The sequence below is a fragment of the Peromyscus eremicus genome, chromosome X (assembly GCF_949786415.1).
Source record: "Peromyscus eremicus chromosome X, PerEre_H2_v1, whole genome shotgun sequence".
Taxonomy (NCBI): Eukaryota; Metazoa; Chordata; class Mammalia; order Rodentia; family Cricetidae; genus Peromyscus; species Peromyscus eremicus.
The window spans coordinates 83,300,316-83,372,404 of NC_081439.1; the positions used below are offsets into that span (position 1 = coordinate 83,300,316).

Consider the following 72,089-nt stretch of genomic DNA (forward strand, 5'->3'; position numbering starts at 1 on the left):
GATGGAATGTTCTGTAGATGTCGATTAAGTCCATTTGAGTCATGACATCAATTAAGTCCTTTATTTCTCTGTTAAGTTTCGATTTGGGGGATCTGTCCAGTGGTGAAAGTGGGGTGTTGAGGTCTCCCACTATTAATGTGTGGGGTTTTATATGTGATTTAAGCTTTAATAATGTTTCTTTTACATATGTGGGTGCCCTTGTGTTTGGGGCATAAATGTTCAGAATTGAGACTTCATCTTGGTGGATCTTTCCTGTGATGAGTATGTAATGCCCTTCTTGATCTCTTTTGATTGATTTTAGTTTGAAGTCTATTTTGCTGGATATCAGGATGGCTACACCCGCTTGTTTCTTAAGACCGTTTGATTGGAAAGTCTTTTCCCAGCCTTTTATTTTTAGGTAGTGTCTATCTTTGAATTTGAGATGTGTTTCTTGTATGCAGCAGAAAGATGGGTCCTGCTTTCGTATCCATTCTGTAAGCCTATGTCTTTTTATAGGTGAATTAAGTCCATTGATATTGAGGGATATTAATGTCCAGTGATTGTTCATTCCTGTTATTTTTTGGTGGTGATGTGTGTGTACTTTTCTTCGTTGGGGTCTACTGCTGTGGCTTTATCTATTGCCTGTGTTTTCGAGGTTGTATCTGACTTCCTTAGGTTGGAATTTTCCTTCTAGTGCTTTCTGTAGGGCTGGGTTTGTGGATAAATATTGTTTAAATCTGGCTTTGTCATGGAATGTCTTGTTCACTCCATCTATGACGATTGAAAGTTTTGCTGGGTATATTAGTCTAGGCTGACATCCATGGTCTCTTAATGTCTGCATTACATCTGTCCAGGACCTTCTGGCTTTCAAAGTCTCCATTGAGAAATCGGGTGTTATTCTGATAGGTTTGCCTTTATATGTCACTTGGCCTTTTTCCTTTGCTGCTCTTAATATTCTTTCTTTATTCTGTACGTTTAATTGTTTAATTATTATGTGGCGAGGGGACTTTTTTTGGGGGTCTAGTCTGTTTGGTGTTCTATAGGCTTCCTGTATCTTCATAGGCATTTCCTTCTTTAAGTTGGGAAAGTTTTCTTCTATGATCTTGTTGAATATATTTTCTGTGCCCTTGAGTTGGTATTCTTCTCCTTCTTCTACCCCTATTATTCGTAGGTTTGGTCTTTTCATGGTGTCCCAAATTTCTTGGACATTTTGGTTCATGACTTTGTTGACTTTAGTGTTTTCTTTGACTGATGAATCTATTTCTTCTATTGTATCTTCAACGCTAGAGATCCTCTCTTCCATCTCTTGCATTCTGTTGATTATACTTGCATCTGAAGTTCCCAATCGTTTTCTCACATTTTCTATTTCCAGCATTCCCTCTGTTTGTGTCTTCTTCATTTTTTCTATTTCCTTTTTCAGGTCTTGGACTGTTTCCTTCATTTGTTTCATTGATTTTTCTTGATTTTCTTTCAGTATTTTATTGTTCTCTTCCAGGACTTTATTGATTTCTTCTAATTTGTTTGCCCTTTCCTCTAGTTGTTTACAGCGTTCTTCACATTTTTTTGTCTTTTCCTCTACACGAGCCTCTAGCTTCTTCATGATGACATTCATAAGGCTATTTTCTTCTGCTTCTTCCAATTTCTGATGTTCAGGTCTAGGTGTTGGAGGAGGGCTAGGGCCTGGTGATGGTGTATTACTATTCATTTTGTTGTATGTGTTTCTGCCTTGACGTCTGCCCATCTCCTTGTGGTTCGTTCCTGGCCTTATCCGCACACTTGGTTCAGAGCTGACAGATTCAGGAAGTCTCTCTCTCTTGTCCAGATGGGAGCTCTCTTGTCCAAATTGGAAGTCCGGGGCAGGATGGAAGCTCTTGTTCAGAAGGGAAGTCTGGGGGAGGATGGGTGCTCTTCTCTCTCTCTCTCTCTCTCTCTCTCTCTCTCTCTCTCTCTCTCTCTCTCTCTCTCTCTCTCTCTCTCTCCTCCAGATGGGAAATCCACGGCAAGATGGGAGCTGGGGGCCAGCCTCTAAGTCTCAAGAAGAGGCTTGGGGCTCAGGCGGATGGGCGTGGGGGCAGGGCGTGGAGACTGCAGGGTCTGCCAGGGGTCTTGGAGAAGGAGATCCTTCCCGGTGGGGCTAGAAGGGCACCTGCCCGGGGACCAGAACCTGGGGCCAAGTTGGGCAGGTCTTCCCCGGAGTGGCTGGTGCCCAGGGATGGGGTAGGGGGCAAGCTAGGGCACTCACCTGTGCTTCAGAAGGGAAGTCCTGGGCAAGATGGGAGCTGGGGGGCCTGGCCTCTAAGTCTCAGGCAGAGGCTTGGGGCTCAGGCGGATGGGCGTGGGGGCAGGGCGTGGAGACTGCAGGGTCTGCCAGGGGTCTTGGAGAGGGGGATCCTTCCCAGTGGGGCTAGAAGGGCACCTGCCCGGGGAGCAGAACCTGGGCCCAAGTTGGGCAGGTCTTCCCCGGAGTGGCTGGTGCCCAGGGATGGGGTCAGGGGCAAGCTAGGGCACTCACCTGTGCTTCAGAAGGGAAGTCCGGGGGAAGATGGGAGCTGGGGGCCGGCCTCTAAGTCTCAGGAAGAGGCTTGGGGCTCAGGCAGATGGGCGTGGGGGCAGGGCATGGAGACTTCAGGGTCTGCCAGGGGTCTTGGAGAAGGGGATCCTTCCCGGTTGGGGTAGAAGGGCACCTGCCCGGGGTCCAGAACCTGGGGCCAAGTTGGGCAGGTCTTCCCCGGAGTGGCTGGTGCCCAGGGATGGGGTCGGGGGCAAGCTAGGGCACTCACCTGTGCTTCAGAAGGGAAGTCCTGGGCAAGATGGGAGCTGGGGGCCGGCCTCTAAGTCTCAGGAAGAGGCTTGGGGCTCAGGCAGATGGGCGTGGGGGCAGGGCGTGGAGACTGCAGGGTCTGCCAGGGGTCTTGGAGAAGGGGATCCTTCCCGGTTGGGGTAGAAGGGCACCTGCCCGGGGTCCAGAACCTGGGCCCAAGTTGGGCAGGTCTTCCCCGGAGTGGCTGGTGCCCAGGGATGGGGTCGGGGGCAAGCTAGGGCACTCACCTGTGCTTCAGAAGGGAAGTCCTGGGCCTAGGTTACCAGCTTTAAACAGTACTTTTATTTTGCCTTGTGGTGATATGTAACTTTCTCACGTGGACTGTAACAATAAAATAGAAGTTTCTTCCCAAGGGGAATGCACCATAGATTCAGGATGAATGGGATTTATGTCTTTCTTGTCTTTAAAAATGTTTGTTTTAAGCCGGGCGTTGGTGGCGCACGCCTTTAATCCCAGCACTCGGGAGGCAGAGGCAGGCAGATCTCTGTGAGTTCGAGGCCAGCCTGGTCTCCAAAGCGAGTTCCAGGAAAGGCGCAAAGCAACACGGAGAAACCTTGTCTCCAAAAACAAAAACAAAAACAAAAAAAAATGTTTGTTTTAATTTTGAAATAATTGTAAATCCACATGCAGCTATAAGAAACATTACATAGAAATCTAATATACACTTCACCCAATTTTGTTATGATTTGAGAAATAACATATTGCAAAATTATTATATAGTAACAAGAATATAGCTACCAATAACAGATATTGATCTTAGTTTAGACATTTCCAGTTTTACCTGGATGTGCCTTCATACAGTTAAGTTCTATGCTGTTTTAGCCTATTTTCAGGTACCTGTATCAACCACAATGGATGCTAAACTAAACAAATCCATTACCAAAATTATCACTCACATGTCACCCTTTTAGAAGCACACCCAACTCCCTATTGCTAACTACTGGAGGCTACTAAACTACCTTCATTTCTAAAGCTTCCTCCTTTCAAAATACTCATTAAAATTAGTTTTTCATTTACCTAATTTCCTAGAAAGACTCTGTTACTTTTTTTTTATTTTTGGAAATATTCCATAGCATGACTTACTATGGGTTGTTTAACCATCCACACAATAAATAGCTACTGTGAAAAATAGTTGACAAGTAACTATGTGAACTTATTCTTTCAAGTCTATGATCTAAATGTTTGTTATTGAGTATTTTGATCTATATACTAAGTTCATGTTTATTTTTGTACTTGCTTTTGGATTTGGGGGCTAGAATTTCTATGTAGTCCAGGCTGGTCTCAAACTCAGCTTGCTGGGTGCTTAAATGATAGGAATGTACCAGCAGACCTAGTGAATTCTTATTTTAAAATTTCAAACCACATTTCCAAAGTAGTTGAACCATTTTACATTCCAATTACTAATGTAAGAATAATTTAGTTTCTCTATGTTTGCTATGGATGTTATTATTTTTATTTTTTGCTAATCTAATATGGGTGTGATGATCTCTCTCTCTCTCTCTTCCAATATGTTAATTTGCATTACTCTGATGGCCAATAATGCCAGAGAAATTTTGTGGTGTTTGACATCTGTATGTCCTCTTTGGTTAAAGCTTTACTAACATCTTTTGTTCATTTTATTCTTGAGTTGATTGTTTATTGAGAGTTTTAATATTCTAGATACCAGACTTTTTGTTGTATGGGTGGTATGCAATGATTATCCAAGTCTGTAGCTTGTGTTTTCATCTATTTTACTGAGTAGTTCACAAAGAAAAAGATTATACTTTCCATGTACTCCAGTTTGGTGTACTCTCTCTTTACAAAGTGATTTCTTAGGTCAAGACAAACAATTTTGCCTAGGCCTAGATTCCAGAGTTTTTCTACTAAGAGGTCTCTGTGTGTGTGTGTGTGTGTGTGTGTGTGTGTGTGTGTGTGTGTACACATATTAGGAACATTATACTTTTATCCTTTACATTTAAATCTCTGGCCTAGTTTGATTCAAATTCTGTATGCTTTGTGAGGTTTGGATCAAAGAGTTTCTTTTCTCACACACAATGGATATCTAAGTGTTTTACTATTATTTGTTGAAATTTGTATCCTTTCTTTAGCAAATAGCTATACACTTTTCTCAAAATTCAGTTGGACAGATATATATGGATACATTTCCACATGTTGTTTCATTGATGTGTATGTCTATGTCTATGCCATTGTCTTGATTCTTGTAGTTTAAGTTATGCCATATACAGTGACTTCTTACACTTTATTATTTTTAATCAAATATATTTTGGCTATCTAGTGTTTTTTATTTCCACACAAATGTAGAATTAAGATTGTTTATACCTACAAAGTAGTTGCTAGCATTTTAATAGATAATGCATTAAAATTATTTTGATACAATTGAAATCTTTCCTACATTGAATCATCCTTGAACACATCATGTTGTGTCTCTGATTTGGGTCTGTGATGTCTTCCATTTTGTGTTTAGAAATATAGTTCATGAGTTCCTACTAGTTTGGTTTGATTGTCTCTGTACGTTTCCCCATCATGATTTTGATGCCCCTTGCTCATAGAATCCCTCTTCTTTCTCTTCAACTGGACTCCAGGAGCTTGGACTGCTGCTTGGCTGTGGATCTCTGCATCTGTTTCTATCAGTTACTGGATAAAGGCTCTATGATGACAGTTAGGGTATTCATGAATCTGATTATTGGGGTAGGCTAGTTTAGGCACCCTCTCCGCTATAGCTAGTAGTCTAAGGTGGGGTCATCCTTGTGGATTTCTGGGAACTTCCCTAGCATCCGGTTTGGACTAGGCCCTCTGCATAGTCAAGACAGTTATGTAGCTTGATATGCTTAAGGAGCCCCCTGACAGTGAGATCAGGATCCATCCCTAGGACATGAACAGGCTTTTTGGAGACCACTGCCTATGGTGGGACAACTTGGTGCAGGCGGAGGGGCTTCAACCGAGTGTATCAGGCTCTGCTGACTCCCCATGGGAGGCCTTGACTTGGAGGAGGTGGGAATGGGGATTGGAATGGGGAGAAAGGCTGGGGGGTTGGAGGAGGGAGAGGAGGAGATCTGTGGTTGGTATGTAAAATGAATAGAAAATTTCTTAATAAAAGAAAGAAATGGCCGGGCGGTGGTGGCGCACGCCTTTAATCCCAGCACTCGGGAGGCAGAGCCAGGCGGATCTCTGTGAGTTCGAGGCCAGCCTGGCCTCCCAAGCGAGTTCCAGGAAAGGCGCAAAGCTACACAGAGAAACCCTGTCTCGAAAAACCAAAAAAAAAAAAAAAAAAATGCCCAAATCACAGACACTGTGCACATTTTCTCAGATTCATAATCACACATAAAAATTTTATAAATTTTGAAATTGTATGTTGTTTTCCTTTATAATTTCCATTTCCATTGCTAGTATGCACAAATGAAACTTATTTCCATGTGCTCATCTTTTATTCCAATAGTTTTATGTGATTCTTATGAAGTAAACTTTCATAATATTGCTGAAGTACTTTAAGTATATGAGAATGCCATCTTAAAGTAAGGATAGTTATATTTTAAATATACTTTTATTATTTTTGAGAATTTCATGCATGCATACTATAATGTATTTTGATCATAATCACTCCCCAGTTCTTCCCCTAAAACCATCACATTCACACAGTCCCCTCCCATGTCCTTTTTTGAAATAACAAAGCTGATTTTTCTTGCCCATATATGCATGGGTGTGGAAGCATTCACAGGAGCATGGTCAACCTACCAGAATTCACATCCCTAAAGATAACTTATTGTTCCTCCTCTCCCAGCCATCATCAGTCAATAGCTCTTCAGGTAAGGATGGGCACTCACAAGCCCCTCCCCCTCCATGCTGGAATGTTGACTGACTTGATTTTCTTTTTTGAAGCTGGAGAACAATTTGCATTAGTTTTTAAAAAGAAAAACTCCCTTCTTTAGTTATATTTGCACAAATATAGATATAAATACAGCCTGCTAAGTCTATTTTTGTTTGTGTATATATAAGGCTCTCAGCTTGAGAGTGGGGAAGAGACGTGAGGGTTTGTGGGACAGTAGCTGAGAGGGGCTGGAGGGAGGAAGTAGGAGAAGTGATGTGTTTCTATTTCAATTAAAACCATATTTAAAAGGGAAAAGAAAAAATTCCACTTAACTACTACAAAACAAAGAAAAGCTGTAAATCTCAGCAACTGCTCAGGGAAGAGATGAGGAAGAAGTCATGCCGTTTATGGTGGCATGGAGGCCAGACACATGGGGGACAAGCAGCCACACAGGAAGGGGAGCTTTAGGGAAAGATTAAGGAGTTCCAAAATGTTAGAAAAGCCCAAGTGTTAGGAAAAACATGCTTGGGAAATAGATAGAAAGAAGGAATAATTACATTGTTCTGAATCATTTTAAAAAGTGGCAGACACACAAAGCTGCACAGCTGTAGCCTGGTAAGCTACTACGCTAGAGGTGATACTTGGAAGGAAAATCACATGTTCTCATTAAAAGACTAATTATTCCTCCAGTCTCTCCAAGGCTTAAAATGACTCTGTCTTCCAGAGTCATTTAGCCAAAGTGATTAATCCAGACAAACTTCAATGTTATGATGTCTCTACCCAAGCCAGAGATTCTATTTCCTTCCCTCAATAAGCCTTTATTGTTACTCTAACATTCACCCTTCTGAAAAGGTGACTGTATGTGGTGGTTTGAATGACAATGGCCCTCATAGGTTCATATATTTGCGTGCTTAGTTCCCAGTTGATGGGCCACCAGAAATTAAACAAGCAGTGTGGCCTTGTTGGAGGAAGCTTGCCTCTGGGGGGTGGGCTTTGAGGTTTCAAAAGCCAAACCAGGCCCAGTGTTTCTGTCTCTCTGTGTCTCTCCTTCTCCCTCTTTCTCTCTCTGCATCCTACCTGTGGGTCAGGATGTAAGGTTCTCAGGTACTACTCCAGCTCCATGTCTGCCACCACACTCCCCACCATGATGACAGTGGACTAACCCTCTGAGACTGTAAGCCAGCCCCAGTTAACTGCTTTCCTTTGCCTTGCACATGATGTCTCTTCACAGCAATAGAACAATAACTAAGATACTGCAGAATCATTTAGAAATCAGATGAGAGCTCAGAGGCCCTAAACATTTCCGGAATCTCTGCCAAGGACAAGGCTGCCAAGAGGCCCAGAACATCTCTGGCTTTTAGTCTAGGGAAAAAAAAATATAGGTTACTTATCTTTTAGGGTCTTTTTACCATAAACTGCCTAATCACTTTCTATCTTCCACTCTCATTATTTCCTTCTGAAGTGGTAACTATAAACTGCTATTATGGAATTGGGTTGATAAATATTCTGGCTTCTTCCAGCTGAATAATGGGGACACTTAGGTGCAGTAACAGTTCTCCTTCATTGAGCCTATCTAAAAGACTGTGAAAGTGCATCAGTAATTTTATTTGTATAACTGTCAGATTTATGGAGGAAAGGAAATCCTTCACTGGTGCTTGGATGAAGATGTCTGGGAGAAGTGAAGGAAAGATTTGTTAGAAGTTCGAGGTGTAGATGTCTGCGCTTATTTACCTGGCCAAAGTCACCAGATATGGCTATGAGAAATGAAACTAGGCTACAGCAAGACTGAGACTTTGACAACTTTATTGAGAGCAATCAGACATTTTATACCTTTATCAGAAACAAAATATAATGGCAATTGCCAGGATCAATACAATTGTAGTTACCAGGATACAAGGAAGTGTGCAAGTCATACAGGGCACACAGATTAATGCCTAAGACCAATTGTCCTGTCAAGCTTTCATGCTTCCTTGACTACTAAGGGAACATACAGAGAAACACAAACTGGCCTGAATGCTTCACTGCCTGAAGGAGTGCACTGGTCTCTCAGGAACTGGAAGGCACATTGTACCCCAGGAACCATGGACTCAACCTGAAAAACCTATGATGCATACCTCTCAAGGAAGCTAGGCCAAGCCAACTCCATGGTTCCCTGCACTGAGGCAGGGAGGAGGACTGGCTTGATCTTGGGCGGGCAACCATAGTTGCTGTGAATTCATGAGTACATCAGTCCTGTCATGTCAAGGAGACACTGTGTCACCCTGGTCCTTCCCAACCTTGACACTAACATTCCTTTCTCCCCTTTTCAATGTCATTCTCTGAACACTACTGAGGGAATAACACTCCTCCCTGAAACCATAGGTTGCAAAATAAAAAGCCCAGAGCTGTTGTAGAATATTATTTTAAAGTGTGTTACTTTTGTTTATGTTGCATTTGTTTAACTCTGTGAAGCTGTGTTACTGTGCCTGTCTAAAACACCTCATGGTGTAATACAGAGCTGAACAGCCAATGGAGAGGCAAGAGAAAGGACAGGTGGGTCTGGCAAGCAGAGAGAATAAATAGAAGGAGAAATCTGGGGAAAGAAGAAAGAGCAAGAGAACAAGAGAGGAAGGAGGAAAACTTCAGGGGCCAGACACCCAGCCACACAGCCAGACACAGAGTAAGAAGGAAAGAAAAGGTATACAGGAATAGAAAAGGAAAAGCCCCAAGGCCAAAGATAGATGTGCTATGGGATAATGCCCTTGTAAATTTAAGTGAAGAAAAGCTGGCTAGCAACAATTCATAATTAAGAATAAGCTTCCATGTGTGATTTATTTGGGAGCTGAGTGGCAGGCTCCTCAAAAGAGCAAAAACAAACAACAACATTTTGGCACCCAATGTGAGGCTTGAATATCCCTAAGGGCCTGAGAAAGCTGAAAAGAAAAAAAATACGGCTCCTTTAGGGAATCCGGCTGTACAACAGAGCACTTAAACAGTTCCCCCCCCCCACGCTAAATAGAAACAAAAAACTAAGTAAAAACACCTGCCGCAGTGCAAGCATCAGCATTTTAGAGCTCTAGAAAGGTTGAATGTAATTCTTAGTCAAGCACCTCCAAGTGGGCCTTGAGCTTTAGACTTCGCTTTCACTAACCCAGAAGTGGGCAGAGCCAGCCAAGAGCCATATGTGGAGGATCCAGGTATAGGTTAACAGTCTAAAGTTTGCTCATGCAGTCAAAAATGACAAGCAATATTCAGTAAAAGAGGTCCAGATGGAACAAAACCCTCTAAACAGGTTACAATGTGTTTAACAATGTGCTTCGGCTTAAGAAAGAAAAACGGTATGGACAGTCATTGAAAAAATAAACATTTTGAAAATAAAGTCTTTAAAGAGAGAGTAAAAGAAAAAAGCCACACCGGGCAGTGGTGGTGCATGCCTTTAATCCCAGCACTTGGGAGGCAGAGGTAGGCAGATCTCTGTGAGTTCGAGGCCAGTCTGGGCTACAGAGTGAGTTCCAGGACAGGCTCCAAAGCTACACAGAGAAACCCTGTCTCAAAAAAAAAAAAAAGAAAAAAAGGAAAAAACACATAAGATGAGAAATACACAGGTAGTCTGGATCTGTATGTGATTGTGTTGATTTTGAATTTTTTTAATGGTAATGAACAAAAGATAGCTGCTAGCAGACATGGGCTTGTGAACAGGACTGCAAAATTGAACCAACCTAGATACATTAGGGCTATCTTAACTTTCAAAAAGAAGTAAAAAATGTATTTTTCAAATGGAAATAAAAAATGCTTTGGATTTTGTTCCCACAGGAGACAAGAGGTTGTGGATTCCTTCAGGAATAATATTGATCAGGGAAGACCTCCTGAATCTTGACAGGTGATTATCAACAAAAGTTACTGCTGGTCTTCCCAGGCCTTGGCCATTATCTCAAATTTTCTCTCTGGGACCCTAAAGATACTTCATCCACAGATAGCAGGAAGCAGTTTAGAGAAAACTATGCCCACATTCCCGAGAGTTGGGGGGGTATGGATAGTTTTTGGTTATTTGGTGGGTTATGGATGTTTGTTCTCATTTAGGAGAATATAGTATATTGATACAAATTTAAAGTTATTTTTGTTATATGATATATATCATACATATATATATATATATATATATATATATATATGTTTCTACTCTTGTTTAAAGGACTTTTGTATATTGATACAAATTTAAGGTAATTTTTGTTACAACACATTGTACATATGTTTCTATTCTTGTTTAAAGGATTTTTGTATATTGATAAAAATTTAAGGTTATTTTTGTTACAACATATTGTATATTTGTTTCTATTCTTGTTTAAGGTATTGTACCTATGCAGTTTATTTAAAAATGTAAGGTAATATTGTAGTTTTTGAAAGCTATTATTATAAACTATAAAGGATAATCAGGAAACAGGTCAGTAGTTAGTAATTTATAACAATCAAAATTGTAGATATGTTAGGTATGCTTTCTAGATCATATAGAGATAGGTTTTAGATAGATGGTCTTTAAATACTTCAAAGACCTGTAGAATATAGCATTTTAAATATTTTAACTTAAATTTTTCATGACATTGAGACACATCTGCTCCTGGCAGCACCAATTTACTTCAGCAATGATGGGCACTGAAGAAACTCCTTATGGAGTTTGCTTTCATTGTAGAAAGGTTGCCACTGGGCAAAGAAACTGTTCTTGCCTTTGATTGCTTATAATGTGCTGTGCAGACTGGACATGCAAGACACACAGGAAAAATATTGCCAAAACAAGGCAAGACAATCTTTCAAAATTCTTGCTTCACAGAAGAGTCTGTCAGATATTCTGCAGGACACAGAGAAAAGTGACTGCTGAACTTTGCCAAAACAAGGCAGGACAGTCCTTCAAATTTCCTGCTTCACTGAGAAGTCTGCCTGATACTCTAGGCCTGTAGGCTGAAGATGGATGTCCCAATGTTGCAGAAGGAACTTTGGGTGACTGTCTAGGCAGTCAGATGTCTCTGCCATTGCTAGAGTTTTGGAAGTTGTTTGCAACGCACTTTTGGTTTACTCAATATTATATCCTTCTGGGGCCTTTGATGGAGTTGAAGATGAGATGTTATAGTTGCAGTTTTCCTTAGATATGATAGAAAGTAAATCAGGTATAAAATTTTGGATTTACTAAGATAAGATAGATTATGGAGTATTTTCTTTAAATTTACCAGACACAAATGAATTGGAATTCAGTACATTGTGAATGTAATCTTTACTTGATAATTGTTCTTATGTATACCGTCTTACTATGTTAAAGTTAAAACCTTTCATTTTTGTTTAGAAAAAAAGGGGGAATGTTATTTTAAGGTTTGTTACTTTTGTTTATGTTGCATTTGTTTAACTCTGTGAAGCTGTTACTTTGCCTGTCTAAAACACCTGATGGTCTAATAAAGAGCTGAATGGCCAATGACAAGGCAGGAGAAAGGATAGGCAGGGATGGCAGGCAGAGAGGAAATATAGAAGGAGAAATCTGGGGAAAGAAGAAAGAGCAATAAACAAGAGAGGAAAGAGGAGGATTTCAGGGGCCAGCCACTCAGCCACCCAGCCACACAGCCAGACACAGAGTAAGAAGGAAAGAAAACCCCAAGGCCAAAGATAGACAGGGTAAATTTAAGTGGAGAAAAGCTGGCTAACAACAAGCCAAGCTAAGGCTGAGTATTCATAATCAAGAATAAGCCTCTGTGTATGATTTATTTGGGAGCTGGGTGGCAGGCCCCCAAAAGAGCAAAAACAAACAACAACACAGGTGTGGGATATCTCCCCCAGAGTTATTCATCAGGGATGTCAAAGGAAGTCCCAAAGAATATAGGATATTGACACTGTTCTTGGTTGCCAGCATTTGATAGTAAGACCCTACTGCTAAAAAAAAAATTACATACTTTTGTCACAGGACATGTAGGAATCAAGCTTCTTCACTTCTGGTTAGCTTTCACAGTATCAGAAGGTGCTATTTAGTCTGCTGAGAGAGAAAGGTGGCCAACAGTTTTTTATCTACCTGTGAACCCTATCAGCTATTATTGCCCATAGGTGGAATATTGGCACAAATGCTGTTGTGATGACCAACTGATTTCTGGTTGGATTTTAGGCCCACTCCACAGGAGAATACAGAGCCTGATAATGTAAATACCACTAAGAACCACTATGGCTCGGGAGCTCATATGCCCCAAAGGGGAACCTACTACTATTATATTGCTAAATGAAGAAACAGTATCAAACTGCCCAATGAAGACCTCTATATCTTCTGTACACTAGCTCAGCTCTCAGATGTCACAAGGGAAGCTTCTTTGAGCTATAGAGAGTGGTTAATGCAGAAATTCAAAACCTGTCAAAGTGCTGAGAATAGTGTTTGTAGAGTTATCAGCCATAAATGGTACATCTATATCAAATACTCTCCCCCAAGGCTCTTTGTACCCTCTGTGTTTTTATTTTGGTAATATTAAACTGTTATTCTTTTTAAATGAATATTTTCAAATTTAAAAATGTTTTTCATACAATATGCTTTGATCATGTTATTCCTCTCCCCCAACTCCTCCCAGATCCTCCCCGATACCCTAAATCACACTCACTCTATTATTCTTCCAGGAATTAAATAATAAAACTCTAGCCATTTTATTATGTTTCCACAATTCCCTGACACTCTTTGAAGCATAGTTCCTATGAGCTATGTACTTTTGGTGAATTCTGCTTATAGGTTCTCAATGGGTCTGCTTCTGGGTCCATTGATCACATTTTCTATCATACTTAGTGTATTCTTGATCTTCTATTCCAAAGCCTGTTTTTGTTGTTTGCTTTGGGGTGTGGGACTTACAGTTTTTAGTTTAATAATTTTCACCTGTTTCTCTTTATAATCCAAATTTATATGTATGTGTGTGTAATTTAACATATTATGTGAACAAAAAAGAGACAAAATAGTTATCACAAAAGATCCAGTTTTAAAAAAAGATAAGTGCACGCTTCTCAGATGGGCAAAAGATCCCCAAGCACCACCCCAGCCCTGTGGCCTGGAGTGGGTGGGTGCTACTACAATCAACAGATATTTGATGGAGAGGTGGACAAGATAGGAAAACGGAGTGGTGAATGCTTTCCAGGGAGAGAGGTGGAACTGTAGATATGATGGCGATAATAGGTGAGAGAGGGGGCTGAGGCACGCTCTCATTGCCCAGTAGGGTCTGCAGGATGGTGTACAACAACCCGGAGCATTTACAGACACAGACTTAGCCCCTGAACCTTCTGCCTGGCCATAAGATTCTCCCTGGCTCTCTGGACAATGATGGGGAGGCCTGAGATAAGGAAAGGTTCACTCTCTGGATTGAACCTCAAAGGATCACCTTGTTCCTCAATACCACTGGAGGCCATGTTGGTGTTGGTGGTCCATGCTGCTGCCCCAGACCATGATGAAGCCTGAGATCCATATAGACATATGCAGTGTGTACCGCTGCCTGAGGTCTTGGTGATGTCTTCAGGCTTTGCTGCCTTAGGGAGCCATGCTGATGTGAGTGACATGTGTAACTACCTGAGACCATGCTGAGGCTTGTGGTCTGTGCAGCTGCTGAGGGCCATGAGTGGGTCAGTGGTCCTGATACATGTTGATGTCTACAGCCCATGTTACCACCAAAACCCATGTGGTGCCTTGCTCATCGAGAGAGCTGGCCCTACCCCTTGGTGGCAGCTGCTCAGTTCTCCTCAGCTGATAGCTTCTGGCACAGATGCATGTAGAGAAAGACTCATCCTCTCTTGGGGGACTAGCCACTAGGTTTGACCATGCTCCAGTGAATATATGGAAAACACAAAATGGACTTTTGGGTTTTTTTTGTGGGGAGGTCACAGGGTAGGGAAGGGGTGGACACAGAAAGACTGAGAGGGGAGTGCAATCTGGGCGCATGATGTGAGATTCCCAAATAATCAGGTAAAAAAATATTTTTTTAAAAAAAGCAAGCAGCTGCTGGGCGGTGGTGGCACATGCCTTTAATCCCAGCACTCGGGAGGCAGAGCCAGGCGGATCTCTGTGAGTTCAAGGCCAGCCTGGTCTACAAAGTGAGTTTCAGGACAGGCTCCAAAACCTACGCAGAGAAACTCTGTCTCGAAAAACCAAAAAAAAAAAAAAAAAAAAAGCAAGCAAGCAGTTAATAAACCAGCCAAGATTAAGCACCCTTAGTAGCCACTATCAGGAAATCAAAAAGGTATTAACTTGAATGATGAAAAGAAATGTATAGTATGTTGTTGTTGAATGAAATATTCTAATAAATGTCTGTTACACTCATTTTTTTTATAGTATGGCTCAACTCAAGATATTTCTTCATTGATATTCTGTCTAAATGATCTATACACTGATGAAAGTAGGATATTCAAGTTCCCAATTATTATTATATTCACATCTCTCTTGCCTTTGACATCTAATATTTGTTTGGTATCATACTGAGGGTGTACATCTTTATAATTGTTATTCTTCCCTGATCAATTGTTCTTTTAATCATTTATAATAACATTTGTTGTTTCTTTTTACAGTTTTTTACTTTAGATTTGCTTTATCTGATATGACTCATGTCATTCTCAACAATATGGCCTGAACTAGAGGTTACTATGCAAAGTGAAATAAGCCAGACAAAGAAAGGCAAATACTACCTATTACCTCTTATTTTCAGTAATTAATAAATCATTCTCATGGAAAAACAGAACAGAATATTTGTCTCTAGAGACACTTGGAAGATGAAGTTAGAGTAGTATCGTTCAGTTAGCTGCAACAAAACACATCTAAACTGGGGGGTAGAACTCTGGATCTTCTTTAACATACTCAAGTAATTACTGGTTGAAACAACCTATGATATATCTCTAAATCACTAGAAGAGTATGAAATTTCCAACACTTAATTGTTGGAGGCATGGAAATGCATATTATTCTGCTTTGATTATTATATACTATAAACATATATTGAATCAAAATATTGTACCATATAATGGTATGTTAATAAGATAAATTACATCATTCTTTCAATTGGCTGTGTCACCCAGTTGGAATCTATCCTTTGGAGAAATCAATTAGGTCATCATGGGACTAAGAGAACTCAAATCCAATCTGCCATTTTTCTTGAATAAATGAATTTATAAATGCCTTTAATCCTAGCATTCCAGAGACAGAAATCCCTCTGGATCTCTGTGAGTTCAAGGCCGAATTGGAAAGAGCCAGGCATGATGACTCATGCCTTTAATCCCAGAAAGCAGCCTTTAATCCCAGGGAGTAGTGGTAGAAAGCAGAAAGGTTTATAAGGCGTGAGGACCAGAAACTAGCAGCATTTGGCTGGTTAAGCATTTGGCTGGTTAAGCTTTTAGGTTTTGAGCACAGTTCAGCTGAGAGCCATTGGGATGAAGACACAGAAGCTTCCAGTCTGAGGAAACAAGATCAGCTGAGAAGTTGGCCAGGTGAGGTTAGCTGTGGTTTGTTCTATCTCTCTGACCCCAGATAAGTTTATTAAGGTACACAATATTCTGGGGAACACAATACCACCACAATTCAGCCCTTCCTCCCTCAGAAATAGTAAGGACATTCTTTCACAGAATTGGGATATCCCATAAGTGTTACTTTGTTTTCATTTTTCACTCCAATAAATTCCAAACAAAAATCTCACCTTCTTCTAATTTTCTATGTAACTGTTCGTCTGTTTAACCTTTGCCTGGCTATAATAGAAAATAAACTAAAATCCTTGTGAACTTATAACATTTGTGATGCTAGTTTAGTCAATGATCATAACTAGCACTTAAGAGCCCCAAAACAGAAGTGGTAAAAAGCATAGTGACTGTCCTATCTTTGAATACTCATTCAAAAATAAGGTATTCAAAACCTAGAGATATGAAAACAGAAGCATCATTACATTATAGAAGAGGAACAAGAATAGACTTGATACAGGTCAATAACTGATCTAACTTTCTAGGTGTGGGTCACTGTCAGGGACTCCAATCTCGATCTGTAGGATCACTTTAGAGAGAGAAATCCTATGATAATTGAATTTTGGTCTCACTTGAATGTAAGCTGACAACAGCAACTTTCATACTGTTCTCAATTTCAAAATGCTTCAAACCACATACCAAAATAGGATGCAGTAATAGTATCACTATACCCTTTAAATGCATAGGGGACTTTGGAAGCAGAATTGTTGTTTTGTGTTCTCTTTTGTAATTCAATAGGTTCCTGACTTCAGAAGCACTTAATTCTAGATAATCTTGTAGATTTTTTTATCACTCAAGAAAATTTTTTCTAAGTGAAGAAAATGATGTTATTACCATTCCTTGATGCCTGACCAAGCTACCATATTGAAAACTGGCCTGCCACTGCAGGAAAAACTGAGCCCCGTGGTTTTTCTGATAGTTGGGGGAAAGGTGCAAGAGACCTGGATTCAGCTGCATCATAAAAGACACTGAGATTTTCTTGCAGCTCAGGAATTTATTAAGGACGGGGATTGGGCCATTGGGTGTTTATATGTCTGGGCCCTTCAGTTGCATCCTGGCTTTTAATGAGGAAGAGGGCTGCTTGTAATTATGTGCCACAGATGATGTCATTCTGGGAGTATGATGAGCCCTCTCTTCAGATACCTCATGCCAGGACTGGGGACCAGCATTATCAGAAGGGTTTTTCGTTTTCTTCTGCATTCGGTGGAGAGATGATATTTTTTAGGATCTCAGCATAGAATGGACCAAATACGTGCTGGTTGTGATGCATCAGATTAACAAACTTCCAGCCTAGTTCTGCCAACTCTGGTTCAATGAAAAGAAGCCCTCCAGGGAAGTCTAGAAGAGATTCTTGCATTCCACGAATCAAACAGCATTTAAGAAACAAATGTATCCGTTGTTCTGTCACAGGAGAAAAAAATGAAAAGTAGAAAGAAGAGATTCAGAAGAAACTCACCATTCACTGCCTGCTCATGAAAACTTTACATTTTTTCAGTGTAGTGGTTTGACTAGGAATGACCCCCCATAGGCTCATATATTTGAATGCTTAGTTACCAGGAAGTGGAACTGTTTGAAAGGATTAGAGGGATTAGGAGGTTCGGCCTAGTTGGAGTGGGTGTGTTACTGGGGGTGGGCTTTGAGGTTTCAAAATCCCCTATCAAGTCCAGTCTCTGTCTCTCTCTCTGCTTGCAAACCAGTATGTAGCTCTCAGCTACTTCTTCAGCACCACTCCTGCCTCCTGCCATGTTGCCTGCCATGGTGATAATGGGCTAAGCCTCTGAAACTGTAAGAAAATCTCAATTAAATGCTTTCTTTTATATGAGTTCCCTTGGTCATGGTGTTGCTATACAACTGTAGAACAGTGACTAAGACAGAAATTGGCCCTGGGAAATGGGTTATTGCTATGACAGGCCTGATCATGCTGCTTATTGGTGGAATATAGATTTGAGGACTTTGCATTAAGAAAGCAGTTGAACCCATGCCTGAGAGTGAGCCCACCTGACACTGCCTGGAGCACCAGGACCCACAGGCTGGATGGCTCAGAGACCTAGGATAGAACAAAACACGACTGGAGAAAAAAAAAATCAATGTAATGATGTCTAATGATAGTCTGCTATACTCATTCATAGATTGGTGCCTAGCCTAATTGTCATCAGAGAGGCTTCATCCAACAACTATTGGAAACAGACGCAGACTCACAGCCAAACATTAGGCAGACTTCAGGAATACTGCGGAAGAGGGGGAGGAAGAATTGTAGGAGCCAGAGGGGTCAAGAACAGCACAAGAAAAACCACAGAATCAACTAACCTAGGCTCATAGGGGCTCACAGAGACTGAACCAACAACCAGAGAGCTTGTATAGGACTGACCTAAACACTCTGCATATATGTGACAGTTATGTAGCTTGGTCCTCTTGTGGGACTCCTAATAGTGAGAGCAGGGGCTTTGGGGACCCTTTCCTCATACTAAACTGCCTCTTCCAGCCTTATTATGAGGGCAGGTACTTAGTCTTACTGTAACTTGATATGCCATGTTTTGTTGATATCCATGGAAGATCTGCCATTTTCTGAATAGAAACGGAAGAGGAGTGAATGGGGAGACAGAGGGGGAAAGAGGGTTTGGGAGGAGAGGAGTGAGGGGAAATGCAGTCAAGAACATAAAAATAAATAAAAATAAAGCAGTTGAAAATTTTAAGCAGGGCTTAATGGGTCATGCTGGTAAGAGGGTAAAAGACAGTGGTGCTGAGAGCAATTTAGATTATGATGGCCCAGCTCAAGGGGTTTCATAGGGGGAAGAATAGTAGTAAGTGGCCTAGAGATGGTTCTTGTAATATCTGGACCAAAAATGTGGTGGCATTTTGCTCTTGTCCTAAAAACCTGGCTGAAGCTAAAATGAAGTTTTAGATTAATGTCATTGGCAGAAGAGAGTCAAGACAGCCTAGTATTGACTCTGTCGTGTGGCTTTCAGTCATCACTTTTATGCAGATCTATAATGAAAAGGAACAAGCTGAGCAAGGAAAAATACAAAATGTATAGTTTGGGGAGAAAAGGAGCATCAGGAAGTGTAATGGAGCTAAAGCCAATGCTGAGATAAAACATTTCAAGAAAAGCCCGATGCTAAATAAAATAAAGGGAGTGGTGACTTCAGGGTAAGGCCTCACTCAGCTAAGCTTCCAACTTGTGAAAAGGAATAAAAGGAAAGCTTAAGCAGTGAAGAAAACTATCAAAACCAGAAATCTGATGCATATGCAATTGTAGGAGGGGGCCTTGTTCCAGCCCCAGCAAGCTGCAGAACCTGGCAACTTCTGCCATGTAGTTCCAGCTTAGAGTAAGGATTCAAGAAAAGGGTTGTGGAATCTCCCTTCCCAGCTAAGGAACGCCACCGAGGCCAGGTGTGTAGCACGAACGCCCCTGAATGGAGGTCCAGAGAGGACACACTGTGAAGCTGTGAAAGTAAAGCCTGGATTATGTTGGAGATGCCAGTGTTGTGAGATACTTATGAAGAAAGGCTACAGATTGGATGTGGAACCAGCCCAAGAGAAAGAAGCATGCTGCAGTCAGCAAAACTAGAAGGAGTTGGAGATGTGAAGAGTACTTTGACATCAGATGTGGAGATGCAAAATTTGGAGTTTTTCCTGCTAGGTTTTGGACTTGCTTTGGGCCAATATTCCCTCATTATGCTCCTTTTCCCACTTTCAGAATATTAATGTAAATTCTGTGCTACTGTATGTTGGAAGTATGTGATCGGCTTTTTGATTTTATAAGAGGTTACAAACAGTTAAGGTATTGCCACAAGTCTCAGAGAATTTGAACTTTGGACTTTTTAAACAGTGTTGAGAATTTGATAGGCTATGGGGACTTCTGAAGTTGGACTGAATGATTTTTTTTTTTTTTGCATTATGATATGGCTATAAACTTGTCTGGGTCAGGGAATGGAATGTGGTGGTTTGCATAAGATGGCCCCCATAGGCTCATATGTTTGAATGCTTAGTCACCAAGGAGTGGAATTCTTTGATAGGATTAGAAGGGTTTGGAGGTGTGGCCTTGTTGGAGGAGAGTTTAACTCCCACCTGGCATTTTATTGCTATTTCTTATCACTTTCAGGACTCTTACCAATGATGGTACGAATGCAGTTCTCCTTCTTGGCAATGTTCCGGAGTTGGCCTACAAGAGATGCCCTGTTTTCACTGCTCAGAGCAGTGAGGCCTGTCTTCTTGAGCCCTTGATGGATTTCCTGCGATACCTTTTCACTGACACTGAGCATAGACTCTTCTGGCCTGGATAGTGAAGACAGAAAATAGAGTAATTAGTATGTAAAATGAATAAAAAAATTCTTAATAAAAAAGAAAGAAAAGAAAATAGAGTTTCCCTGACACAGGGACCAAGCCCAAAAAGCCCATACTAGAAGTTAGGCATACCCAGGAAGAACTGTGACCCTCTCACCATCAATACACAACATGAATCAATGAGGATGTAAAAGAGTTCTGTTATTATCCCTGAGGTACCAAATTATTCATGCATGTGGTATTATACGTCAACTTTAAATGGAACAATATATATTGGGCAAGGGTTTGGATATATCCTGAACATTAAAATATTCTTGAAAGATTCTTAGATATTTTACATAGGATACTTTCCTACTTTACCAAAAAATGCAAATAAATTAATAAAACTAAATTTCTAATTCCTCTTTCTACTTTGATATAGAATCTCTACATGCAGGGAATTAGCAATCAATATTAATGACTAAATGATCAATTTCTGGGTATAAATAACAAAAATCTACAGTCCCTTGATGAAATACATAGTGTCTCAATGTTGGAAAACATAATAATGAATATTTGTAGCAAAGTAATCACCTTATCCTCCTTCTGGGTAGAAAACTGTTATTCTTCTCTATGCCAAACCTAAAATACCAACAATCTTTGGCTCTAGTTCCCAAAGGGTCTTTGCGTGAAGGATAATGGGATGTTATATTGCCTGCTGATGGCCTAAATGTCACTCTAAAAGAAATCTATGAGAGAACTGGGAAGCTCACATGGTAACATGCTTGCCACACAAGCATGAGAACCTGAGCTTGGTTCCACAGTAGCCACACAAAAATCCAAATGTGATAGTGCATGACTGTAATCACAGCACTATGGAGGCATAGACAGGTGGCTCCCTGGAACTTGCTCACCAGCCAGCCTAGCCTAATTAATCAGCTTCATGTTTCAAAAAAAAAGGGTGGAAAACAAGATAAAGACCCCTGCAATTGATCCCTGGCCTTGACATGTGCACACACTTGCACAGACAAAATGACCATGTACATACATGTGTGTATGCATGTGCCTGGACACACACACACATTCATTCACACACACACACACACACACACACACACACACACACACACACACACACACACGGAAAGATCGTTGGGACATACTTGGAGCTAAATTCTTCTGTTAACGCCTTGGTTATACACTTCAGTTTATCCACAAATTCTGGTGAGCTGAATAAAACACCACAAGAGAAACTTCTTGCCACAAGTAAAACTGAAGCTAGAATGGTCAAGTGGCGTAATCTGGATTTCATGTTCTGTAGTCGTGCTTTATCCATCAGTAGAGTCTGGTTAGGCAAGAAAGAACAGGCTGTCAGGAGTCGGAATGGAGCTTCTAAGTAAAAGACAAGATTATGCCTCAGCACACATTCCTACCTCAGGGAATTCTTCATTTCCATGGTCCCTGAGAACAAGATTTAAATATCCTTGGTATAACACTGTTGTAAGACTAGGTGGCTCTGGATCAGTTTTTGGAGATGGAAATGAACTTATTGTGCCAGAAGAGGAGCTTGACGAGACAGATGTACTTGGCAGTGGTGTGGAAATATCTGTGGCAGCTCTAGTCATCCATTTGGTGGTGCAATCAAGGAGATCTAGGAAAGAGAAAGGAACATATATGTCTAAACCACAAGGCTTAGAGCTGGAGAGTTTAAGATAGTCTCAGTACTTTTTTTTTTTTTTTGGTTTTTCGAGACAAGGTTTCTCTGTGTAGCTTTGCGCCTTTTCCTGGAACTCACTTGGTAGCCCAGGCTGGCCTCAAACTCACAGAGATCCACCTGGCTCTGCCTCCCGAGTGCTGGGATTAAAGGCGTGCGCCACCACCGCCCGGCAGTCTCAGTACTTTTAAAAGCTAGAACCGAACAGGATATTTCCTTCCAGAATAGCTTTCACAGTACAAGAAGGTGCTATGCATCAGGTGGGAAACTCACCACCAACCTGTGGACCCCGTTTACCACAATACCAATGTTCCAGGCAAGATCTGCAAACCAGTGCAATGCCAACATGACCAACGTGGGGGCAATCAATAACTTTCTGATAGAATCGGAGACCCACACCATAGGAGAGAGTTCCTGCTTGGCTTTGTGAGCCTGGCAAAGACCCGTGTTTGAGGAGTTCATAGTCCCTAGGGATGAACCCATTGCTTCATTTTTCTAAACGGAAATGTTGCCAAACTACCTCTAAATATTTCTATCCGTACCCATGTGTTGTTCTCAGCCTTGATTAGAGACACTTCTTTTTGCAGCAAACAGCAATTAGTGCAAAGATCTGTGGCTGCTCAAAGTGCTGAGAAAAAGTAACTATTGTACACTCCGTTCTAAACAGAACATCTACCACACCACTTCGAAGGCTCAAGGAATACCAACCATGGAAAAGAGAAGGTGGAGAGAGGACAAAATTGGGACAACAGAGAGGAGGACAGTCAAGTGTTATACTCTGGACATGACATGGTTGCTGCAGTCATGATCTCAAAGCAGCTGAGACAGCTAGGCTGTACTGAGTCTGTGCAGACTGGGTCTGTCAAAACCTAGTCATGGGGAGAAGAGGGGCTCATGGGGCTGTGCTGTCCTCCAGGAACTACCTGGAGGTGGCTGCTGGGGGAGGGGAAGTCATTCAATGCTGTACCACCAAGTGAGCTGTTCCTACTCCAGGGGATAGTTCCATACCCATGACGATGTGGGTAATCTTCAAACTTGGGTGGTCATCAGACAAAAAGGCAGGAAAGTAGGACAGGGGACTCTTTAAAAGGAGAATTGTAGGAGTGGGAGGGCATAAGGAAGGCTGGGGTTGGGAGTGATCAGATTGCACTGTGTACATGTATGAAAGTGGCAAAGAATAAACTCAATTAAAGTGAATTGTATTGGTCTTTCTGTCTTAGAAAATCTTGCTTCTCTTCATTCTTGATCCAAGAAAAAAACTTTCTATTCAAAAATAGAAAAATCACCATAAAAAAGAAACTCAAAGGCCAACTCCCCCACTCCAATTAAATTTTAAACATACTGGGCTGCTTGTCAAGGAGTTCCTGGAATTTAGCTCGTTCATATTGGATAGAATGTTCTTGCAGGTATGGCCGAATGCTTTTGATAGTATAGTTCATCATGTCCATTTTCATCAGGCTAAGAACATGGAAAATCCCCCTGTCACAGACAAAAACAGAATGTTTACAGTTTGAAAGGAAATCTAGTGTTCAGGAGTGGAGCTCAAGAAAGGAATAATAAAATCCCAGTTTTTAGAATAAGAACAGACCTGCAAAGTACTTACTTCAATTAAAAACATGTACTCCAAAAAATATTTAATTGCTTTGAGTAGGGACCTAATGAGAGGTGTTTATATCAGGTCTAAGTGGATTCAATTATAAAAGAACTCGAGGCTAAGAATTTAATGTTGCTTAATTTGACCAGGTAATGTTTTCCATAATGTTATAATGCGTTAAGAATGTCCTCACCACGGCCGGGTGGTGTGGCGCACGCCTTTAATCCCAGCACTCAGGAGGCAGAGCCAGGCAAATCTCTGTGATTTTGAGGCCAGCCTGGTCTACAGAGCGAGATCCAGGACAGGCACCAAAACTACACAGAGAAACTGTCTCAAACCGCCCCCACCCCCAAAAAAGAATGTCCTCACCAGATGCAGTAACTCAGTATTAAATGCTCCATCCTCCGTAACCCTAAGAAATAAATCTATGCACTTTAGAAATTAATGAAACTTTAGTACTTTGCTACAGCACAACAATACAGACTAAGGGAGAAAAGTAATGCTGAACATTAGGACTGCTAATCTATGAAATACCTGAAAATGTGGGAAACGGGCAGAATCTGAAAGAGTTTAGAGAAAGTCATTAAAAAAAAAAAAAGGTTTGTTAATGTGAATGGGGTATCGAGTATGAGTAGAGTGAGAGAAAGTATCTATAATATGTCTGATATTCTTGGACACCAATAAAAGTATTCATTATCTAATGAAGAGGAAATTCTGGATTTGGCAAGTCCATTGCAATCATGAACGCAAGGCAGTAGCAGCTACCTTTACGCCCTGCATCAAATCAGACACAAATGTCAGAAGAGGAGCAATTGGGAAGAAAAAGGGGATCAGCAGGATGGGGAGAGGGATAATAAATGATAATGTGCATTGTATATATTATGAAGCTGTCAAAAATAATGAAAAAGAAGCTGGAGAGATTGCTCAGTTGTTAAGGGCACTTGTTGCTCTTGCAGAGGACTGGGTTAATTCCTAGTAGTAACATAGTGGGTCACAAACATCCAAACTCCAGTTCCAGAGGATCCAACACCCTCTTCGGACCATGGCAAGTACTAGGCATACACATGGTGCCCATACATACATTTTGGCAGGCAAAATGTTCATACACATAAAATAAAATAATTTTTTAAAAATAAAAAAGTAAAAGTAGAGAATTAAAAAGTGAACAAATGACGTTAATCAGGTCTTCCACACAGGAGTACAACAATTAAGACAGAGGTCTATCATAATATCTGGCTCAAAGTTTTCTTTCATGGTACATAAGGTAGATTTCAGAAGCAGCATATGCTACGGTTTGAAAATAGATTGCTGCTCCAAAAAGAGGAAACTTTAAACCCAACTGTGAGACAGTGAGAGGGTGGAAAACTTAATGCAACTATGGAGTTTAGGGATGAAGCCTTTAGACCATCACCAGGATTACAGAAGCATGGCAGGCTAGAACTCACATGACTGAAAACCAGTGGTTTAAGAAAAACATAGAAAAACTAGGAGACACACACACACACACACACACACACACACACACACACACACACTTTCTTTCATCACGGGGTGCTCTGCACCACCTTGAGACTGCATCAGTTACAAAGCTTTCACTGGATGCAGTCCCTTAACCCTTGGACTTCTAGGACAAGAGCCAAAATAAGTTTTTTCTCTTTATAATTTACCCATACTGTGATACCACGTTATTAACAACAGAAAATAGATTAAAACAGCATGACTAGATTCTTGCCTCAGTAACTCTACTGGATCTTTTATGCTCTCTAGTTTCTGAACAGCTTCATCTCGAACTGGTGCACACAGGAGGGCCATTAAGTTGAGAATATAGTTGGAAAGATGAGGAACATTCAGAGCCCCATGCTCTGTTTCTTGTTTTAGGAGATCCACGTCCAGCACTTCCTCAATCTCATTTCTTAGATGGTTCTGACGTGGTAGTAGCAGTGACATCAAAATCTGCCACAAAGGAAAATCAAAGGAACCATATTTGGTTTAGAATCCTAAACCTACACCCAGTGAGCAGTGCTTTCAGGCTAAAGGCATGTCAGACTTTGTCTTCTAGAGGTAAAGAAAGTGAGTTTTTAAATTTCGTACACAGTCATTTCTCTCTTTTGGAAGACAATTATAATTCTAGGCTTCACTTATAATCATTTGTAGCAGTAGTGATTATTTTCAAGGAAGAATGACATAAAAACATGAATAAAATAAGAGTGGGGCAACAATTAAGTATAGGTTACAACATGTGCACCTCCACAAAATGATGATGCGTTCTTAACCAGGGCTAAGGACATTTTTAGATGACTTTGATCCAAAAAGCAAGAGTGAAAATAAGCAAGGTATTCTTAAATGTTCACTTGAAATAGCTTTTTGAATCAAAATATAAATTCCTTGTGGGCAAGAACTTGCATTATTTTCTGTGCTTCTGGAACACTTAAATTGTAGTGGAAGTTAAGTGAAAATATGTTTTATTGAATGACATATTATGTTATTAAAGTAATACCCTAACCCTCAAGCTATATCTTGTACAAATAAAATGAGGGTCGATCCATTCCATATGTGTTCAGAAAGTAAGCTACTTAGAAAATTAATAATACTAATATTAACAATCCAAGGTCTAAGGCCTGGAAACTTTGTATCAACAGAAAGAGGGCTGGCTACTCACCTGTTTTATGTTGTTTATAAGTTCAAGAGCGCAAGAAAAGTCAGGAGGATTGTGTGACAGCTGATCTTTCAAGTGGTCCCAAAATGCATTGTACATTGTCTCCACAAACTTGCTTTCCAGACTAGTAAGAAAGTTAAATGTACAAAATGATCTTTACCTAGAGACTTGATACAGGATCATGACCCCTCAAACAGCATTTAAAATTATGAAAAACCATTAAACTTATAGACCAGAGTAGAGCTACATTTAGATTTGAGAAGTGCCGAATTAACTGCAGTTGGTCTCAGATTAAAAAAATAAATAAATAAGAAACCTTAGATCATCACAGAAAGATACCAAAGTGCACAATCAGTCGCTGTCTCCCCACACATAGCCCACTCCTTCCATCCTCCCGTCCCTTCCTCCTTCCCCTTTCTCTCCCCTCCTCCCTTTCTTCCTCCCTCCCTCCCAGTATCTCCTTGTGTCTTTCTTTGTCTTTCTATCTCCCCCATCAATATGTCTGTCTCTGTCCCCTTCTCTTCTTCTCAGTCTGTCCCTGACTCCCAACCCCACTCTTCTCCTCTCCTTTCCCTCCCTCTACTTCCCCTTCGGAAGAACCACAAACCAAAATTGGATTCAGACTTACTGACCCTAATCCTGCATCTAGCCTAGCTGTATGACTGCATTTTTATTTCTGTATACATAGTGTGTGATATTTTTCACATGGGTTTGGAGTGTAGAGAGGATTTTTTCATGTCGATAGTAATGAAGGATTTCATACACTTCACAGAAGGACAAAATGGAACATATTACCCTTCCCCCTTTCAGACCTGCTTTTCACTTACCTTATTTCTAAAAACTGGAAAGCTTACCTTTTTCCCAAAAAATAAACTTTTTACAATAAAAATTTACATTTTTCTTTTGATATACAAATGATACAAAAATTTAACGTTACTCCCCCAACACACCCATCTAACTGTGGAAGGCAAGCAACTCTCATCCATCTGACATATTCAAGAGTTTTGAATTCCACTGCCCTATCCATTTTATCCATTTGGTCAAAACATTCCAGAGTGTTTAAGTGTCTCCGGAATCCATCCTATCAAACATCATCTCACACCTGTACATTTACAGTGGTCTGTAAAGTGAACATCCTCCCCCAAAATATGACACATCCTTGCTAAAATTAATGATTTTCCCAAGATCCAAATCTGGTCACATGTCCTGTTCATCTAATGCCGTTCAAGAGCTCCATCATAGAATCCAGATATACAACCTCAATGACTCAGCATGCTTCTATTCTGTCAACTCTCCCTGACTTTGAATCCTTCCTTTTCCCAACACCTTGCACTGAAGCAATAGTAATCTGTTTAGAGTGAGTAGTAATTATTTTCTACCTTTCTCTGCCTTTGAAGAGACATATCCTTCAGAGTACTTTTCACAATAGATCACCTAAAGTGTACCTATTCATACTCTGGAGAGTCAACTCAAATTTTATGATTTCAAGACAGTCTTCCTCTGATAGTCACCCAGGCAACTGCATACTAACAAAGAACTCCATCCATTAGCTAAGACAGAATGTGCCCCTCTGCACAATAGCTCTTGGATTATCTGTTCTACAGAGCTTCTTGATGGCAAAGACAACATCATACTTACCTGTATGTCCTCAGTTTTCACCATTCCACTCTCCACCTAATAAGTACTCAATAAATGCTTGTTAAAGAATGAATGGCAATGGTGTTTCCATAAGTATTGGAAAGTAAATCCAGAAAAAGAAATATAACTCAGATTCTAAGGACTATGAGCTGAATGAAGATTTCTAGGATACATGTGTTTTGGTGAAAACTCCATTCATGGAAGGTGTACTTAGCATGTGTCACTATTAGCAACAAGCAGAATAAATCCAAGGTACATGAGAATCACAAAAACCAAGATAGAGTATGGTGCTTTAGTAACAGAATCCCTAAAGCGGCAAAATAAAAGAGGCATTCAAGATGGGCAGTTTAAAAAGCTATAAAATAATATTCTGGCAAAAAAACTGTATTCTTCTAACTCTTTATGCTTACATTGTGTGTGTGTTTGTGTGTGTGTGTGTGTGTGTGTGTGTGTGTGTGTGTACAAATGAGTATGCACATGTACACACATACAAAGTGTAACAGAATCTGTGTGGAGGTAAGAGGATAAATTGTACAAGTTGGTTCTCTCCTTCCACCATGAGAGTTCCAGGGATGGAACAAGTTGTCAGACTTGCTTGATGGTGAGCACGTTTACCTTCTAAGTCATTTTTCCAGCCCACACTTAACTACTAATGATCCATTAGAGGCATTCAATTCATACTTGCTGAATGACTCATTTATGTATTTCAATATTAATGTAATTATAAAAAACTCCAATAAGGCTCATTTTTCTTATTAAATCAGAAAATATAAATGCTCTGAAATTTCTTACTCATGACAAATGGCAATATCATTATTAGAAAAGTTATTTGTGGGGTTAGAGAAACGACTAAGCGGTTAAGAGCACTAGCTGCTTATCTCCAAGGCCAGGGTTTGAGGCCCAGCAACCACATGGTGGCTCACAACTCTCTGGAACTGTAGCCCTAGGGTAGCCAATGCTCTTTTCTGGTCTTCTTGGGCACTGCATGCATGTGATACACTCATGAGAAGCAAAACACTCATCCACAGAGAATGAAATTAAAATAAAAAAGAAAGTTGTTTATCTGGATCCACTTAATTTGCAGGAAATTAAGAGTAGCTTCTAGCAGCTCTAACCTCCAAGTCTACCTGAAAGGATCTGAAATTTTTCTCTAAAAACCAAGAATTAACATTCTGACAATAATTACATTGGTTTATTTACTATTTATATATAGTTTGATATTTTGACTGTGTGTGTGTGACTGTGGTGTATGTGTGTACAGTCTATGTGCTCTTGAGAGGGTTCACATATAAAGGCCGGAGAAGGACACTGGATGCCTTATTCTGTCACTCTACATCTTATCCCCTGAGACAGGGCCTCTTACAGAAAATGGAGTCAGGGTGGCAGCCAGCAAGGCCTAGAGATCCCTTTGTCTCTGCCTCACATATTGCTTGGTTTACAGGGCATGGGTTGCACAACACCATGCCAGACTGTTTACATGTGCTCAGGGAATTTGAATTTATGTCCTCGTGTTTGTGCAGTAATTGGTCCTAACCACTGGGTCATCTCTTCATTCCCACTTGAACACTTTTTTCCTTTTTTTTTTTTTTTTTTTTTTAACGAGACAGGGTTTCTCTGTGTAGTTTTGATACCTGTCCTGGATCTTGCTCTGTAGACCAGGCTGGCCTCAAACTCACAGAGACCCACCTGCCTCTGCCTTTCAAGCCCTGGGATTAAAGGTGTGTGCCACCACCACTCAGCAGAATTAAATAATTATACTGATTATTCTGCTGTTCTATTTGATACTATTTAAGACAGACTCAAGCACTGCATGTTTTAATAGAAAAACATCAAACATGACCAAAAACTATCTATCCTACGTAACTATGACAAGTAAATAAATAAGTATGTGTACCTGTTTCCAGGTAAATCATTCTCCTGTACCGCGAAATCTTGGTTTACTACGATTTCATGGGCAATGCTCAATTTGGAAACTTCATTAGCTGTCTCTATATCTTCAGTAGAAAGTACTACAGGCTGGATCACTGGAAGAAAAGTATAGTAGTCATCAAAAGAGATCCCACACAAATTGTCTAGGTGACTGTATTGTTCTGATTTCATGGGTAGGGCCTCATTGTCATAAAAAAAAAAAACACTGTCAATTATCAAGATTGCTATATCCAGAAAAGGTATTTCTTAAAATTGATGACAAAATAAGTATTTTAAAGGCGAGCGTAAATTAAAGCAATTCATGACAACTGAACCAAGACTGCAAAATGTTTAAAGAAATGCTCTGTCTTACCTACTAGGAAACAGGAAGTAGTTCAGTTCATGAGAGGAAAAGATGATGAACAAAAACCAACCAGGGAAGAGTCCAATGAGAAAGCAGAAAACTCCCAACATCAGTGTGGGAGGAGGAAACTAACTGCCAACAATCCAATCAATCAGAACAACCAACAAAGCCATAAGAATTAGCAAACCTTTCTCAATACTGGTCAAAATAAATAAATAAATAAATAAATAGCCTCAATTCACCAATATAAAATCACAGACTGACTGGATTCAAAAACAAAAGTCAACTACCTGTGCTCTCTAATAAGAAACAGTCCAATGGCAAAGATATCCAAACACTGCCAATGGATGGAAATCAACCTTCTTCCATGTAATGGAAGCCATAAACAAACTGATGTGGTGATTCTCATATTTGATGAAAGTAGACTTAAAACCAAAAATCACCCACAAGGAATAAAGAGGGCTATTGCTTGTTGGTAAATGAAACAATTCATTAAATAGACATACCAATTTGAAATAGTAACACACCAAATGGTGGGGCCTCATTGTCAAAAAAAAAAAAACCCTAAATGGATAAAAGATCAGATACAATGAGAGTGGGAAACTTCAATGTTCCACTCTCATCTTTAGATAGGCCTTTAAAAACCTCAAAATCCAAAAACGGGACCTAATAATACACATGCTCCCCATTATGATAACAATGGACTGAACCTCTGAAACTGTAAGTGAGCCATCCCAATTAAATGTTTTCTTTCTAAGATTTGCTGTGGCATGATGTCTCTTCACAGCAACAGTAAACCCTAACTAAAACAGGGGCCATGCTATAGCATGGCCTTCCCCCAGTGTTCACTTCCCTGAGTAAGACTCCTACTAAAGGTTACACAACCTTCCCCAACAACAGCAACAGCTGGGGACCAAGTATTCAAATATGAGACCTGATAGCCGATATTTTGCACTCAAACCAGAACAAATACCTACCTCCAATAGATACCTCCAGTGGTACAACAATGGCATGACTGTTATGGGGTAAATCAACTCCTTTGTGATATGAGTTGGGGCCTGTTTCATAGGACAGAATTCATGCCTGGGATTATAAACCTACTCCAAAGCCCACAGCTGGGGAAAACACAGCCCCAGTGGAAAGTCTACTACATTTATTTTGCTAAATGGATGCTGTCATGATGTCTTCTAAATATCTGTGCTTATACCCAATACATGTGCTGCTCTAATCTTTTGTCAGAGAAGTTTATTTCTACAGTGAATGGCAGTTAATGCAGAGACTCAACTGCTCCAAAGGCTGAGAGTGAGTGTTGCGCGCTCAGCATTAAATGGAGCATCTATACCACCCCTTCCAAGGACCAGAGAAAAGGATGTGGAAAGAATTAAGAGCTAGAGACTGGGGAAGAGTACTGTGAAATACTATCTTCTGGATATGGTATGGTCATTGCAACCAGGAACGCATAGTATTTACCTGCACAACAGCCACACAAGATCAGGCCCATCAGTTTTCCATGGTAGTTGGGGGAGGAGCTCATGAGGTTCCACTCCACTCTGGCTGCCAGGGATAAAGTAGATCTTTTCCACAGTGGTGTAACCACTGGTAAGACCCACTCAAATACCACGAAATATCCCCCACCCATCCTCATTCAAGTGATTCTAAATTTATGTAATCATCAAAGCAAGCACGAAGGTAGGAGGGAGACTGGTTGGACAGAAGAGATGGTTCAACACGACAAGGAGGGGGACAAGAAAAAAGAATAGGAAGTGAATCTAGGAAGACATATTGTAGCTGTGTATGAAATCGGACATAAAATCTCATATTGTGTACATGTATGAAGTTGTCCTAAAAATGTTTTTGTAAAAACCAGCAGCTTTGGCCAGGTGGTGGTGGTGCACGCCTTTAATCCCAGCACTTGGGAAAAAAAACCAAAAAAAAAAAAAAAAGCAGCTTTTTTAGGAATCAATAATGAATTTGGAGAAGGTACTCATGAAAGCAATTCCATCGAAATAGTCAGAAATCTGCCTTAGAATACACTTGGCCAATTACGTGTAAGATCTGTCAAGGGAGTATTACAAAATGCTGAAAATACAAATCAAAGACACTAAAAGCTGGGAAGTCTTCTTATGTTTAGGAATCAACAGATGACTAAAACACAACTGAGAAGCTATTGATAATTGAGTGTGTAGCCATCTACTGGAGAGGAGGCCAAAGAAAGCTGACTCCATCTCACAGCGCTATCAGTTACCAATAGCTTCCCAACTAAGGCTGAAGCTCTGTGCTCACCTCCCCCACCCATGCTGAGAGTCTGTCTGCCTTGAGCGGGGCAGCTCCTGAGCATGCTGTCACAGTCACTGTGACCTCATAAGGGCAACTGCCCTGGTGTGTCTGCTTTATATTCCCCATGCCTGTAAGTGATTCAAACACTAATAAGGCTTCAAACACAGACATTTATACTTTGTCTCTAAAAGTGAATTTTCATTTCACTTACCAATGAAGGCCCTAAACCCTGTATGTAAAGATAAGACTGGAAGAGAGACAAGAAATTAATACCTAAGAGGGGCCAGGCAGAGCAATGAAGAGGAAATGACTCATGCGAAAGGCTTTTTCTCTGTATCCCTTAAAGGCACCTATGCCACAGGTTTCCTGATTTATTTGTTTGTTTGTTTTTTCAAGACTGGAGCTCACTTTGTAGATCAGGCTGGCCTCAAACTCACCTGCCTCTTCCTCCCGAGTGTTGCACTTAAGGATGCGTGCCACCACCACCTGGTGGTTTCTCTATTTTTTTCTCCTCTCCCCCCCCATTCCCCTGTCCTCCCTCCTCCCACCCCCAGCCTTTCCCTCAAACCCACCTCCCATTCCCACCACCTCCAAGGCAAGGTCTTTTAACCTGCCATAATAACTTTCATTACCGACCCACCTGGAGAGGGGCCCTCTGAACTGGTCTTATCGTCCTGGTTCTTGCTTAGTGCTTTAGGCTTTGGGACCCCATTTTCTGACTCACCGGAGTCATTCTTGGACTTAGTTTTCTTGGCCTTGGGCATGTTGATGGTATCTGGACTGGAAGAGGAAAGAGGGAAATTTATGTAACACACAGGTTCGACTCAAGGACAAGGTGGGGGAGCTCTTCAATGGCTGTGGTTGGCCTTTGAGACAATGTCGCTATTCCTTGTGGAGAGTAAAAGTGCTTCCAGGGCCTCTGAGAGAAAAAACCCAGGTCCTCAAACATACTTTAAGAATAACTTGCTACTAATGGAAATTCCTTTACTAAAATAATTAGCGTTAGCGTTAAACAAGCAAAAGAAAAACCATAATCCAAAAGTAGACTCACCAGAAAGACGACACAACACTTTACTAGCCAAACTAGGAAAAGCTTCTTCCTCTTGAATTCTCTTTTCAAGTCCACCATTAGGCGTCCTAAACCTGGACAACAGGGAACATTCACACCCAAAGCCTACCTGGTTCCTTAACTCTTTCTGGTCCTCGCTGTTTGAAGGCCTTCCCCACGATAGCTGCTTCGGTTACTGAAAAGCCTTCTGGCTTCCCAGTCAAGGAGGTCCCTGGATCATACCATAGCTGCCAGAGAGAGGGGATACCATCAGAAAAGTCTTTGACAGGACCATGGAAATCATGAAGCCCGCGTGGCACACCCCCCTACGCATGACACTAAGTTAGACAGTCCAAAATGAGTCACAAAGGACGGTGCTTCCTGGGGAGTAAACTGGGGGTTGTTTTACACCAAAGGTAGCCCAAAACACAAGGCAGACAGACAGGCAAACACGTTCACTTTACTACACAATAGAGGCAGGAGGCTGAAATTTCCTGTGCGGGGCTTTCAGGCTGCTATCATTCTTTTCAGACTAGAATTAATCTCTAAATCTTGGTTTCATCTAAAATCAAGAAACCACCCAGCCAGGTGGCGGTGGTGCATGCCTTTAATCCCAGCACTTGGGAGACAGAGGCAGGCGGATCTCTGAGTTCGAGGCCAGCCTGGTTATAGAGCAAGATCCAGGACAGGCTCCAAAGCTACACAGAGAAACCCTGTCTCAAAAAACAACAAAAAAGAAGCTATCCAAAGCTTTTAGTCCCACTTCCCCAGATGAAAGTTAGCTTGCAAATAACTATTTAGAAAGGAAAAAGAACACATTCTTATTTAATTTCATGCTGTTCAAAGTCTCTTTCTCTTACATTGATCTTAACAGTGAAATACCTAGAAAATTACAAATTTCTAGAAGAGTGTTTTTGTTTTTTGTTTTGTTTTGTTTTGTTTTTTAATTGAGTAAATGGGTCTACAAAAGGCAATGGAGAGAGGTGCCCCAGACCTTACTAGGCCCGCAGACCTAAGCATGGCTGACTCCCATGATTGGAAGTATCATTCAGGTTGTAAAATTCAGTACATAGAAAGCACCACTTGCCAAAATGAAAACAAAGATATAATCCATCCAAGTCCATAGTTCTAGGAAAGTCTCTGAATGTACTAAACTTGATTTTTGGTTTCTAAGTTTCCTCTTTTAATTGATTGTTCTTGTTAACTGGAGTAAATCAACCCAAACACCCAGTGTAGTCATTGGCCAGCTATTAATGACTTTCTATTGGCTTGGACCCCTGTCTGAGCCTCCTTCTCTGGTGGCTACCCCACAACAGAGGGATAAACTGTTAAACTCATATTTTACAAACATAGAAACTAAAAGTCATTTAAGTTTTCTGGTCATAGAAGCTGTGTGGTAAAAGAACCAGACCATGGGACAGAAGAAGGGGCCTAGGTTTTTGTGTTCTTCCAGCTGTATTAACAGTCCATTCTTGATTACAATTCAATTTTAATACTAGCTTATCAACATTACTACTTAAACATAAGCGGAATGAGGACAACAATAGTCATAGTAAAGTAAACTAGGGGGAAAGCTCAGGAAACCTCAACCCCACAGGAAGAACTTGAGGCAACTAAGAAATGCTGAGAGAAAGGGACAAATAGTCTTCACCATGAAAGGACATTCCAGTCAGTTATCCCATGTCAAATGGCCTTAAATACATATTCATACAAGTAATATTATACTGACAGCATGATAGATTTATATATTCAGGAATTATATAATATATATAAACAACTAATGAAAAATAGAAGTCATGAATTTGGAAGAGAACAAGGAGAGATATATGGGAGGGTTTGGAGGAGAAAAGGAAGGGGGATATATATATTATAACTTGGAAAATTAAAAAAAACCACTTTTTAAAAAAGCTAGATGCTCATCTACAACACAAGGATGCTGGAGTGGCTGACTCTTGCTGCTCCCATGCTTCTTACCTTTAACTCTTACACTCCTCTGTCACTCCTTAGCTGATCACAAGAGCAAAATTGGCCTGCTTCAGTCTTTTTAAAAGATGTTCACTCATTTACAATAGTTCATCCTTCATTTACCTTCACTTACGTTATTTTACAGAGACTTCCTTTGTTTTTATTTTATGTTGTATGGGTATTTTCCTAGTGTGGTGTATGTGTACCAGGACCTTCACTTAGTTCTTTATACATTCACTTACATTTTTCATAAAATAAGATGATACAGTTGCCAAATTCTTATCATAATCATCCCTTGCTAGAGATAATAATAGAATGTAGGTATCTTTAGCAAGTTCATTTTGAAGAAGGAAGTTATAAGAGATTCAAGGACATCTTAGTCTGAGGAAAGTTCACTCTATACTCTTGGCATAGTAATACACAAGGGAACTTGGGCAATAAAGTATCTGTTTAACTGGTGACTATAGCATAAGAATATAAATCTGCATCCCTCCTCACCTCCCCTGTGTTTGGCCTCAGTCATATCAACTGTTAAATTGTTGTCACACCTAACCCAGGAAAAATGTCCAAAATACATTTCACATTCTTACAGAATTCTCATAGAAAGAAAAAAGACAATGAAGGCTTTTTGCTAGGAAGGAGTTTTATTAGTGTAGGCACTAGCTCAGTGGATTCACATCCAAAGGCAGAGAGATCTCTGAGTGCAGGAGGGCAACCCTTGGTCCCCCTCACATACAAACATATCTTCATTGAGGGAGAGATGTTTCGAGAATATCTCAGAACCTCATAAAGAGACCTCTGGCCTCTCTATGTGTCACAACCTCCAAGGCATAAGGAAGGCCTTGAAGTAGAAGATATTTCCCTAAAAGTAGGGGGTGTAGTATGCTCCGGACATTTGTGGGGGGAAGCTTAGAAGCAGTACTCCTGGAAGAGGCCACAAGTGATTTATATGAAGTTTCCGTAAATCTAATATCCCCAAATTGTACAAATATTAAAAGCCCCCCCAAGCATGCAACAGATGGAGATCAAAACCAAAAGCGGCACAGCAGCCAGTTGCTGGATCTCTGCCAAGCAACTGTGTTGGTTTTATGATCTTTGTTATTTCCATCGGATATGGCTATGCCACCCCACCACAGTATTATCTGTATATAAATTTCCACATCCTTAAATTACATATTGTACTATACCAGAAATTAATTTCTCATTTTAATTTTTTGGTGAGTAGGGAGGAAGGGAGGATCTAGAAATAGTTGATGGAGGCAAAAATGATCAAAATATATTGTATGAAAAGATTCAAATGATTTCTCACTTTGAAACAGAAAATTCTATTTGACTTCGCACTAAGAAAATATTTCCAAAATGGTAAAAATTCATTTTCTAACAAAATTGCATTGTTTAAACAGTTCAGCCAGTGATATCTGAAACTGTATTTAGAATTTAATTCTAATCAGTTAAACAGTCTCTTTGAGTGTATTTCAACATCAAATTCCTTTGGCAGGGTGATGGAGAAAATAGATGTGTGGTCAATTTATGTGAAGATAAAGGAAATCTGCCTTGGCCTAGACAAAAGATCTTACTCACTGGAATTAATACCCATTGTGCTGGCTAGTTTTTATGTCAACTTGACACCATTTGAGTCATTTTAGAAGAAGGAACCTCAACTGAGAAAATGTCTCAACTAGATTGGTCTGTGGGCAAGCCTTTGGGGACATTTTCTTGACTGATGACGAATGTGGGAATGCCCAGCTCACTGTGGGCTGTGTCAGCCCTAGGCTAGAGTGCTGGAAGAAAATAGACTTGAACAAGCCATAAGGATCAAGCCATTAAGCAGCACTCCTCCATGGCCTCTGCTTCATTTCCTGCCTCCAGGTACCTGTCTTGAGTTCCTGCACTGTCTTCCCTAGAGAATGGACTGTGATGTAGAAGTTTAATGGAAATAAACTTTCTCCTTCCCAAGTTGATTATGGTTATGGTATTTTATCATAACAATAGAAACACTAAGACACCTTGCAATTATTAATACTGTATCTCTAAAAACCTATAAATTGTTTTTTTCCCAACCACTACCAGAATGCCACTCTCTTTGAAACTCCTTAAGGAAAACAGTGAAGTACACATGTCTTCCACCACAAATGAACACCAAAACTACTGTCAGATCACTGTATCTGTTACTGCAGTCAGCTTACCCCAGAAGTAGTAGAGAGGAACACAAACCTAAGTGAAGACAGCTCACTAGAGAGAATCATTAGAAAGGCATGGAGCGGGGAGGGGGGAGGGATACAAGCCGTGTAGCACACGCATCACAACAGATGCATAAAAAACAAAAAGTATATGAGAAAACAAGCCAGAGTGTCACTTCAACATGCTCATTAATCCATAATACTGGAAACCAAAGACACTGAGATGGCTGAAATGTCAGACAAAAAATTTCAGTGTCCTACTTTGGAGAAGGTTCTGTGACCGCACCAAGGACTCAAATAAGCAGATGAAGTAAAGAAAGTAATTCAGAAAGCAGACAAGAAAGTTGCCAAAGCTGATGGCAGGGTCAGTAATTGGAGAAGTTAAAAAACATGAGGAAACAATTCTTCAAGGAAATGGAGACTCTTAAGAAGAACTACACAGAAATGCTGGAAAGGAAAGAAGCAGTCAGTCATCCCCAGATGACACCAAGTAGGAGAAAGAATGTCCAGGATGGAGAGCAAGGTCGATACAACGAAATACATACATACATACGTACATACATACATACATACATACATACATTGCCTGGATTATTGTATATACTTGTATACAGAGAAACATGTAAATAAGCATGACGAAAACTTCTAAGAACTTTGAAATACATTTAAGAGGACAAACTTAAGAGTCAATGAGGTGGAATAAGGAGCTGAGAAAAAAATTTAAAAAATAATAGAAAATTTATTCAATAAAATTATATCAGAAAAGTTTTAGATTTAAGAAAAAGAAATGGACATCCAAACACAAGAAACGTTTGGTGCCCAAACACACTCGACCAGAGAAGAGCCTCTCCATGACATATTACAGGTCATAGGAACTAACCAACCACTTTCTTTGTTTTCGGGACAGGGTTTCTCTGTGTAGTTTTGGTGCCTGTCCTGGATCTTGCTCTGTAGACCAGGCTGGCCTTGAATTCATAGAGATCCTCCTGCCTCTGCCTCCCGAGTGCTGGGATTAAAGGTGTGTGCCACCACTGCCTGGCAACCACTTTCAATAACTTAATGCAAAAGCCCAAATCACCACTAAGAAGATAAAGACAAGCTGAATGTATTTTCAGAAAAGAAAAGAAAAAAAAAACAATGTCCACCTTTCTGTTGAATCTGAGCTATATGTCAAGGAGGAAATGAAAATTTACTATAATCTCGTCCTATTCCCCTGGCAGTCTATATTGCTTGGCATTAATTAGCCTGTTGGGTATGCAACCTCACCAGCTACTCTTCATCCAGCCACATGTCTATGCCTTTACACCCTAAGGCAAAATTCTCCCCCACAGGTATGTGTAGTGTGCCCCAGAAGCACATCTTATCCTTTCTTTCAGGGAAGATATACAGATGGTATACTCCTAGACAGGATGATTGCCTGCCCCCCCTCCAAATAAGCATGGTCCTTGTTTCTTTCAAGTAATATCAGCATCCTAAATACTTCTCCTTATGCTCGCAGTAAATGAGGTCTTGCTTCTTTTTGCAGCCGATGGAAACCATTACAGAAATCCATGGCCAATCAAAATGAAGTGGACAACTGACCGTGGGGTTCCCAACCCCAAGTGATCCCTCTACAGTACACCTCCTACACACACGGCTCCGAGAACACCACAGAAGAGAAGACAGAAAGACTTCAAGAGTCAGAGCGGAGAAGCTACACTCAGTATCATCCTCATTGATGTTCTGTCCTGGCTTACCTTTACATCTCTTGGGTCTCTATTTGGGCACCAAATGTCGCATAACTTTTCTGGGAAGATATAAAATTAAAATACACTCCCAAATGGGAATTATACCTACAGCCCAAAGAATAACCCATACAAGCTCCTCTTGATGAGTAAATTCATTTGTTACGAGTTTTTAATGGGGAAGCGGAAGACTATGGGCAATTATTGTAATGTTATCAATGCCTCATCTGATTTAATAGAAACCTGAGTTTAGAGCACGATGTACTGTTAAAGTAACAGAGGTGACTAACAGGCTCAGTTAGCATAAAGCACAGACAAAGCCAGACTCTAGAAAAGTTGGATGTTACTGTATACTATACCTTTGCTCTTATTAGGGATTCTGCTGACCTCAGCAAACATTGTCCAGCTGTGGAAAGAATGACTTGTTTTGTTGTGGTCTGCTCATTAGAAAAAGTTAAATGGTTTGCTGTTGAATGCAGTTACTCTCTGGATAGGATTTGGAGAATTAGTATCCCTAAACCAGGTTTTCTCTATCCTCCCCACTACCCTCCTCAGCTTCTGGTAACCACGATCCTATAAGACCAACATCTTTAGGCCTTACATGCATGTGACTTCTATAAGATTAACATCTTTAGCCCAGCAGTGGTGGCGCACACCTTTAATCCTGGCACTCAGGAGGCAAGGCAGGCAGATCTCAGTGAGTTAGAGGCCAGCCTGGTCTACAGAGTGATTTCCAAGACAGTCAGGACTGTTTCACAGAGAAACTCTGTCTCAAAAAACCAAAAAGAAAAAAGAAAAGAAGATCAACGTCTTTAGACCTCCTATGTGACTGAGATCATGTGGTATTTTTCTTATTATGCCTGGTTTAGTTCAACTTTGCATAATGTCTTCCAATTCCATCCATTTTGTTTCAGATTGCAACATTTTGTGGCAGAGTATTGTTCTGTGTTATGTATATCCATCACATTTTCATTATCCATTCATCAATCAATGACTACTTAGATTGACTTCAGTTTGGGGCTGTTATAGTGTTACAATAAGGACAGAAGTGCAGACATCTCTGATGTTTTCATTTCTTTCAGGTAGTGGTAATATTGTTAGATTGTACAGCAGTTTTATTTTTAATTTTCTGAGTTGCCGCCATACTGTTTTCTACAATGCCTACAATAATCTACATTTCCCCAGCAGTATATGAAAACTCTTTTTTCTCTTTCTCTCTGTGCCCCCCCACTTGTTATTGTCAGTCTTTGATAATAAACATTTTAATAAGAGTGAGATGATATCTCACTGTTGTTTTCATTCACATTTCTTGATTAGTAATGCTGAGATTTTTACACATGCCTATGGATCATTTGTATATTTATTTATTTCGAAATGCCTGCTTATGTCTATGGTCCACCTTTTAAATTAATTATTTTTAGTGTGTGCTGGTTGGTTTTATCAACTTCACACAAATCTAGATACTTGGAAGTGGGAATCTCAATTGAGGAATTGTCTGTATAATATTGGGCTGTGGGCATGTCTCTAGGCCCTGAAGTCTAGGACATTGTCTTGATTAATTAGTTATGTTGAAAGGCACAGCCCACCGTGAGTGGCACCATTCCTAAGCAAGTGGTCCTGGGTTATATATAAAAAAAAAATCAAGCTGAGAAAGTCATGGAGGCCAAGCCAGCAAGCAGAATTCCTTCTTGACTTCTGTTTCAATTTATGACTCCAGGGTCCTGCCCTAACTTTCATTAGTGAGGAACTGTTACCTGAAAATGTAAAGTGAAATAAACACTTTCCTCCCCAGCATACTTTTGGTCAATGTTTTTATCACAGCTAGAAAGAAGGAAACTAGGAGGTGAGGCTTATTGTTACTGTTTCTATTAGCTCCTTGAGTTTCTTATAAACTCTGTGTGTGAACTCCCTACTAAATGAATAGCTTACAAAATGTTTTCTTACATTCTGTGGCTTGTGTAATCACTCTCTGGTTTCCTACGCTATGCAGAAGGTTTTCTTTGGTGTGATAATATTAGAATGCCTTCTCTCTTGTTACCTGTGTGTTGCAGAATATTTATTTACACAATGAAGATGTGTCTTTGCCAAGGTGCCTTCTGATTGGTTTAATAAAGAGCTGAACAGCCAACAGCTAGGCAGGAGGTATAGGTGGGACTTCCTAATAGAGCAAGGAAGCAGAAGGAGAAAATCCAGAGGCAGAGAGACATCATCGAGACACAGAGGGCATCAGACAAATGAAAGAAAGGTAAAACGCCACATGGTAAAACACAGATGAATAGAAACTGGTTAATTTAAGTTGTAAGAGAAACAAGCCCAAGTTTTCATAATTAATAATGTTTCTCTGTCATTATTTGTGAGCTAGTGGCCCAAAGAAAAATCCAACTACACCTGTGCTTTGAGATTTTTTTTTTCCTTAGCAGTATTGGAGATCTGCCAAAGGACATTTTTTAACATAGATCATAAGCACAATAGCTAATAGAAAGAGAAATGCAGAATAGTTGATAAAGCACAATTAAGGAAGAACAAAAAACCTGAAAATCCCAGGATAATTTTACCAATAGAATTTGAGTGGAATCCTGTTATTTTGGGAGTAGAAGTGCATCCTACGTAGATTTTTGAGGGTTTTATAGGGGATTTCATGCTGGTTATCAAATTCTACTAAACCTCATAAAGTCAAATCATTTTATTCATGACACAGTTCAATTCTTAACTGGAAAAAAATGCCCCTTTATAGAAAAAAACTTGTCAAAAAAAAAACAAAAAAAAACAACAAAAAAAAAAACCTTAAAATTGAGCTAGACAGCAAAAAAATGGTAAACCTATGCCCTCTCCTGGAGAGTATGGGAAAATGCTTTCCTGAACATTTCTCTGGCTCTGGCTCCTCAGTAAAAGGCTTTGTTCCTTTGTTTGTCTGTTTTGCTTGTTTTGTTTTGGGGTTTTTTGTTTGTTTGATTGATTGATTTTTTTAAGAGTTTGATGAGACACCCAACAAGAAAGTGTGGACCAAATCTTGGGCCACCAGGGGTTTAAGAAGCAACTCTAGATGTGCAAGAATAACTATTACTAATACTTGTCATTCCCTCTGCCTCTCTTAATGTCACCAAAATCAATATCTTAAGGGTTTGGAGAGATGGCTCAGTGATGAAGAACACTGGCTGCTCTTCCAGAGAACCCGGGTTTAATTCCTAGCACCCACATAGTGGCTCACAGTTATCTATAACTTCAGCCACAGGGGATTCCAGAATCTGATGTCCTCTTCTGACCCCTAAGTAAACCAAGCATGCACATGGTGTACAGACCCACAGACAAAACAAATATACACATAAAATAAAAGTGATTTTTAAGCTGGGCAGTGGTGGTTCGTGCCTTTAATCCCAGCACTCAGGAGACAGCGGCAGGTGGATCTCTGAATTCAAGGTCAGCCAGGTCTACAGAGCCAGTTCCAGGACAGCCAAGGCTATTATTACACAGAGAAACTGTCATGAATGCCCCTCCCAAAAGTAATTTTAAAATACCAACACCTTAAGGTTGAATCCAAGAGTAACTATGAGAATTTTTAAAAGACTAATTTGTCACTAGTTCCTTATCTAGATAAAAATAGAGTGGAGTTAGATATTCTTAATATTTTGTTATACCTCTGTTTCTTTAATTGTATTTATTGAACTTACACAAGAAAATTTTTCCTAAGCATGGGTGAACATATGTGTTGCTGCATACATGCATGACTCCCTGACCCACCCCACATACAATTATTACAGAAGTCCTCTAAGTTTACGTGAACCTAAGACAGGACACTGACTTCTAATCAGTTTCTGATCTCTGAAATAATTATAGTTTCAGCCCATTTCAATGCCAAGCACTCATGTTGAATATTTATCTCTAAAAATGAGTTTGTTGTGCCTTGACTGATATGGTCTAATATTAGTAAGAATGCAAAGCTAAAAACAACTTTCTCACTAAGTTTCTTTATCTAAACTTAATATGTGCTGGGGAAAAGGTTTCTCACAAAAATATGATTTCATCTTTTATTTCCTGAACTAGTAATTCTTATTGTTTCATTTCCTGAATTTATGAAATGCTTCTGCACTGTCGGAACAATGACATTATCAAACTTGATATTTGGAGATAGTTGGAAATTTCATCTGCTTCATTGATCTTATAGGATGCTAGAACACTGGTAACAGCTTGTGGAAGCTCTATCCTTTGTTACCACAATGATTTGTCTCCTGACAAGTTTAAAGATCAAGGAAAAGTTGGTTACACACTATGCTAAGTACTTGATAAGACCAACAACTCCTGGGCCCTGGGAAGGATATTCCAAGCATAACTACTTTGTTTGCACACCTAATGTTAATGGTTTCCAGAAATTATAGAGATTTATAACAAGAAGTATCACATCTCTGCTATCCTTGGTTCTTGGATTTTAAAGCTAATACAACAGTAAGCCATTTCAATAGTATATTTTTCCAGCTAAGGCTAATGAAAAAAACAAGACCACCAAGCTAACATCAGGGTATAATCTCCCTTGGAGTAATATTTGACTATGTACATTTCCTATTATTAAGGCTTGATTCACTGAAGGAATTTCTGATTTATATAGGGGATGCTGGACTGAAACTTCTAGTGTATCCATCAGTTTTTTTTTACTGTGGACCAAAGCCATGTGCTTGAGGTACCATAAATTTCTTCTGTGGTGGCTTCCCACCTTCTGTTCCCTTCTATAGTGAGTGTGGAACATGAGGTTTGGGATTTCCAGCATCCAGGCTTCAGTCCTCTTCTCCTTGTTGAGTCTTCCCCGTGTTTCCTTATTATCAATGTCACCAAGCTATAGAAAATGAAGTTCTGGGCTGGAGAGATGGCTCATCTGCTAAGAGTGGGTATTGCTTTTGTAGAGAGCCTGAATTCAGTGTGTAGCACCGACGTGGAGTGGCACACAACCCCCTGCAACTTCATTTGCAGGGGATCCATGCACTCTTCTGGCTTCTATGGGCAACTACACTCACATTCACATACACAAATACAGAACACACATACATAGGATATAACAAATACTTAAAATTCTTTAAACATAAAATCAAGTTCCAATGTGAGTTGAAGGAACAGCAGGAAGTAAAGCTGTTGTTTATGTTTTGTGTACTTGTATGGTGTATGGTGGCTTTGAGCCATGGTCATGGCAGGCAGGCACACACACACACACACACACACACACACACACACACACACACACACACACACTTCTCTTGTGACTTACAGACACAGTTTACACAGTTCATTGTGTCTAGATGGTTTTTTTAGTAATTTTTATGTATGTATGTCTGTGTTGAGTGTTTGCACACATGACTGCAGTACCCAAAAAGGCCACAAGATGGGATCAGATTATTTGGACCAGCAGTTAAAACACTTAGGAGTCACTTGATGTGAATATGTTAATATCTAGGACAGGGGCTCTCAATATGTGGGTCATGACCCCTTGGGAGTTGAATGACGGTTTCACAGGAGTCACCTAAGACCACTGGAAAACACAGATGTTTATACAGTTCACAACAGTAGGAAAACACAGTTGTGAAGTAGTAACGAAAATAATTTTATGGTTGTGGGTCACCACAACATAAGGAACTATATTAAAGGGTCACAGCATTAGGAAGGTTGAGAACCACTGATCTTAGAGGTCTGGATCAGGTTTGTTTTCTCTGCCAATTAGAAAGAGGCAGAACTGGGCAATGGTGGTGCATGCCTTTATTCCCAGCATTCTGGAGACAGAGGCAGGCAGATCTCTGAGTTTGAGGCCAGCCTGGTCTACAAAGAGAGTTCTAGGACAGCCAGGGATGTCTCAAAAAAAATATTAAAAGGCGAGAAAACTGGTAGCAGTGGGGGAAAACCTTAGACATAGAAGTTAGAATCAGGTAGTGAAGAAAGGTTTTTTAAAAGGTGAGGGAACAGATACAGCAAGGAGCAAGACACACTTGCAAATCAGAAAGGGGACTTCAAAAGCTGAAGTACTACCTCTTCCAATGGGCTGAAGTTATTAAGAGTCTTTGGTGGACTGGAAGGACTGGAGTATTTGTGTGTGTGTCAGGGCAGCGGGGAGAAGGAGGTGTCCATCCCTTGATTTAAAGTTGGTCAGTTTAAACAAAGAAAGAGAAGCTGATGGGCCTACATTTTTGTAAAGTGTCCTGTCTAGCCTTGAACTTGTCAGACCTGTCCACCATCAGGGAAGCAGCCCTACTGGCAGAACAAAAAGTCCTCCAGTCCTTTGTTTGAGGTCCAGACAGTGAGGAAGAAGCCAAAACTTTGCCTTCTCTGTTATTATCTATTTGTGGTCCCTGTCCTTATGTGCCTGTCAGTACTCTGTCCCTAGTCCCTCAAGTGCTGGGAACTGAACTCCTGTCTCACTTCCACTTTCATGGCCTATATAAATAAATGATTTTATGAATCTATGTAAAATATAATATGGACAAATGAGAGAAAACATGTAATACATGTGGTGATTTAAAGTTGTATCAATTTTTGTTCAAAAGAAATAACTTATTATTTTTTTCCCTTTTTTAAAAATTCTTCTCTCATACATTACATCGCAACCACAGTTTAGTTTATTCTTCTTTATGGATGCATGAACTTCTACCATCTATATGCCACATGTTCTTTATCCTGGGCACCTTTTGGCTGTCATCTAGGCTAGTTCTATAAAATTGGTTATTATGAATAGTGCTGCAATAAACACAGATGTGCAGTGATATCTGTGATATGATGATTTAGAGTCCTTCAGGTATGCATCTAAAAATTGTATAGGTGAATCGTGTTATAGACCTACCTTTGTTTTTATTTTTACATTTAGGTACAAATGCTGATTCATTAAATTCTGGATTATTTTTGAAACTAATATACTTGTGGCATTTTATAATAATTTTAAATCAGAGTAAATGAGATTTTTTATCTAATGATAAAATGAAATGAACTAGGCATGAGATATTATATAAATGTTTTTCCTTTTGAGATTGGCTTATAGCATATTATTTCTTTCTGTCATTTTTTTCCTCTGCTCTTGGTAACTAAGGTAACATCTTTCTGTGTACATTGATGACATAATTCAAAACTGATGCCCAGACTATTCAGCTACTTTGAAAAGGTGCAGATGAGACCACTGGTGACAGGCAACATAAGCAGAGGAGCTGAGCTACAGCCTAGCACATGCAATTTGCACATACATATCTTAACTTGAGGTTGAGAGCAGATTCTGTATGACAACTATTGTTTCAATGTTATTTTAAGAATCATACAAAACTAGATACATGCAAGATGTTTACTACTGGATAAGAGTGAATTAGGTCCAAGTGGCTGAGACAGCAAAGTGTTAAGAAAAAGCCTTTGTGTAATGGATTTCTGGTTGTGACATGTGCTCCAAACCAAGAGAGAAAGCACAAGCTTGGTTCACAAGATAAACTACATCATTTCTTACTACCTCCAATGTAAACCATAGACCAAGTAAAGAAAATATTTATTCTATCCATATGTAATAATAATGCAGCCTTTTCCTAGTATCTTGCATTACTATTTCTGCTTCCCCTAATTCTATGCTTACCAATTGCTTGTCCCCTTAAAATTCAGGTCTAATGTGTGTAAAAATAAAACAGAAAATCAAAACCTAATCTGAAGGTCTGAAATATCACGCTTGATACTCATTTACGTATTTTTCAATCTTTACAAGACCATTACAAATAAGAGTGTACCACAGAAGAAGAATGTATCACAGGGATGGGATTGCTTAGTGGTTAAGATGCTTGCTGTACAGCCGTGAGAACAAGTTTAGATCCCAATACCCATATAACAAGTTGGGTGTGACTGCACACAAGTTGGGTGTGATTGCACAAATGCCTGTAACCTATATAGTGGGGAATGGAAACAAAAGAATTCCTGGTGCATGGCCATAGAACCAGTGGGGAATGTGATGGACCAAGATGGTACAGAGGTTCCTCTGTTTTGTATTCTTGCTGAAGCCTTTCCAGGTTTAATTATAATCTGATCTCCTTGATAGAGAATCTTACAGAAAACTACCAAACTCTGTTCTAGGAACCAAGGGTCAGGATGTTCTAACTAGTTTAGCTTCTGTTAAACTGTCTGTTTGTATGGAATCCCCTCCACCTAACTTAACTTAGCTGCCTGTTTGTGCAGACCCCCTCCAACTAACTGCTTATTTTAGCTTCTGTTAAACTTGCTTGCTTCAAATGCTTACTTCTGCAAAGCCCCCTGCAGCTGCTGAACAAGATGCCAGGACATAATTTCTGCCTTTAAAATACAAACAAACAAACAAACCACCTGTATTATGGACACTAGGGGCTACACTCAGGGTCCTGTTCACTTGGGTGTGGTCCCAGTCAGCTGGAATAAAGACTTTCAATTGACTATATACACTGTGTCTGAGTGAGCTCCCAGTAACATTTTGGAGGTCCCACCAAGATCCCAGAGACTGGACCCAGACGCTTAGGGCCTTGGGACCCCCAAGATCTATGAAGAGTGAGCCAGGTAGAGAAGATTCTTAGGGGACACGTGGCCTGAGATATTCCAGAGCCCCAGGAAATCCTCTCAGATGGATTGCTGCTGAGATCTCTAAAGCACCCCGACATTGCCACTCAAAAGAGTAAAACAAAAGTCATTTGGTCTGAATACCTCTGGAGGTAAGTTCACTCTGTAGAAGGTGCCAGTTGAAAAGGACACATGGCCAGGCGGTGGTGGTGCACGCCTTTAATTCCAGCACTCGGGAGGCAGAGCCAGGCGGATCTCTGGGAGTTCGAGGTCAGCCTGGGCTACGAAGTGAGTTCCAGGAAAGGCGCAAAGCTACACAGAGAAACCCTGTCTCGAAAAACAAAACAAAAAAACAAAACAAGAAAAAAAAAAAGAAAAGAAAAGGACACATGAAGGGAGGTTCGACGCTACCAGTCCAGCCCTTGGATTCTGTGTTGGGGTCTGTGCTTGTAGGATGAATGTCTGCTTGATGGCCATCTGTGATTGGTCTGGTTGTTGTTGTCTGTGTCTGTATTGTTTGTCTCTGTATCATTAAGTCAGTCTGCCACTTGCCCTTGTGATAGAAGGAATTCAAGCTGCCCAAGAACCCTTCTAAAGTGTATGTTAAAACATTTTCAGGCCGGGCAGTGGTGGCACATGCCTTTAATCCCAGCACTTGGGAGGCAGAGCCAGACGGATCTCTGTGAGTTCGAGGCCAGCCTGGTCTACAGAGCGAGATCCAGGACAGGCACCAAAACTACACAGAGAAACCCTGTCTCAAAGAAACCAAAAAAAGAAAAACATTTTCAGAAGGGCTTCTAGGATATGGAGGATTATGGAATTCATTTCTCTCCAGGAATATGTCTCACTCTGTAAACATCAGTGACCCTCTTTTTAAGGTGGGATAGCCATGTGAGGGGGTCTTTGAATCCCCAGGCAGTCAGACAGTCTGGAACATTGTGACAGGCTCTCCCAGTCTTCCTGATCAGTTCTCTTATGTCAATTGTTTGTTTACCCTTGCCCTTCATCTACCCCTATGGTTGAAAATCTGTGTTCTTTCTTTGGGAGTCAGGGTTCTCTTGGTCCAGCCGGGACACTCAGAGAAGCCAAAACTACTGCAGGTTCTCTCTGCTCCATCTGAAGAGATGGAGATTTAGCCTACTTACGTTATTGTTGTGGCCGCATTGTGAGACCCCTGAACAAGACCACCACAGAGCCGATATCAGATACAAAACACACAGGGGTTTATTGAGAACAAGCAAACCTAGACTTGGTCCGCGTCCAACATCTAACACGGCGGGTGGAGGAGGACGGCCCTGAGCTCCCAGGGTGAGGCGTTTTTAAAGGGAAAAACTACAAGTAAGGTGGTACAAGCCTTGGCATCAGATGATTGGGTGAGGGTATGTAACCTTTGAATTTACCGGTTGGGGGTTACAATTATTATTTTGGGGGCAGTCCTGGACAAGTCCCAGGCTTTGTCCTTGAGCTGCCATGGGGGCTGGCTGGCCTTGCATGTACTGACTGTGGAGGCTGACTCAGTGGCCCAGGCTCTGTCCTTGAGCCATGGAGACTGGCTGGCCTTGCACTTTCACATTGACCCATGCACATAGCTCTAAGTTGGTGAAGGGTCCCAGGCAGGAAACAACTGGCTGAACCTTGAGCAGTCAGAACGTGCAGAAAGGGAGCTACTGCAAGGACTATGTTTTGTTCATGGCCCTCCCAGAAATTGCTTGCTCAAGTCTTAAACTGCTTCCTCAAACCAAAAAATCATTTATTTAAACTTTTATCTTTATATCTCAGACCTTTATATTTTTATAAAAACATTACATTCTAAAACATCTTTTTTTATTTAATTCATTGAGCTATCCTTTACTTGGAATTTGATACAGTTTTTTTTATCTTAACCAACAATAACTTGAAACCAATTCTCTTAAATGATGGCAAGTATTTGTAGCCCATTGAACTCAAATGACCAAAATCCATGTATCTTTGACTGTTAATTCAACATTTCTTTTTCAAGCAATATCAGGAGAGAGAAGGGTTAACAGGAGAAGTTGCTGGCTGGCAGAAGGGACCTTGAAGTTATCACAGTGAAGAACTTGGCTTAGGAAGGAAGGGAGGGCGAGCGGTGGGCACAGAGAGTGTCCTTGGCTGCCAGTGTTCCTGATAAAAAGTTTTTGTTAACTCCTCTGACTAAAATCAAATTCTCTGTTCAGTGTTCTCATAGTTTTTGTCAATTTCAGGCAATCCCCATTGCCCTGTCCAGAGCTCCCATCTTTGCCCGCCTGTACAGAGAGCACGCACACCACCCTCGTGAGAGCAGCCAGCTGGCTGCAGTCCTGATAGCAAGAGAGCTAGGGAGGGAGGGAGGTGACCCTTGCTATGTCTCTCTCCCTCTCTTCCAGGAAAGTAAGGGAGGTTAGTAGACAGAAACAAATAACAGTTACACAGACAATCCAAGTACAGGTACATCAGCACTGAGATGACGGCCTCACTCACAGCTAGCAAGACCCTCTTGCAGTATGCAAGCCCCACCTGGCAGGAGCTATCTATCTGCTTATTTCAGTTCAGCCAGGGGTGGGGTGGGGAGACCCAGTTCCCTCTGTTGTGGCTCGCACATCCTTCCAGTGGGCTAGGCAAAAGTCTAGGGGAGAAGAAAGGGACTGTCCCATAGTGTCCATCACAGTCAAGTCAACAAGGAGAACAATTCAGACATGCACCAGGGGCTTCCACATCCCCCTCAGGGGCTTCCACATCCCTGTCAGTGGCTTCCACATCCCCATTAAACAAACATACACCGGGGGCTTCCACATCCCCATTAGTCAAACATACACCGGGGACTTCCACATCCCTGTCAGGGGCTTCCACATCCCTGCCTCCAGGGCCCGAAATGTCTCCTGAGACCCCCATGATCCTGGTTCACCAATGTGTCTGTTGGCTCCCTGCCACAGGCACTGTCCATTACCAGATCACATCACAGACCTTAGAGTGCCTCAGAAAATGAACATACAGAGTCACACAAAGACAGGGACAGACAAAAACACATAGAAACTTACCAGCTGGTTAGGAACCCCTCAGATCAGGGTCTGGGGGTCATGAAGGATCCAGGACAAGCCCCCAAATGTTGTGGCTGCATCGTGAGACCTCAAAGCAAGACCACCACAGAGCCGATATCAGATACAAAACACCCAGGGGTTTATTAATAACAAGCAAACCCAGGCTTGGTCTGTGTCCAACACTCCGACACAGCAGGTGGAGGAGGACGGCCCTGAGCTCCCAGAGTGAGGGGTTTTCAAAGGGAAAAACCACAAGCAGGGTGGTACAAGCCTTGGCATCAGATGATCGGGTGAGGGTATATAACCTTTGAATTTACTGGTTGGGGGTTACAGTTATCATTTGGGGGGCATTCCTGGACAAGTCCCAGGCTTTGTCCTTGAGCTGCCATGGGGGCTGGCTGGCCTTGTACGTTCACATCGACCCATGCACATAGCTCTAAGCTGTTGAGGAGTCCCAGACAGGAAACAACTGGCTGAACCTTGAGCAGTCAGAGTACATGCAGAAAAGGAGCTAGTGCAAGGACTATGTTTTGTTCATGGGCCTCCCAGAAATTGCTTGCTCAAGTCTCTGAAACTGAACTTGAGGCCTGATCTCTGAGAGAAGACTGAGAAGCCTGTTATGGCATCTGCTTGGTCCTTTCATTATGACTGGACCAACAGAAAATGCGAAAGGGGACAGATGAATTGGTCTGCAAGTGGGAAAATGGGCCACATCTACCCTCATTCTGCTCCTGGTTGGAGCCGGTATTGTTGGAGCAACAGCCACAAGAACATTTGCCCTCATAGTCGGTGATAGGAACTTTAGAGAATTAAGTAAACAAGTGGACAAGGACTTAGGCATATTAGAGAACTCTATATCCACACTAGAGAAGCAAGTACACTAGTAGCTGAAATAGTTCTGCAAAATCAAAGAGGCTTACATCTTCTCTTGATGAAACAAGGATTATGTATGGCTTTAGGAGAAACCTGCTATTTCTATGCTTAATAATCAGGTGTAGTTAGGGAAAACTTTTCCATGATCAGGGAAAACCTCAAAGAAAGGGGGGAAAGGAGGCATAGATCAGATCATTGGTATTAGTCTCTGTTTCCCTGGTCCCCGTGACTGACCACCTTACTGTCAGTATTAGCTGGACCATTAATTCTTGTCCTGATTGGGCTAATGGTAGGACCCTGCATCCTCAACTGCATGACCAACTACGTCAGAGAATAAACTTAGTTAAGCTACTTATCCAAGACCATCTATATTCCCCTAGAACAGAATGAGTCAATAATTAGACTCATGCACATAGAATCAGTCAAGAATGTGATGCAGCAAGACAGTGCAGAGATTCCTCCATCTTGTATTCTTGCTGAGGCCATTCCATGTTTAACTAAAATCTGGTCTCCTTGATGGAGAATCTCATGAAAAACTACCCAACTCTATTCTAGGAACCAAAGATCAGGATGTCCTAGCTAACTTAGCTTCTGTTAAAATGCCTGTTTGTGCAGAACCTCCTCCAGCTAACCACTTGCTAACTTAGCTTCTGTTAAACTGCCTCTGTGCAGGAGCCCCTCCAACTAACTGCTAATCTTAGCTTCTGTTAAACTTGCCTATTTCAAACTGCTTGCTTCTGCAAAGCCCTGCAGCATCTGCCGAATGAGATGCCAGGACATGGTTTCTGCCTTTAAAAACCCTGTGTTCTGGAAACTTGGAGCTATACCCAGGTCCCCAAACACTTGGGTGAGGTCCCAGCTGGCTGGAATAAAGACTTTCAATTGGCTATGTACTGTGTCTGAGTAGTCATCTCTGGTGAGCAACCTATAACAATTCCACAGATGCCTGAAACCTGTATTATGGGGGATGGAAACAAATGGATTTCTGGTGCTTGCTGGCTGTCAGTTTAACCAAAAGAACATAAGTTCAAGTTCAGGGCATGACTCTGCTTCAAATTAATAAGGAGGAGAGGAATGGAAGATAGCCAACATGGTCCTCTGTTCTCCATGGTATACAGGCATACAACACTGTCACCCTTACACATGTGTATACGCTGCATTATTACACACACTAAGTTCAACAAAGCCAGGATGGAGATACACACCTTTAATCCCAGCATCAAGAGGCTAAGGTGGGAAGACTGCTACAAGTTTGAGGCCAATCTGAGATAAAGAGTACATTTTAAGCTAGCCTGAGTTGCACAGTGAGACCTTGTCTCAAAAATCCAAAACATATATATGAAAAACCTTAAAAATTCAAAAAATAAAATAAAATGGGGCCAACAAAATGGCTCAACAGGTAAAGATGTTTGCTGTCAATGTTAAAGATCTCAATTTGATCCCCTGAGTTTGGTCCCTGGATCCTAATCCCTGTGGTAGAGGGAAAAACAATTCCTTCAGTTTGTCCTCTGATCTCAATATGTGCACTGTAGCTCCCACACCCATAGAAAATAAATAAATGTAAAAAAAAATTAAGAAAGAATATACCATATGAGTACCAAGATAATAACCGTATTTATTTTTATTGCTACTTTGGAAGTGAAAATCAAGTGTGAGAAGCTGCAAAAGTGTACAACTTCAGAATGATGAAAAAGCAATGGAGTCATCAATCCTAGGTTAAAACTGGCTTTCACTATAAAGGGCACAAGGACTACAAGCACCATGGGTATTAGTGGTGAGATTACTGTCAGCATTTGCCATTTGCAATTTATTCATCAATGAGGAAGTTTAAAAACAAAGGGAATGCCTAGTCCTGATTACCGTTTAACTGGGTACTGATTAACACTTAACTGACAGGTATAGGTGAGAAGCCATCAGCAATTGTCATAAATCTCTAGAAACACATAGGTTTCCAAAAGGCAAGCCCAAAACCAAGACTGTTAGGCAATGTTGGAGTTTATTCTCCCAAAGAGATCCTCATTTCATGATCTTTTCACAAACTCCTTCTCTTGCTGGATTGCTAGGGGAAAAAATAGAAAAAAAATCATTAGAAGGGATTTTCTTCTCTTTTTTCTTTCTTTGTTGGTTTTCTTGAAATTAAGTTCAGTTTCTTCTAAAAGATGGCTTTACTAAGTCACTGAAAGCTGATAAACATGCCTTACATTTAGAATGCAAAGACATTAACTACTTATCCTCATAATGGAGGTGTGTGTGTGTTAGAGCACCCGAAGACCTTACTAGAATCTATATATTCTCTATATCTACTCTCTAGATTTAAGTGATAGATTTAGAATATTGTTAAAATATTGCTATTTTCCACTGAGTGTTCTAGGAAGAGGAGTGAGATTTTCCTTCAGTTTTATCCTTATACAACTAGAAGTTAGACCTTTTCAGATGATTTTGTTCAATTTTTGTGTTTTCCAACAAGACAAAAAGTGCCACTCAGCTTTTAAAAGTACGCTTTCAGTTTCTCCAGGAGGCTGTTATCCTGAAGAGCAAACTGATCCTTTGAATCTGAGAAACATGAACACACACAAGCTCTAAACTTATTCTTCCACCTCATTTTATAGCTATTTATAGAAGACCAAAACCCAGCCTGGTCTCCAAAGCGAGTTCCAGGAAAGGCGCAAAACTACACAGAGAAACCCTGTCTTGAAAAACCAAAAAAAAAAAAAAAAAAAAAGACCAAAACCACAGTTTGCATTATTTTTATGGATGAAATAGATTTAAACTGTTGCATCTTGAAAAAATGTCTAATTAACATTTATAATAAAATAAAAAACTAAGCAAAATCAAGATTTATATAGTGCCCCATCCAATATTCCAAGATTAGCTTTAATGTAGTTTTAGTAATTTTGTAAGAAAGGATGAATCTATGATAGCATTACTAATGCAACCTAGCATGCAAACCATGTACATTATCCAAATAAAAAGGCAACTATTTGATATTTCAATTGCTGAATTAATTATAATGATTCTCTAACTACTGCATACATTTTGGCAATTTTAACGTTTTGGTTTGTTAACTGAATACATCAACTTTCACCACTGTTCACCTTAACTAGAAACCTTCATGACTTACTTTCCTTTGATGGGAGAGTATTTTTTTCTTCAGTATTAGTTTTCTTCAGTCTTGTTCTGTCAAATCTTTCCATTTCTGACAAGTCTAGTTTATCACTCATCTTTACTGAAAGAAAGACCAACAACAAAAAAGTTACCTACTAGATCTATGATCAGATTAGGAATAACGGTTAAAAATTCATAAAAATTCAAAATATCAATGAATATTTTGCATGGTGATTTTCAATAAGAGAACAACAGATCTTAGAAAGTCATGTTTTCTTAGAGTACTCTGATTGCAAAGCATTGGCTCATTTCTGGTGGAATTAAATGACAGCAGATGAAGATGATCTAGAAACCAAGATATTCTAGAAACCCAGGGCAATAAGTAAGTTAGTAAGTAAATAAATAAATAAAAGCCCAACTTTTAAAACCATAGCAAAGGTAAAACAGAAGTGATGAGCATTGGCAGATAGAGAGAGAAGAGCAAATAAAGGGTTAGATTCGACTAGCAATGGTTTTGTAACAGAAGACAGGACTATGAGCATCTTCACCTTCTAGTCAATTCCTTTTAGGGTATTTGGGAATGCTGGTGAGCATCACACACTAAAAGAGTGGCACACAACGCTGTACAAATTTCCACTGAATGTCCAAAGTCAGTATATTAGAGCACTACAGTAGGAGTGAGGAGGATTTAACCTAGTCACTGCCAATTATAAGTCTCATAATACCTTCTTATAGCCTTAGGGAATGTGTAAAAGAAAAAAAAAACCAGCTATTTCGGATCAAGACTCCAAAACTTTAGTAGAATGTGGACCGCCAAATACAGCTGAATCCCATTTCCAAAGATAAGAAGGCAGAGCTCTTCAGTGAGTGCCTCGACCTATCTTAGCGGGAGTAGGACACAATGTAGTGACCAGGGCAGTCCAGAGAGCTCTCTACCCCACCCCAGCCCCAGCTCCGAAGCTTCCACGTGTCTCAAACCACCCGGTTCAATCGATCATATCTTAAGGTCCTTCCTTACTGGGTGAACAGTGCCAAGGTAAAAGCTGGGGAAACTGGGATTCACACGTTTTTAACTGCAGGGCAGGGCAGGACAGAAGCATTTGTCTGGATTGTGCCATATACAAATAACTTGCTACTACCCAGCGCCAGCCTAAGGGACAGAAGGGCAAGAGCCACCTTAGTAGGCCATACCCCCACCCCCATGCACACATGCCTCAAATCTCCTCCTGGCCTTTGCCCTTTCCTCTGAGTTGCCTGTCCCTTTGGGCCTTCTAAGGTGGGACCCCAGGATTCCGCTCTGTGTGCTGAAAAGACCTCAATGCAAGAAACAAAGCCGCTGTGAAGCGGACTTTGAGATGGGATTCCACTCCAAAGTGCTACCCCAGCTAGCCTCATTTCCCCCGCCCCCCTCACCTGTTCACTTCAAGGTGCCTGTTAGATGAATAGCTGAGTCTACCTCTAGCTTGCAGGCCAGAGTGGTGCTGCCCAGCACAGCTTCTCATTTATAAGCTCCATAGCAAGGCCTGCCCTGGACCCCACCCATCACTCTGTGATTGGATAGATGACCATAACATCATACCCCAGAGTCACACACAAGCCTCTCTCTGATTGGATGGCAACCCTGGCTTGCAGCACCCCCTCCCCAGCTTTAAGCTTCGTGGGTGCTGGAGTTTGTTCAATTTTAGGACCTCTGTGCTTATAAATGTAAATATTTAGACTGTATGTAGCTGGAAGTTTTCCTGTGTCCTGCCCGTTCTGCAGCTGCTGGAACAAGTAAACACACAGAGGCTTATATTACTTACAAACTGTATGACTGATTGGCTGAGGATTCTCGCGAGCTGGCTCCTATAACTTAACCCATTTCTACTAATCTATAAGTTGCTACGTGGTCATGGCTTACTAGTACTTTCACATCATGCTTCTCCTGGTGAAGGCTGGCATCACTCCTACCTCTCCTTTCTTCTTTCCCTGTATCTCTTGGATCTTTCCACCTGGCTCCATCCTGCCCTGCCATAGGCTATTGCAGCTTTATTTATCAATCAATCAGAGCAACACATATTCACAGCATTCAGAAAGATAGACATCCTACAGCACTTCTCCTTTTCTGTCTAATCAAAAAGGAAGGTTTTTAACTTTAACTTAGTAAAATTACATATAATAGAACAAACAAGAATTACAGTTACAGTATCTAGTCTATTTGTATTTGGCAAAATTAAAGAATATACTCTAGCATCTATTCTATATTTTTTTCCCCGAGACAGGGTTTCTCTGTGTAGCTTTCTGCATTTCCTGGAACTCACTCTGTAGCCCAGGCTGGCCTCGAACTCACAGAGATCCGCCTGGCTCTGCCTCCCGAGTGCTGGGATTAAAGGTGTGTGCCACCACCGCCCGGCTATTCTATATTTTTTGAGTATAAAGTTTCATAACTAATTTATCTTTTATCATAACCAAGGAAAATGATATCTATCTAGTCTTCAACTACATCAGAGACCCCAGAAGGATATAATATTACCTAAGTAAACAGGAAGAGCATTATAAGCAAATTCCAAAATTCTGGAAATGACAGAGACAGCTGCTTTCCTAGACAGTCATCCAAAGTTCCTCTGCCACATTGGGGCATCCATCTTCAGCCAGTAGGTCTAGTCTCTTAGTCACTTTTTCCTGTGTCCTGTAGAATGTCTGGCAGTCTCCTCTGTGAAGCAGGAACCTGAAGAAGCGTTTCACCTTGTTTTGGCAAATTCAGTGGTCATTTTCCTATGGGTCCTGTATGTTCAGTTCATACAACATTATCAGCAGTCCAGGCAAGAGCAGTTTCTTGCCCAAATGGCTATTTTTGCCAAGAAGAAGATAAACTCCATATGGAGTGTCTTCAACACCCATCTTTCTCTTTGAACTAAATCGGTGCTGCCAGGAGCAGATGTGTCTCACTGTCCAGAAAGGTCTAAGTTTTTAAAATGTTTTAAATGCTATATTATGTAGGTCTTTGAAGTGTTTGAAGATTACCTACCTAATTGAAATATATCTATGTATATCTAGAAAACTTAACCTAACATGACTATAAGTTTGACTATCATAGAAGACTAATTATTAATCAGTATTTCTTAATTATCCATTACAATTTAAATGAGTTACATAAACATAATACCTTAAACAAGAGTAGAAATATATACACAGTACAACAAAATTAACTTTAAATTTGTAATGAACAAATTTCATATACCATGTGCATGCAGAAACCTGTGGACACCCAGAAGTGTGCATCAGATTCCCTGGAACTGGAACTGTGAGCTGCCTTGTGGAGCCAAACCTGGGGCCTCTGCAAGAGCAGGATGAACTCCTACCTGTTGAAGTATCTCTAGTCTCTGTTTCCTGGATTTAAAATCATATTACCATTAGACATATGGAACTACTATTATAGCTATATAAAATAACACAATGAGTATGAATTTATGAATATGAATTCAATACAGATAATACATTTTATCTGGGAGTAGTTAAAACTTGAATGATTATACTTGAAGTTCTTAATAAATATAGGTTTTGCTGGGCAATAGTGATGCATTACTTTAATTCCAGCACATGGGAGGCAGAAGCAGGAGGAACTGTACTAGTTGGAGACCAGCCTGGTCTACAGAGCTACTTCTAGGACAGCCAAGGCTACACAAAGAAACCCTGTCTCAAAAACCAAAATAAATAAATAAATATAGGTTTTAATAAAAGAAAGAAAGAAAGAAAGAAAGAAAGAAAGAAAGAAAGAAAGAAAGAAAGGAAGGAAGGAAGGAAGGAAGGAAGAAAGAAAGAAAGAAAGAAAGAAAGAAAGAAAGAAAGAAAGAAAGAAAGAAAGAAAGGAAGGAAGAAAGAACTGGGAAGGACTTGTGCTTAATTGCACGCAGGTCTAAGTTAAAATAAACCAGTGGCTTCATGGGCTACTATATTCAGTAATATTATTTCTTAGTATATTATTGGGTATATTTTTATTGATTTTTCTGGGCACAGACTAGTGTAACAATTTGCCTCTCACCCCAATATTTCAGGCTTCCTAAACCTTGTAACAATAAAGAACCACAGGGTTTGGGGCTGAAGAATTGGCTCAGTGGTTAAAAGCTCATGCTACTCTTACAGAGGACCCAAGTTTGATTCCCAGCAACTAAATCACATAGCTTACAACCACTTGTAACTCCAGCTCCAGGGTATCTGATACTGATTTCTGGACTCTGGTAGGACTTACACTCATACATGCACACATGCGCGCGCGCGCACTCGCGCGTACACACACACATACACACACACACACACACACAGAGAGAGAGAGAGAGAGAGAGAGAGAGAGAGAGAGAGAGAGAGAGATTACAAATATAACTAAATCTTGAAAAAAGAAATAACATGTTTTAAAATTGAGTTATGAATGTGAAGCAGGGCTGAAGAAATGGTTCCTTGGGTAAAAGGCTTGCTGCCCTAGAATAAGGACCTGAATTTCAATACCCAGCACCCACATAAGAGCCATGTCTGGTCAGTAACCACAATGTTGCAAGGGACAGAGGCAGATAAATACCAAAGAATCACTGGCCAGAGAATTTAATGAACAGTTCTTATTAACCATAGAAATTGGTTTCAGCAGACCACTACCTACACTCTACCTCGTCCCATCCCCATCCCACAATAATTGAGTCCAAATCTCAGTGGATTTCTCTGAGGAAAATTGTGGAACATTCCTTTAACACTGTGTAAATTATGCTGTGATTTTTTTAATAAAGAAGCTGACTGGACAACAGATGGACAGGATAAGGTTAGGTGGGAAAACAAGACTAAGGCCACTGAGAAAAAGAAGAGTGGTCAGAGGAATCACCAGCCAGACATTGAGAGGAAACAGGAGGTGCAAGATGAAAGAGAGGTACCACCACATGGAAGAATGTAGAGTAATATAAATGGGTTAATTTAAAATGTAAGAGTTAGATAGTAACAAGCCTGAGATATTGGCTGATAATTTATAATTAATATTAAGCCTCTTTGTGGTTATTGAGGAGCAGGCTTATGGTACAGAAAAGTCTGCCTCCAGAAAGTCTGTCCCAGAGAGTCTACTAAAGTAGTATTGGGTTCCTAGTTTGGAAATCCACCTGTGTTGTTTAATAAAGATATAACCTTTGGGAAAATGTGCCTCAAAATTCTTAAACTGTAGCCTGGGAGTATTAATACACTTACAGTGGCTGGGGAGATGGTTCAATGAGTAAAATACATGCACAAGTATGGTTTGGATACCCAGAACCCAGGTAAAAGCCAGATATGTTGGCATGGATTTGTAACTCTGGCATTGAAAAAGGTGGAGACATTAATTCTAGGGACTTGCTGGCTAGCTTGAACAACAATCTCTGGGGTCACTTTGAGACCTTGTCTCAAATAATAAGGTTGATAACAACATTGAAGATACCTGTTGTTGACCTTTGACCTCCACATGAGCTTGTTTATGCACATATACACATAAATATAACATACACACATACATACAAATGTTAGGGTCCTGGAGAAGTCACACAAAAGACCACCATCCACATATGCAATCAACAAGAACATTTATTATTCCAGCATGCTGAGGCCTGCCATTCCATGCAAAGGCAACATGATGAAGACATGGAGAGAGATGTGATGTGTGAGCTCCTTTTAAGCACAGCCAAGGGGAGGTCCTAAGGCAGTTAGGTCATTTTAGATATGATTGGCTTAAGCAAGTGGCAATCATATTAGTACGTTTTAATTGGCTAGGTCTAGTTAGGGGCTGGTCAGGGCTACAGTTTTTCATTGGGGGCAGGCCTAGGCAAGTCCCAGGCCTTGTCCTTATTTGGTTTATCACCTTGAGCTGTTTATGGCTCAGGCGTGGACTGCATGTACCAGGTCTCCTTGTTCTTGCTGTTGGGGGTGTTGGAGATTAATTGTTCTTTGTTCATGGCTCCTCCTCAGAAACTGCCTACCCAATCTCAGGAAACTGAAATTGAGGCCTGATCTCTGAAACAAGGTTGAGCCGGGCAGTGGTGGCGCACGCCTTTAATCCCAGCACTCGGGAGGCAGAGCCAGGCGGATCTCTGTGAGTTCAAGGCCAGCCTGGGCTACCAAGTGAGTTCCAGGAAAGGCGCAAAGCTACACAGAGAAACCCTGTCTCAAAAAAAAAAAAAAGATTGAGCAGCCTGTTATGGTGTCTGCTCAGTCCTCTCAACAAATACACAAATAAAATATAAATTTAGAACACTATGTGGTACATTAGACATTTTTTATTCACTTCTAACAGTTTCTTTATCTCAACTGAACCACTTTGGAAAGACAATTCCAGCTTGATTCTTTATTTCAGGAACTTTTTATTCTGTACGTTACTTACTAAAATCTGTCTTCCTGTGCCTTCTGACTGGTAGGATTAAAGGTTAGTAGTCTAGGTACTATTTTTCTTAATGTATATTTGTGCTTTGCCTGTGTGTGTGTGTCTATGCAGTGTGCTTGCCTGGTGTCTGTGGAGGACAAAAGAGGGCACTGAATCCTCTAGATGTAACTGGAGTTACAAATGGTTGTGTACTATCATGTGGGTGCTGGGAATCAAACCTAGGTCTCCTGAAAGAGTAGCCAGAGCTCTTAGGCACTGACTCTTCTCTCCAGCTCTGATACTATTTTTACTGTTTTTATTTGTACATGGTTTAGCAAAGTAACTCAGGAGTTCTGTGCTGGGAGAACTGTGTGCTTATAGTGATAAATTAGACTGAGAAAATATGAATTTTAATTAAAACTACAACTAAAATTTATAAAATATTGTATTTCATACCTTACCCTGAGATGGCAAAAAAGGTTAGTGATTATTTGGTTGGGGAGACAATTTCCTGTTCATTTATATAAGAACCCAGGTGAAGTTGTTCACCAATATTGAGAACATAGATAGACCAGGCATTGGTGGCACACACCTTTAATCCTAGCACTTGGGAGGCAGAGGCAGGTGGATCTCTGAGTTCAAGGTCAGTCTGGTCTACAGATCGAGTTCCAGGACAGCCAAGACTACTCAGAGAAACCCTGTCTTGAAAAACAAACAAAAGAGAGGAGCAGGGGAAGATACATATAAAAGGTTTACTCATGTTGCCACTATTCGCCTGCTGAGCATTCTTCTGCTCTAAGTGGTTAAAAAAAATCATGAACAGCCAAAGCTTTCTTATTAGATCTGAGGCCTGCTCCATAGGAGAGAATATATTCCTGTTAACATGCACTGTAAAGATGGTCAAAGGATTGGAGAGGTCACAAACCCTGGTGAGGGTTTACTACCGTTGTTTTGCTAAAATGAAATACAGTCAAGCTACCTTCTAAATATTCATGTTTATACCTAAAGACTAACGCTGCTCTCACCCTCTGCCAGGAAAAATTCTTTTTATAGTAATTAATCAGAGATTAATAGAGATCCGTACCAACCAAAGTGTTGAGAACAAGTGACTCTTGAATTTCACCTCTAAACAGGACATCTATAACATCCCTCACCAAGGCCAAAGGAACACCAAAGACCATGGGGGTAGAAACAAGCCCCTTTATTCTCTAAGTTGCCTTTTGTGAGGATATTTTACTATAGCAACATAAATAAAATGAGGGATGTTTGTGGTAACATTCTTGAGTTGTTGGCATGAAGGCACATAGAATGAGGCAGGAGGATTGTACTTTTGAGACTAGTCTGAACCTCATGATATTGTCTTAAAAACAAAAACAAACAAACAAACAAACAAACAAAACCCAGCTATGCCTAATGGCCCACATTAATTCCAGGACTTAGGAAATATAAGAAAGTAGATTTGGGGAAATTAGAAGCCAGCTTCATCTACATGGTGAGTTCCAGGACAGCCAAAGTAGCATAGTGAAATTTTTTTAAAGAAAAACAAATCAAAGTATTAGCATTCAGGACAAATATCAGGCTCCCTCTTGTTCTCCATGTGTGCACATGAATGTGTGTTGTATGTGTACACCTGTGTGGATGTATTATATCTGAAAGGGTATACGGCGCTGGTGGCTGGCGCTTGTTACCGCGGCGTCGCTGGTTACAGTCACAACAGAACCCAGTGGTACCTTTAAGAGCTTTATTAGGATAAGGAGAGAGAGAGAGAGAGAGAGAGAGAGAGAGAGAGAGAGAGAGAGAGAGAGAGCGAGCCCTAGAGATGCAGAGAAAGAGAGAGGTGCAGAGAGAGAGCGTGGGGGTACATGTCCAGCTTTTAGGCTGAGACGCAGTCGCCCACTGATGACTTAATAAGGCGCCAGACAAGACCCCTGTGCTGCGCATATACAGAATCCTTACATTCCAGACTTTTGCTTATTATAAAAAAAGCAAGTAGATGGGAATAGGGGCGTCGTTTCTCCCAGGAAAAACTACTTCCAGCTGACTTGGAGGGTGTTGGTTGGCTCTTGGGGGGAATAGGGAAGGAGGGATCTTCCAAGGTAGGCAGGTGTTGTTGGATGATGGGCTGTCCGTCCTGGAGCCGTCCATCCCTCTTGGCTTGGCACTCTGGCTGCTTTTGTATCTGACAGGATGCTGGTGAGACATGAAAAGCCTGAAGTGGGTCTGACCTGTCCAGATGGATTTAAGCTGGTTTCTGGAGCTTGGGAAAAATTTGAACATGTTAAGAAGCAGCCATGAGAAGATTAGTGACTATATGTGGTATTTAGTACTCTGCTTATATTGATTAGTGTTAATGGGAGAGACAGAGAGATTGGAACATGTTAAGCCTTATCAGAGAGAGATTATTTTAAGGCACCTGTTTCCTTTACTAGTCTGGCATCCAGGAGACAGGTGATCGATTGTTGAGAGCATATAACAGTAATAGATGGTTATATTAAAGTCTGTTTTTGTAGAGCCCAGACACTTTTGGGTCTGGGGGGTGTAAATACCTTTTAGCTGTTACAGTTTCTTACTTGATAATCTCTGGACTCTAGTTCTGTGGTGGTCCTGTACCATTAGCTGAACAGTGAGTTAGAACAGGGAACTGGGAAGAGAAAAGCTTGTGGTGCATGAGAACTTATTTTTTTTGGAATTAGGGACAGGCAAAGATCAGGGCCCTGTCTGTGTGCACCTGAGAAACACAGGCAAGTAGGTCTGGAGTGAGGCACATGGAAGTTCCTATCTTAGCTGGAAATCTTTTCCCATTAAGTAACCCTGAAAGTGCAATTAAGTCTGGTGAGGTGGGTAAGGCTGTCCTCCCTACCCCGACAATAGGGAAACAAGGAGAGGTGGGACCCCAAAACTCCCAGTACTGAGTCAGTGGCTCTGGTGTCCAGAAGGAAAGAAATGGATCGCTTCCCTGCTGTGTTCTGGGTTCCCTGCCACGTCTGTAGCCAAGCCTAGGTCTGCTGGAGGTCTTAGTTTGATGCTCCCATGCATCTTGGCGCCTGGGGGCAGTCAGCTGACCAGTTGTCTTTCTAGGCAGCACTTTCAACAAGGCTATTGATGACCTGGCAGGGCACTCGCTAGGCCGTTTTTCCACATTTAGAACAGGGACCCAACAGCATCAGGAATCAGCGAGTGTCAGCATTTGGCAATTTTGTTTTCAGGCTTTTTTATCTCTTTCTGGCACACCTTGAATGCCACAGATGACACTTTTGCCTGTGGGGTCAGGAGCCTTGCTCTCCAGATGCTTAAGTTTTAGTTTGGGAGGTCTGGGGAACAACAGACGGATTTTACTCTGTGCCTTGAATTTTTTTTCTTGATGATTACTGGCTCAAGGACAGCTTTTTGGAAGATCTGCCAGGAGGCAGACTACAAAGTGATCTCTGGATTAAGAGCCATCTTGATTACTGTAAACTTATTTGTATGGATCTTAGCCTGCTTCCAGACCTGTCTATGCCTCTCACTGCAGCTTGAGAATGAGTGGGAGGAGTGTTAAAGTGAGAGTCAGCAGAAGTGGCCCACACAACAGTAGAGAGCCCTCCCACTGCCAGAGAGCAGAAGGCAGAAGTCAGACAGACAGAAATGGCTGCACGTGGCAGAGAAAAAGAAAATATCAGAAATGGGGAGGGAGAAGGGTTCAGAGTTTTAGCAGAAAGCTTGGGGATAAAGTAACTTTTTATTTGCCGGTTCACTGGCAGAAGTTCCTGCGAAGCTGTTATGTGGCCAGATTTACTGGTATCCACCAATTTAAGTGGTATCTGCCCCTTTGTCCCGTGGCTGCAGCTGAGAGAAAAATAAAAAATTATATGTGGCACGTGAACCACATGGTGGTCCCACAGCATTGACCTCCTCGTTAAGAGAGAAAATGTGTCCTTGCCAGCACATTCCAAGGACCACCCCTGGCGTGTCCATCGCTTTGCGAAGAATATAGGTCAGGCTGCAGCCGCAAGGAACTATGGAGGACTCATCACTTGCAAGGTGTGGTGGAGGATGCAGCAGCATCAGGAGCTGCAGTGTGGCAGGAGTAGTGTGCAGGTCCAGTGGCTGGAAGCCACAGCCGAGCAGAGGCTGGAGGGCAGTGGTGGTATGAGCAGTGAGCAGGCTTGCAAGCCCTTGGTGATTCCCTGAGTCCAAACAGCACCAATGAAAGGGTATACTGGCGCTGGCGGCTGGTGCTGGTTACTGCGGTGGCGCTGGTTACAGTCACTACAGAAGACAGACCCCAACCCAGTGGTACCTTTTAGAGCTTTATTAGGTGGAGAGAGAGAGAGAGAGAGAGAGAGAGAGAGAGAGAGAGAGAGAGAGAGAGAGAGAGAGAGACCGAGAGAGAATGAGAGAGACCGAGAGAGACCGAGAGGTGCATGTCCGGCTTTCAGGCTGGGACGCAGTCACCCACTCACCCACTGATGACGTAATAAGGCGCTGGACAAGACCCCTGAGCTGCGCATATACAGAATCCTTACAACACCCTTCTTGCACAGAGGCCAGAAGAGGTGGCTAGGTGCCCTGCTCTATCACTCTCCACCTGACTCCTTTGGGACAGGAGCTTTCACTGAACCTGGAGCTAGGCTGGCTATCTGCAAGCCCCAGTAATGTTTGGGTCTCCACTCACTTTAAATTGCTCAGTAAGGGTTACAGGAATCTGCATGGCCACACTCAACTTTTTACATGGATACTTGGATCTAAACTCAAACTTCTGTGCTTGAACAGCAAGGACACTTAACCAATGAGTAATCTCTTCAGTCCTCAGTTAATAAATTTGTTATGATAAATTCCCAGAAGTGTTTCTGCAAGTTCAGAGGCCTGTAAATCATGTAAAATTGAAATAATGAAATATTTCTCAAATATAATTTATGCTGTAAAACTAATACAAGGTAAACTTTTAATTTTTATAAAGCAAATGAAAATATGAACAAAAATATTAATGGTTATTCCCTTAACAATATCAACAATTTTCTTCTGCTTCTCCCCCCACATCTTTCTTATTGTGAAAGTGTGTGTGAAGGGGTGGATGCAAGACACACAGAGAAAGAAAGGTTAAAAGTGAGTGTTGCTCAGCAAGTTCCAGGTTGTGAGAAACCGTGTCTCAAAAAAAAACACAGGATTGAGCGTGATAGTTAAAGACAACAGGAGCAAGCCTGGCGGCGGCAGCGGCGACGGCAGCGGAGGCGGTGGCAGCGGCGGCGGCAGCAGTGGCAGCAACGGTGGCGGAAGCGCACACCTTTACTCCCAGCACTCGGGAGGCAGAGGCAGGTGGATCTCTGTGAGTTCAAGGCCAGCCTAGCCTACAGAGAAAGTTCCAGGATAGCCAGGCTGCACAGAGAAACCAGATCTCTAAAAACTAAAATCAACAAACAAATAAAAAAAACATAATATAAATAAAACAAAATAAATAAAAAAACATAAAATAAAATAAAACAGAAAACAAGCTGAGGCTGCAGAGATGGCGCCTCAGTTAAGAGCACTTGTTGCTCTTGTAGAGAACCTGGGTTCTGTCCTCCACACAACAATCTGTAACTCTAGTTCCATGGGATCCTGCACCCTCTTCTGACTTCTGAGGGCACCAGGTACTTCTGAAACACCCCAGTTAAACTCCTGCATCTCATTAAACCATCACAGTTTGGGGGAGCAAAAGCAGAAGGTGATGCTGTAGTTCGGCTTGAGTTCCACAAAAGTGTATAGTCATCCGACACAGCCAGTCAGAAGTTACAGGCCTCAGGAGTGTATGGAATCATCTTTGTAGGCCTCCTGAATGCAACAAACCACCTTTTGTGGGTCTCCTGAATATAAAGAACGACTTTTGCAGACCCCCATACTGTAAAGAATGACCTATGCAGGCCTCCATACTGTAAAAAACTACCTTCGCTGGGCTGCTGAATGTAACGAATTACCCTTGCAGGCCCCCTGAATGTAACGAACAACATCTGCCGGGGTTGCAGAAGGCTCGTTGAACGTTCCATTGCCTGCAAATACAGGGGGCGTAAGAACAGAAAGTTACATTTTCTACCCCCCCACCTCGTGCTTTGATTTTGGAGAAGGCTTTTCCTGTAAGGATTCTACTTTCTTTGTGTGTCTTCTAGGAAGTGGTCGGAGGTCGCCATTGCTCCTTGCCACCTTCTTGGATCTCTGAGGTGCCAGATCGTGACTACAGTTTCTCCTTATGGAAACTGTGTGAGGACAGTAGTGAAGAGCCACTGCCCTCAGAAGCCAGCCATGGGTGAGTTGATCAAGCTTGAGGCAGAGAGGATTCTGCTTCCCGCTTTTAAACCCCCATGATGCCTTAGAAAATGGGAGCCTACGTAGTGAGGACCTAGGCCTGTTGTTTTCAACTCACAGAGACCTAGTGAAGCTGGGTAGATTATCCTCGGAAAACTTCCCTCCCAAACGGTGATGGCCAGGGTCATGGCTGAGCTAAGCTATTCTTGGAGTTTAAAGGGAAAGTTTGAGACATTTGGTTTTCTGAGGTCCGCCATTTGAAGCCGAAAATCGTTTGCCAGCTGCGGCGTAAGGGGTGGGGGTGGGGTGCAGGGAGGTGCGGGGAGATGGCGGGTGGTAAACTGAAAATTAACACTCATAGTGCAAGTAGTAGAGGGATGTGGAACCCACAGTCGCCCTTGAGTCCTCGCAGCCACCAGGGGCGGGGAGGTGGCTGGCGGTAAACTGAAAATTAACCTTCATAATGCAGGCAGGGGGACGCGGAACCCACAGTCGCCCTTGAATCTTCGCAGCCACCATTTGGCCCAGCTGGCCATCTATTCTAAAATGTCGAACACGTTGACTTGTTCACTTGAGGATATCTTTTCGAATATTATAACCGAATTTCAAAGCTTTACTGGAGCTGGCTTGGGTTTCGTTTCACTCCTGCCCCACTGTGCCTTTTTAAAATTTCTCGAATATTTGATCTTGAAATACTGTTTCGACATCATTCTCCTACCTTTTTTAAGGACTTAAATATGTTTCGTTTGCTTACCCCTTTAATTTTGCCCCATCTCGTCGTGAATCTGTCATTTAATTTATTTCTTCATGTACCTCAGGCCGAACGTTTTCTTGAAGTCCTTTCCAAATCCTCTTTCATTTTCTTTTTTAGTATGTCTGTTGTTATGTTGCTAACGTGGTTGTTCTTAATTTCTGGTACCACATTTTTTTTGAGTTCTCAGAATTCTGCCCTTTTTATGTATTTTACAATTATTGGCTGAAGATTTCATTTGATTTTATTTTATTGACAATAATACCATTAGATGGATTTCATACTTAGCTTTTAGTTATTAATTCATTTATTTTTCAGGGAACCACATATAATATACTGTACATTTTATTTCGATAGTAGGTTGAATTCATCTCCTTCCAGGGGAGAATTTTGCTATTTTCTAGCAAGCAAGCAAACGAACAAAAACCCCTTGAACTGTCTGCTGCTGCGGCCCATTGTGGTTGCCACAGGACGCAGAACTAGGCCTAACTGCTGGGGTGAGGACTTCAGAGACCCTGAGTTGCCAGGTCTCTAAAAGCCCAGCCCTTAAAACCATATGCACACAGCTCCACCGCGACCAGCGACCAGCGTGACCAGTAGGCACTCAGATGTCGCAGTGGAAGCCTCACTAAAAATACTTTTGTTTGGGACAACACGCACAAAGCGAAACAAACCAAAGCCTGCAAATCTCCTAAACTTCATGAGTGTTTGAGTTATTCGGATGAAAATTTTGTCTGTCTCTTGAAGGATCGATGTATTTCCAGTTAGGATATACCCACTTGATGTAATTGGTTTGGGGTTTTAGGTTTTGGTACCACTACAACTTCCCCGGATTCTAAGGAAGCATTTTCCCAGGGAGCTAGCTCAATCCCAGCCTTCAAAGATTAAGAGCTAAATTGGCGTGGTTTGCGCAGTTGGCTTTCTTTGGCAGGCACAAATTGGCTTTTTTTTTTCCTGTTACCACTATGGCTCTGTGGACGTTTAGCATACATTCATTCACAATGCTTCAGTGTCTTCTATGCCTCCTCAGGAAATCGACTACTGCTCTTTAAAATGTGTGCGTACATGCGTGCATGCATGCGTGCCTGTGTGCGTGTGTGCGTGTGTGCCTGTGTGCCTGTGTGTGTGTGTGTGTGTGTGTGTGTGCGTGTGTGTGCGTGTGTGTGTGTTTTGCCTGTATGTATGTCTGTGAGCATCCTTCATGGCTGGTGATCACGAAGGCCAGTAGAAGGCATCAGATACCCTGGAAATGGAGTTACAGGCCGTTATGAGTTGCCATGTGGGTGCTGGAAATTGAACCTGGGTTCTCTGCAAGAACAAGTGCTCTTAACTGCAGCCCCGGAGACTGCTGATAATTTTTTTTTAAGACCCAAGGATTAAGGTCACATTGAGTTTTCCTTTTTTTCCAGTCTTTGGCATGCAACATCTTACTACACTGTGAGTTCTTTGATATCTTGGGATAACTTTATTTTTTAAAAAATGTCCACACTTTTCTAGGTGATGTAAATGGGAGTTTGAAGCAGTTTAGCTAGTATTTCATTGCTGGGAAACTAGTTTACATTTTCAAACGCTTAGTTTGGTATATGATTATGTTGTCTTCTTCCCTAATATTTATGAAATAAAAAATACATGAAATCTGCCTTCCAAGATTTTCACAAGGCCTGTTCAGCAGCATATACTCAGTATGTCTTGTGTTTCTCTTTTTTGATTGTACTGCCATCGTTCATCCATGACTTATGGCCCCATCCATCACTATTTGCTTCTTGTATGTGAGAATCTCATGCCTCTTCCAGCCTTCAATCTTTCTGTGATTTTAGCCACACCCATTCCCCCCAAAATATTGTGAGCCCTCTGCTTCCCACCATTCTCCTGACTTGTGTAAACAAATGTATGTATTACAGGCAATGTTGTAAAAACATTATAAAGGGTAATTTTCAAAAATGAATATTTTTTCAAAAGATATGAATATTTTATATTTTTATTTTATTTATTTCAAGTGTATGAGTCTTTTGCCTGCACGTATATATGCACAGCACATGTGTGCCTGGCAGAGGCCAGAAAGAGGCATTGGATTCCCTGTAACTGAAGTTACAGACAGTTGTGAGCTGCCGTGTGGGTACTGTTAAGAATCGGAGTCCTCTGGATGAGCAACCAGTGCTCTTAACTGCTGAACCACCTCTCCATCCCAACATATTTGAATATGTTGTTAGTGAAATAACTGGTGAAGAAAACCGCTCAGCACACTCACTTTTACTGTGCAAGTAGGTGTAATGCTTATTTTTAAATACCACTTTTAAAAACCTCTTAAAGTGGAAAATTTGTGTTTTGACCTAAACCCACTTACAGGATTATTGCATAAACTATAAAAATGTATGTAGAGTTTGTGTATAATCCTGTGCTCAGTAGCATTTGTTATAGAAATTTTTATTTAGATCTTTTGGAATATTTGAAAATAGATATTTTTAAATTAATAATATTCATTCTTTACTAAGCTTTCGGCCCAGTGAAGCTCAATTCTTGGTTCTTACTATTGTAAGCAAGTGATGGTAGCATTAATTTTTTGTACAATGCCTTTAAAGGAATAGCATATTAATTTAGTAAATGACAAAGTTCAATTAATTATTATTTCTGAAAATTTAGTAATATGAAATTGTTAAATGAAAAAGCAGGTCACAGGTATTTTTCCATATAATTGCATCTTGCAAACACATTTATATGCGTAATACATTCAATACACTGCAAATATACAGCATTTAGTATATCCATATGTCACTGCCTTCTCTTTCCCTCTTGATTGATTTATTTTTTTTAAAGACTGAATCATTTATCATGTATTTGGTTCGTTATACTCCACGATGATTAAAATAAATACCAAATTGCTGCTAAAACTTAATCAAATTAAAGTTTAATGTTTGGGGTACAAATACTTCATAAATGGTACCCATAAGAAGAGTCATGATATTTGGTTGTTTCCCTTTTTGTGATATGAATGTTTTTACTAGATATTGCTACCCTTTTATGTACCCTTTAGTTATTAACTTTTATATAATTATTATCAAATTTTATTTTAATTTCTTTATGTATTAGAATAAATATTCTTTTTTGTTTGGTTGGTTTTGGTTTTTCGAGACAGGGTTTCTCTGTGTAGCCCTGGCTGTCCTGGATCTCTCTCTCTCTCTCTCTCTCTCTCTCTCTCTCTCTCTCTCTCTCTCTCTAAACCAGGCTGGCCTCATGGAGATCTGCCTGCCTGTGCCTCCCAAGTGCTGGGATCAAAGGTGTGCGCCATTATTACCCAACTTGAGAAAAAATGGTTATAATGGCATGCTCTTACCAACAGTATGTTGTTCTTTGTATACAGCCTGTACAAGAAAGGGAGACTAAATATTTGATTCTTCTCTTAAATTTTTCATAAAAACAAAATGGGTTTCTTTTGTTCACCACATGTCACCAGTAAAGTTCTTTTCTGTTGTCACCTTTTGAAGTATGATTTTGATTGTACAGCTCTTAATGTAGTAAGGGCCTTCAAGCTTCTGAGTAAGATTTGACTTGTGATTTTGAAAAAAAAAGTCACTGTTGCTACTACATTGTGGAGAAGGGAGTGATGAACAAGTGGAAAAGCAGGGGCTTGCAGTAGGAAGGCTGTATAATCCAGGAGATAAAGAGTGGCAATCTGGCCTGGGGGCTTACAACGGAGGAGGTGTGAAGTGGTGAGATTAGAGGTACACTTATTTTGAGGGGAGAGGGGACATAAATTCTAAGTCAATATTTACTAGTTTGTTGTGCCTGAAATGAAAACATAAA

At 40.9% G+C, this 72,089-nt stretch overlaps 3 protein-coding genes across 3 annotated transcripts in view; 1 reads left to right on the forward strand and 2 right to left on the reverse strand.

Annotated features, from left to right (window-relative positions):
* Nucleotides 1-17,049: 17,049 nt before the first annotated feature.
* LOC131898748 (T-complex protein 11 X-linked protein 2-like) lies at nucleotides 17,050-33,818 on the reverse strand. The gene is made up of 10 exons (XM_059249931.1): nucleotides 33,668-33,818; nucleotides 33,130-33,269; nucleotides 29,835-29,964; nucleotides 26,306-26,426; nucleotides 25,379-25,599; nucleotides 23,395-23,531; nucleotides 21,772-21,989; nucleotides 21,502-21,683; nucleotides 20,187-20,350; nucleotides 17,050-17,476 (listed from the first exon to the last, which is right to left on the reverse strand). Exons 2-10 carry the CDS (start codon nucleotides 33,251-33,253, stop codon nucleotides 17,247-17,249), a joined length of 1,527 nt encoding a protein of 508 aa, XP_059105914.1. The 5' UTR covers nucleotides 33,254-33,269; nucleotides 33,668-33,818; the 3' UTR covers nucleotides 17,050-17,246.
* Nucleotides 33,819-53,562: 19,744 nt separating this feature from the next.
* On the reverse strand, nucleotides 53,563-56,441 carry Tmsb15a (thymosin beta 15A). Its single transcript, XM_059249940.1, has 3 exons — nucleotides 56,353-56,441; nucleotides 54,956-55,060; nucleotides 53,563-53,893 (listed from the first exon to the last, which is right to left on the reverse strand). Exons 2-3 carry the CDS (start codon nucleotides 55,053-55,055, stop codon nucleotides 53,856-53,858), a joined length of 138 nt encoding a protein of 45 aa, XP_059105923.1. The 5' UTR covers nucleotides 55,056-55,060; nucleotides 56,353-56,441; the 3' UTR covers nucleotides 53,563-53,855.
* Nucleotides 56,442-67,332: 10,891 nt separating this feature from the next.
* LOC131898751 (nuclear RNA export factor 2-like) overlaps nucleotides 67,333-72,089 on the forward strand; it is a 13,066-nt gene continuing 8,309 nt past the window's right edge. The window contains exon 1 of the mRNA XM_059249938.1: nucleotides 67,333-67,538. Within this exon, the coding sequence (XP_059105921.1) occupies nucleotides 67,535-67,538 (4 nt within the window). The 5' untranslated portion in view covers nucleotides 67,333-67,534. The remainder of the gene's footprint in view (nucleotides 67,539-72,089) is intronic.

Bases quoted from the DNA above. Each gene is read 5' to 3' on its own strand.
- LOC131898748 (XM_059249931.1), bottom strand. From the start codon at position 33,253: ATGCCCAAGGCCAAGAAAACTAAGTCCAAGAATGACTCCGGTGAGTCA. The intron at 21,684-21,771 runs GTAGGAATGTGT...TTGCCTAACCAG, and splicing joins GAAATGAAGAATTCCCTGAG to ACTCTACTGATGGATAAAGC. The intron at 17,477-20,186 runs GTAAGAGTCCTG...CTCCTGTGACAG, and splicing joins CTGCATTCGTACCATCATTG to AACAACGGATACATTTGTTT.
- Tmsb15a (XM_059249940.1), bottom strand. From the start codon at position 55,055: ATGAGTGATAAACTAGACTTGTCAGAAATGGAAAGATTTGACAGAACA. The intron at 53,894-54,955 runs GTAAGTCATGAA...TTTTTCCCCTAG, and splicing joins TACTCTCCCATCAAAGGAAA to CAATCCAGCAAGAGAAGGAG.